A 62,070-nucleotide genomic window follows, 5' to 3' on the forward strand; every position below is an offset into this window, starting at 1 on the left:
TACTGAGTATCACGCCTGCAGAAAAAAAATAGCTCCAACAATACCTAACAGCAACCGACCCTGAATCAGAGTCGCTTCCACTGTGTGCGTGGGTTAAGCCCGCATCATCTGACAATACAGTGTCAGAGATATCCCCAGAAGCAGGCCAGGGAGGGGGGCGCTAATATACCCCCCATCCGGCCACTAGTCGCTTCAACCCGGCGAGAAAAAACGCCACCGCCATAGCAGATGTGGCAGGGGGAGGGGCAGCAAGGGTTAACAGGCTTACAGGGGAAGAGTACCTGACGAGGTACTACAATGCCCCCCGCTGTGTCACCTACCTGCAAAACAGAAGTACCCACGGTCACCTCTCGGCCGTTACAGAGCATGGGGGACCCCCAGGGAAACTCACCATCCCTCCCGATGCAGCGCAGTCTGAGAGAGCCTGTGCGTGTACTGAGAAGCCGGCTGCGCTGTGTCTGTCTCCCTCAGCAGATTTGCGGTCTTTCTGCAGCGCTAAAACGGCCACACGAGGCCAAACGAATAACAAGATGGCCGCCGAATGAGACAAAAACAGGGTAGGACCACAAGAAAATGGCCGCCGAGCAATATAAGGCACGACTCTGACAAAATGGCGGCCGTTGCACATTTAAAAAGACAGTGACACAGCAAAAACAGCACAGCACAAAATTCACATTCCAGCACACAAAAAGACCCTGTAGTGAACACACACAGCCCTGCAGTGAACACACCCCAGAAACCCCCCCCCCCACCACCCCGCCCCCCCACCCTCACAGCCGTCACCCAAAAGGGAAAGGAGGGAGAGGAAATAAGGGATAGAGGAAAGCAGGGCAAGCCCTAAGTCGACCTCCCAGGGGAAAATTTCAGCCAGACCACTTACCTGAGCAAGGGGCCACTACTTACCCGTCCTGCGACCACCGGCTGGAGGTATCCCAGACAGATCCAACGTCCGCTAAACGGCATGGCTGTCGGCCAGACACACTGTGACAAGGCCATAAAAGACCGGTCATATGTGTGCCCTAGAACAAAATGTTCCCCCGGCCGCCCCTGGAGCAACGGGGCCTGTCGTGGACGTCCCAAAGCTGAGCTAAGGGCCGGCACACGCTCGATGGCCGAACATGGGGGGGGGACTACAAGAGTCAAGACCCAGCCTGTCACCCAGTCGGCTGTTGATAGAAGAATCACAGGATTCAAAAATGCAGGAACAAAATAATAAAAGCGAAAAAAATCGCAAGAAAAAAATCTCCAGAGTACAGGACTCCAGAAGTGCCTGACCTCTCCTGTCGTTAGGCAGGAAAAAACTGAGGCTGCTAGAGCAGGGTGTGGGTTATACCCGGGGCCACACCCCCTGGGAGGAGCTGCACTGAGGAATGTGTTAACACTTAAAGTGCTTTTTATCTGCCTAAACTCTCCTAAAGGGCAGCGGATATAACCCTACTGTCAAAGGATGCTGTGTCCATCTATGAACGGAAGAGAAAAGTGACATGCTGCATCTGGTATTTTTGGAGGCAGGCAACAGTGGGAAGCTTCAGCTGGGGGGCAGGATAGTGACAAATCGCATCTGGCGGGAGGCGACGTGGCAAGTGACAATCATCATCTGGTGGCAGGTGACGTGATAAGCTGCATATAGATATAATGTGCTTCAATCATCCTGACACCATATCAACCATGGTGTCGGGATGATTGAAGCGCCAACAAATTGCCTGCACAAAACCACATTCCAAAGGACAACAAAAAAAAAAATTGTTACGCTTACTGATTTCTCCATAATGGAGAAGAGGTCCATCACATTAGGACTAACCTAAGGACTCATGGAGTGGGGTAGGGTTACAGGGGGGACACCCAGTTTCCACTCACCTGAGGGTACCAGCCTATAACCCAGGATCTCCAAGTACAGTGCCTGTGTCCTGTAGGATTAGGATAAGACAACCACCTTGGGTTGAACCATAAGATCTGGATGCACAGCACTGGATAAGGAAACAAAATAAAAAAAATTAATACTTGAAAAAGTGCTGCACAAAACTGTTAGCTCATATAGTAATATCCTGCATTATAATACAGTTTGACTATTCTAAAATAACTAAACCGCTTGTTTTAGGGTTTGTTGGGAAACAATATGTACCTGTCAGAGCCGGTTCACACTCCCGCGGCACGACTTCGGGGGCGACTCTGCAAGTCGCCCTGAGGTTGACTTCAGAGGCGACCAGCAAAACGACTTCTGTATAGAAGTCAATATGCAGGTCGCCCCGAGCCGCCCCCGAAGTCGTGCAGGAACCTTTTTCTAAGTCGGAGCGACTTACGTCACTCCTATTAGAACGGTTCCATTGCATTGAATGGGACGCGACTCGTCAGGCGGCCGAGCCGCCCCAGTGTGAACCGGCTCTAAAGAGCTTCTGTGTAATGAAATTCTGCACTTCCTAACATTCCTGGAGAAAACTTTCCATCCAACTTCAGAAATATTAACCTGTACTGACAGCAGTAAATCAGTTCTATAAACTAAAAGATGACATGGAAATCTGTGAATTACTTCCTAAAGACGCTGTCATGTTGATATGCTATTTTTAGTACTTTCTGCCACAAAAATACAGATCAAGCGTTCCCCCTTTATTTACTGCATACATTTCCAAGTCACCTACTCAAAGTACTGAAGATAGTGATTTCCGTGGTAGATAGGACACTATTCTCAGGTCAGTTGCTCTCATGCCACCCGGCAGGTCAGGAAAGGGAGGGGACAAGTGAGCACCCCCTCCTGAACCATACCAGTCCGCATGCCCTCAACATGAGGGGTGGGCGCTTTGGGTCAGAGGGCCCCCCCCCCACAGCACTTGGCCTCATGTTGATGGTGACAAGGGCCTCTTCCCGACTACCCTGGCCATTGGTTGTTGGGCCTGCTGGCGCCGGGGGGGGGGGGGGTTAACAGAATCTGGAAGCCCCCCCAGATCCTGCCCTCCCCCCATGTGAATGGATATCAGGTACCCCTACACATTCACCAAAAAAAAAGTAGTGTAGTGTGACAAAAGACAGACAGTTTTTGACAAGTCCTTTATTAAAAGGGTATTATTCTTTCCACGCTTCTTCTTTCTTTTTGGTCCGGTGTTCTTCCTCTGCTGCTGCCGCCACCACTCCTCCTCCCGCTGATTTGTCTGTGCCGATGTCAAGCATTCCTTAGAATCGGGTGACGTCATCCGGAGGCCCCACCCCCTCGTGATGTCTCAGACACATCATGCTGGGCGGTGACGTCACAAGTGTATACATAGTGCGTGTAAAAATAAAATAAAACATTTATGGTAAAAATGCGGTACTTGCGTTTTGGACACAGGTCCATTGAAGTCTATTACATGCAAAACGCTGCATTTTGTGGGGAAAAAACGGTTCTGACCCTTTTCCACAAACACAGAGGCACAAAAATGCATTGATGTGAACATGCTCCATAGAAATTTTGTATAACAAAAATTCCCTGCATTGCTGCAAAATGCATCAAAAATTGTGTGATTCGAGCCTTAGCCACTTCCGGACCGCCTGCCATCGTTTTACATCTGTACTTTGAAGAGGGCTATCGTTATGGCAGCTAGCTGCCATAACCCCAATATACTCTTCAGCGGGCGGTCCACTTGCAGATAAAAGTGGTCTCTGCGGCAGATTCGCTGCACAATCACTTTTATCGGCATCGGGAGGGGGCCCACCGTCACTTACCAGAGCAGCCGGCGGAGGCGATCACATCTGCTCCCTGGCTTGGCATGGAGCCGAGTGAGGGGAAGATGGCCCCCCCACCCATTTCCATACCATTGAAGGCCAGCAGCGACGGCAAAACTTTACTTCGGCCCATAGCTTAAAAGGAAATTTTATTTTATTGCATTTTAGTTTAAATGTGAGATCTGAGGTCTTTTTGACCGCAGATCTCATATTTAAGAGGACCTGTCATCCTTCTTTTTTTTTCTATTGCGGGAGGTTTACATTCCTTGTAATTGGAATAAACATGATTTTTTTTAAAGAACAGTGTGAAAATAAAAAAGGTAAAATAAATAATATTTTTTTAAATTTATTTTTTAATATGTTCCCCGCCCCACTCGAGTGCAGAAGCGAAAGCATACATCAGTAGCACCCGCATATGAAAACGGTGTTCAAACCAATCATCAGGTATCGCCATGCTCGTGAGAGCAATACTCTTAGACCTCATCTGTAACTCAAAACATACAACATGTAGAATTTTTTAAACATCACCTGTGGAGATTTTTAAGGGTAAAAGTTTGTCGCCATTACAAGAGCGGGAACTTTGAAGCATGACATGTTGGGTATGAATTTACTCGATGTAACATCATCTTTCACAATATAAAAAATAAATTTAAAAAATTGGACTAACTTTACTCTTGTCTTATTTATTTTTTTATTTAAAAAAAGTGAACTTTTTTCCACAAAAAAGTGCACTTGCAAGACCGCCGTGCAAATACGCTGTGACAAAAAGTATTGCAACGACCGCCATTTTATTCTCTAGGATGATAGAAAAAAAATCATATATAATATTTGGGGGTTCTAAGTAATTTTATTTAATCTCTGCATGTCATATGAGGCTGTTCACTTCACTGGGTATATGTGAGGTTTTACCATCCACTTTAAAGTAAAGCGTTCTTTAAAATAGCACCTGATGCCTGTGCTATGAGAGTCCTTGTTTGGGCGCTTCCCGTCTCAGGGTAAAAACTTCCTGCCCCATCTCCCAGTTGTACGCCTGTGTTGTCAGCCTGTTACATAGAAACTACAAAGTGCTGCTTTAATATACATCACATGGGCATGGCCCAATGTTGTCACTACCATAATTCCTGCAAAACAACCGCATGTAGACACAAAGTGGTTAAAAAGAGGCTGCAGGAGATTAGGATGGTGAAAAGTATTATATTTAAAAAAAAAAAAAAAAAAATGGCAATTGTTTATGGTACAAAAGGACTTCAACAACTAAATATTATTTAGTGGGCATTTCCATCTAGTATATCTAAATCCAATTTTTCCCATTTTGGAAGAGGAAGAAATTGTTAAAACCCCTATATATATATATATATATATATATATATATATATATATATATATATATATATATATATATATATATATATATATATATATATATATATATATATATATATATAAATAATTTTAAAAAAAAAGTGTGTGTTTGTGTTTTAGATACACTTAAAGTGATTTTAAAGGAATTTTCTTTAAAATTACAAACTTTGCACAGAGCAAGCCCAATCGTCCTCTTTTGGGGTCCCTCACAAGCTTTCCGGGCTCCACCCCCCTGAGTGCTACATGGGTGCTCATGCAGGCCCTGGCCCCAGCTCCCGTTTACTGGCTGTAGTTGAGAGCAGCAGGTGCAAATGGCTCCTGCCTCCATTGCCAGTGAGGAGAGAGCCACTGCTCTTAGGTACAGTGCTGAATCGAGATAAGGTTCAGGCAAGTACAGTGGAACCTTGGTTTACGAGTAACTCTGTTAACAAGCTTTTTGAAAGACAAACTTTTTTTAAATAATTCTGACTCGGTTTGTGAGAGTTGTCTCTCAAAACGAGCAGAATTTAAGCTAACAGTACCGCATTTGGCCTGAGGTGGGGGCGCTGGAGCAGAGCCAAACATCACCGATCTGCGCCGTTTGGAAATGCATGAAAAAGGGCCAGAGGACTGACCTCAGGAACAAAGTCTTCCCGAGGTCATCTGAAGTGTCCTCTGGCCTTTTCAGCCATTTCAGAGGCTCCACGGCGCCCCCCGCCGCATGCGGTATTGCATGCCATTAAAGTCAATGTGGAACAAATTATTTTCATTTCCATTGACTTCAATGGGGAAACTCTTTGATATGCGAGTACTTTGGATTACGAGCATTCTCCTGGAATGGATTATGCTCGTAATGCAAGGTTCCACTGTATAGGGAAGCTGCACACAAAACTTTTTTTACCCTAAAGCATAGAATGCATCAAGTCAAAAAAATACATAAATAAAAAAATACCCTTAGAACCACTTTAAGTATTATTTTTTTCAAGCAACAAAAGTTTATCATTTTACGACAAATTCACATTAGCACAAAACTCAATCATATACACAGCACAACTGAAATAAAAGACAGACTCGGGTAAAAGAGTGACACCTTTATCAAGTTTATTCGCAGTTTCTAGGAGGAGCAATCGAGTGTCAATGGGAAGGGTGAATTCCCTGCAATGCTGTCCAGCAAGTTGTCTTTACACCCCTCGATTGATGAGCAACTAAAAATTCGGATGTTTTCAAATATAAGAAAAAATATATACTGTTAGATCGACCACTGAAGCCACCTCTCCCATCTGCAGTCCATAGCAAAATTGGTAAATGCAGTCCCCTCCATATATGATGGGATGGTAAATGGTTAACACAGGGAGATGAGTTCTGCTTCAACACATTAGGTATCCCCACCCACAACACAACAGGCATTCTTGCCTGCACGCTTCACAACAGTCTGACCAGCCCATGAAAAAAGGCCAGGCATACAGAGCATTTACAGGACAGATGAAGGTTAAGTACATCACTGGACAGATGTTAGCGTCACTCAAAAAAGACAATCCCTTGACGTGTCCAATAATGCAACAAGGTAAAGCTAAAACACGGGGAAGACTGCAATTGATCAGACACTACTTCTGGTGGGAAAACAGGAGGGATTCAACAATAGCAAAGAAAAGAATTCATCAGAATGGGCCGGTGCTGTAAAAGGTGTCTAGGCGAGACTGTTGGTTGGGAACAGGAAGAGAGAGCTGTGCTTTACAGGAGAGAGGTTGGTCCCTGCATGAAATGGAATAAATCCATTAGGGGCTGCAGTAACAGAGGTCTCTGTTGTAGCTGGAGGGCCAGGCATCACCTCTATGTCACAACAACAAAATGTGAGTCTCTTTTTTAAAACTAAAAAAAAAAAAAAAAAAAAACCTAGAAAAAAAAAAAAAAAGGGCAAAAAAAAAAAGCATCTGTGAAGTACGTTGAAGACCTGCGCAAAAAAGAAAACTGGTTAGAGGCATGTCACATTAAATACTGAAAATGTTCTTTCTCCAAGTCATTAAAATTGGGGTTTCCTCATGAAAAGAAAAACATATCTACTTGGGAGCCCACCATATAACACAGCTGGAGAGCCCCCTGTCTCTTGCTCCTAATCTGGATGGCTGTACAGTAAAACCTTGGTTTGAGAGCGTTTTGCAAGACAAGCAAAATTTTTAAATACATTTTGACTTAACATACAAGCAAGGTCTTGATATACAAGCGGGTATAAAAGAGAAGAGAGGCGCCTCTAAGTGTAGCAATATGGTTACATTAAATGAAGGTACAACATTTAGCAACTCACATGGTTGATGATTAATAGAGAGGCACATCAAAGTATGCAGGCCTCTGGGGTAGAGACCATTCTCCATCCTCCTCACCGACATCGTCCCTTCCACGCTACGCTCAATGATTGGTTTAAGCCTCACTTTAAGATCGTTCTACTGCAAGGTAGTCTTCCCGGTCACGATTGTAGACCGACAGTGGTGAGAGCCGGCAGTGCAGAGGACAGTCAATGTGGACAGATTTACCCCGAATGCCTGCATACTTAGATGTGCCTCTTTTAACCACTTGAATACCGCGTCATGTAAAATGACGGCTTCACAGTGGCTCTGGAAACTCAACAGGACGTCAATTGACATCCTGGATTCCTCCGGCCACTGGGGGGCGCGCGAGCGTGCGCGCCCGGCGCGTCCCCGAGATGCCGATGCGCGTGCCTGGCGGTCACGATGTCCGCCAGGCACCCACGATCAGCAGTGACAGAGCAGGGACGTGGAGCTCTGTGTGTAAACACAGAGCTCCACGTCCTGTCAGGGGACAGAGGAGACCGATCTGTGTCTCTTGTACATAGGGACACAGATCGGTCACCTCCCCCAGTCACCCCCTTCCCCCACAGTTAGAACACACCTAGGCTACACATTTAACCCCTTCCTCACCCCCTAGTGTTAACCCCTTCAATGCCAGTCACATTTATACAGTAATTAGTGCATATTTATAGCACTGATCGCAGTATAAATGTGAATGGCGCCAAAAATGTGTCAAAAGTGTCCGATGTGTCCGCCATAACGTTGCAGTCCCAATAAAAAAAAAAAAATCGCAGATTGCCGCCATTACTAGTAAAAAAAAATAAAAAAAAATAATAATAATTCTGTCCCATATTTTGTAAGCGCTTATTGCGATTTTTTTTTATTATTTTTTTTTTTTTTTACCAAAAATATGTAGAAGAATACGTATCAACCTAAACTGAGAAAAAATTAGTTGGAAAAAAAAATGTGGCTATTTATTATAGCAACAAGTAAAAAATATTGATTTTTTTTTCAAAATTGTTGCTTTTTTTGTTTTATAGCGCAAAAAAAAAAAAAAAAAAAAACGCAGAGGTGATCAAATACCACCAAAAGAAAGCTCTATTTGTGGGGAAAAAAGGACGCCAATTTTGTTTGGGAGCCACGTCGCACGACCGCGCAATTGTCAGTTAAAGCGACGCAGTGCCGGAAGCTGAAATTTCACCTGGTCAGAAGGGGGGTATATGTGCCCGGTATGGAAGTGGTTAATCATCAACCATGCAAGTTGCTAAATGTTGTACCTTCATTAAATGTAACCATTTTTCTACACTTAGAGGCGCCTCTTTTTTTATACTCTGGAGCTTCTGCTGGATTTTGCTTCTAATCCCCTTGTGGAGGCTTCCATTTGTGGATGGATATTTTATGGTTACACAACTTATTACATTGCTATAATCTTTTTATAAACTGAAGGACTTATGAATAAATGGATGTGAAATGAATCATCTGAGTTTCCAGTATTTCTTATGGGGAAATTTGCTTTGATAGACAAGTGCTTTGGATTACAAGCATGTTTTTGGAAAAAATTATGCTCGCAATCCAAGGTTTTACTGTATAGCAAAACAAGTTTTTTCCAGTAAGTAAATGTGTAACTGCAAAGTCTGAGGTGAGGGTGTACTTTAAGGCCTTTCACCAATACTTAAAGGCTAAGTTCACATAAAAAAAAAAAAAAAAAAAAATGAATAAATGCATTGTATGGGTTTTCCCCAATTAAATCTGAAGGAACCGTCAAGGAACTTTGAGGCAGAGCCCCAAACAGCCGCAACAATTTTAATATGTGACAGCAGGTTCAGGGTTGATGTGGTGCTTAGCAACATGCTACCCTCCAATTAAAGATTTAATGTGTTAGTAAAAGGTGAACTTATCCTTAAATTTTTTTTAAAAAAAAGCAACACTTTACCTTGTGAAGTTTCTTTTATTTACCCCATCCTCTTGAGTGCAGACATCACACAGCTTTTATAGATAAAACCTCCAGCTGGCTCCTTTGCATATGTGCTGCAGCCCCCTCAGTCATATGAAATAGTCCTACACAAGGCAGCCTTCTACAGGTCCTGCAGCATATGACTGTCCCAGAAATATAAATGGAACTGCAGTTAGTGCTCAGGGAAAAGTGGAGCCAATTGGAGGTTTTCTTTGTGAAGGCTATGTGGTGCCTGGCAGGGTCACCGTGAACTACGCTGGATTGGGGTTGAAGGGAAGAATGTTGTTGGGTGGCATGCACTGGGGGGAGAGGGTGCAATTAATTTAAAGAAGACTACTGTTATAAATGCATATTACTTTAGTAATATTAACCTTAGTTTTATAAAAAAATAGTGTGCACATGGGGGCAGCCATATTTGCTTATTACATAGACTCTGCCTCACAATACTATAAAAAATGGTTGCGCTTTTCTATTTCTCACAATGAATCCATCAGTTGGTTGATTTCTTGTAAACAGGCTCCCTCTATGGCTGGTATCTTATCCGTTATCAAAGTCCCAAAGAAGACTCCTACTTATTACTGTAATGCAGTCAGGTTACATAAAGAGATATTATACATGCGAGTGTCTTTTTTAATTCTTGAATTTTTTGTTTTGCTACATTTAGGTTTAAAATGCCCTGAGATCCAAATTGGCCTGCAAATGCTACATTCTCTGTTGAGCAGCTGACCAGATCTCCATAATGCTGCCAGCACAGGTGTCTTCAGCCTGCTACCAGCCGTAGCACCATAGTATATTTAAAAAAAAAATTAAGTTTGCCATAATAATTTCTATAACAAAATGGAGCCCATCCGCACACTGCCACGGCACATAGCGAGATCCTCCTCTTAGAAAGAAATGGCTTCAGCTTGGTCTCCCACCCATCTGACCATATCCATTACTGTATATGGAACCCAACTGCATCAGAGCTACATCTAAGGGCCAAGAAAGTTACCATATATTTTACACACAGATATGCATACATATACAGTTCTGGTGTACTTTTATTCTTCTGACTCAAAAGATCTCCTGTGGTACTCAAGGAATTAAAACAAAACAGCATCAGGCACATTTCATTATACTGTTTTGCTATATGCCTCCTGCCTCTACATTTTGTTTGTCACTAAAAAATTCACCTCTACTAGCGGTGTCTGTCCTTATCACGATGACGGTCGTGATAATATTCGTCTGATCTGTCTTCGTGTGGATCTCTGTGGCGCCGGCTGCTGCCTTCCCGCGACCGACTGGGTGATCTGTCTCTAGAGCGGTGACGCTTTCTGTTGAGAGAAGACAAAATGTAAACTCTCCCATCTTGGTGTAAATAGAAAGATTTTTGTACTTACCATAAAATCTGTTCCTTCTAGTCCATTAAAGTGTATATAAACCCTCACACATACCCAGTGAAGTGAATAGCCTCAGATGATACACAGAGATTAAACATATCACCCTACAAGTTTTACATGTGTATCTGCTGTCTTGAGCTTTATATATCCTTTAGAAACTGCACATCATGTTACAGATTTTCTCTTACTGCTCAACACTGAGTGTGAAGTTTAGGCATACAGCCAAGACAGCTGATTGGAGGAAGGGCACACACCCCCACTCCACAAAGGCAAATGATGGAAGGAATGTGCAGAGCTCTATTTAAAGCAACCTCCCACAACACAAATTTCAGGCTGCTTTTATCTCCTGTGTCGGAGAACTTATCAGCATGATAACTTCTGACAACAGAAGAAAGCAGGAGAAAGCTGCAGGACTTAGTGATTTGAAGAGAGATAATAAAACACTTCAGATATATGTGCGCAGCTCAAATTTCATGAATCAGGTTTACATCCACTTAAAGGGATAACCTTTCTGCAGATCTTCTGCATACACTCTGGCCACTCCTGTTGTTACTAATAAAAGTGTCAAGAGTGGGTTCAAAGAGACATAGTTTGAAGGAACCTGGAACCAGATGTTCCTTAGACAGCTCCTTTGCATTCTTTACCCGATGCCAGTGACATTTTGTACTGGAATCAGTTCATGCAAGATACAAGATTTGAAGGCTTTTAGGAGGCCATCACAATTAAAGCACTTTAGACATTTGTTTCAGCCACACAAGAAACCAAGGGCCTTCTGCGGTAGAAGGAAACTCTTAGGCTGCATTCACACCTCGGCGTACAAAATCGCAGCGTTTTGTCCTGCAAATTGCAGCGACAAATAGTGGCGTTTTGTACCCCGATTTGCGGCGACAAAACGCCGCGATTGTGAATGCAGCCTTCCCCCCCTCTATGGAGATGGTTCACATCTCCTATGCCGAACGCCGAAAGCCGCCTGAAAAAAAGGTCTGGGACTTTTTTTCAGGCGGCAGGCGTACGGCGTGGAGATGTGAACTATCTCCATAGAGGTGCATGTTAAATCATCCCTCTGGCGTCTCGGGGCTGCAGCGGCGTCGCACTACAGGCATATATACGCCTAGGTGTGAACGGGGGCTTATGGATCAATTTTGACAAAGTTTTACAGATCAGAGTTACCGCAAAACACAGGACAGGTGGTCACACTAGTTTGTTCAACCACTTGAAGTACCAAATTTACCAAATTAATATACATGGCCTGTGGACGGAAAGTGCTTAAAACAGGCTCATGGCTGCAAGCTTGGTACTGTTATTTCAGCTGGCGACTGGCTTTTCAGTAAAAGTGATCAGGGCAGCTGTAGAGCTGCCCAGTCACTTTAAATGTACTGTAAAGCACAGCATGTATGAATAATTAAAAAACTGCTTTGGTCATGAAGTGGGTAAACCAAGATCAATTACCCGTCAGTAATGTCTCAAAATGGTAAGTACGCCATTAACCCTTTTGTTAATGTGGATAACTAGTGCATCCAACATTGTTATAGACCACATGTCTACCAAATTTTCCTCAAAACAGGAATGATGGACGTTTCAAGGCCACACAAACGCAAATGTCTCAAACAGTGGGTAAAGCAGAAAGGTCTTATCCCCCATATGCAAGGTGAAACATTCTGCATCAGTTAAAAAGGAAACCCGGGGGGGGGCGTGGCCGCGGCATGGACGTGCGAGGACGTGTCTGTGAGGAGCTCCGTCCGCCCGCCGCATATACAGCACCCGTAGCAGCCGTTCGCTGGATCTCTTTGGCCCGTCACTATGCCAGCTAAATCGCGGAAGACCTCACCGCAACCGCAGCGGTCCACCCGGCACCGATCCGGTTCGCTGGATGTATATTTCTTGGAGCGGGGACACGCGCCTGGGACTTCCAAGATGGCGCCGGCTACCAGGTACAAGGCCCCGCACGCAGCCTCCCCTATTCCCTCACCGCAGCCGCCCTCTCCTACTCCTTCGCTCCAGCCTCCCACCTCCCCTGCCAGCACGGTCTGCTCCCTGCAGTCAGCAGTGCCCCTGAATGAGATGATGGGGGATGCAGACCTCAGAGCACACATTCTGGCCCTCCCCACGAAAGCAGACTTGGAACTGTTTGCTGGCAGGGTCGAGAAGGCCCTCAGGCAGGACATTGAGGCCTTGCAGGCGGACACTGCGCATATTGGGGGTAGATTAGAGGACCTGGAGGCACAGTGGGATGTGGTTACCCCGGCTCTACAGTCTCTCCATGAACACTGCAAGAGGCAGGACCGCAGGATCGAGGCCCTTATTGACCAAATGGATGACTTCGAAAACAGAAGCCGCAGGGTTAATATACGTATCAGGGGCTTGCCTGAAGCCACCGGCCCCAGGGACATTGTTCCTTCATTACAGGGCCTCTTTAAGCAGGTACTTGGCCGAGATGCTCCTGATCGCATTGAGATTGATCGGGCACATAGGGCGTTGCGCCCACCGTCGGATGACCCTGATAAACCACGGGACATAATATGCAAGCTGCATAAATATTCCTTGAAGGAGAGCATAATGACCCATGTCCGAGGTGTACGCCAGGTGGACTTTGATGGAGCGCAGGTGTCCTTTTTCCCGGACATCTCAAGACGCACCCTGATGCAACGCCGGGCTTTGAAGCCGTTACTGGCAGCCCTACAGGATGCTCAGTTGCCTTACAGATGGGGCTTCCCTTTCCAGCTCTCCGTGACTAAAGATGGACGCCAAGTTGTGCTACGCACCGTGGATGATCTGCCACAATTCTTACAGAAACTGGGCCTCCCTGCCATCGAGGTTCCGGATTGGAAGACTGCTCCAGAGATCCCCATGCCCATGCAATCACAACCTTGGCGCATGGCCCGCCGTAAGGGTCGCAACAGACGTCGCCCCCGGGTGGATCCCCCCCAGGAGGACCCGGCTCTTCAGCCCTCAACTCCCCCCCAGAGGGGAACCTGAAGAGCCCATTGATTCTTGGTTGGCTGTGGACTGTCTACCAGGGCTTTCCTTCCCCTCTCTTTTTTTTTTTTTTTTATTCTTTTATGTACGCTCAAGTTGAAGGCACTGTTATTATTACCTCACTGTATTTGGCTGGTTTTAGTACTTCTAAAGCTGCTTCGGTAATCGTTTAAATTAGGCAGATGCGCCCTTGTGGCTGCTATGCTACTCTAGTGATATGTGGCGGGCTCGCTCCCTATGGACGGGCTCGCACCTCATGTTGCGCTTCTTCCCCCACGTAGGCCGACTCTACGGAGTCATGTCCCATGTTTGGGATTCTGGGTTGCTCGCTGACCTTCTCCTTTCGCAGGTTTACTTGCTGGGTGGAGGTCCCCGACCAACCAGACTTGGATGCCTCGGGAGGTCTTTAAACCGTCTCCCTTATGGAGGCTATTATTTGTTCTGTTTTGTTTTGCCGTTGTTTCTTTTGTTTTTCATGACTTTTTTTTTTCTTTTGTCTTTAATGTTTTTCTCGGTACCCATTGCATCCCGGTCCAAATGGCTGCAGGTCTCTCACCCCTCCTGGCTAAGGGGGGCTCCCCAAAAATTTACCCTATGGCTTCCTTGAAGGTGGTTTCCTACAACGTCCGTGGGCTCGGTTCCCCCAACAAACGCAGTAAGTTGTGGCTCGAGACTAAACGCCTGGGGGCACACATTCTTTTTTTGCAGGAGACGCACTTTCGCACTGACTCGGTCCCCCGCCTTCCCACACACCTCTACTCCCAATGGTTTCTTAGCAACTCGACGCGCTCCAAATCTAGTGGGGTTGCTATAGCTATACACAGGTCCTGCCCTTTTGTTTTGTCCGATCAATTGACGGACCCACATGGTAGATTTGCTTTTATTAAGGGGAACATCCTGGGTCGTAAGTTTACTTTTGCAACCGTGTATGCACCGAATTCGGGTCAGCTCACCTTCCTGGACTCCCTTCTGGACTCCCTTTCCCGTTTCCGGGAAGGTCAGCTGATTTTAGGGGGGGATTTTAATGTCAGCCCTGATCCAGAAATGGATACGTCCTCGGGGCACTCTGCCCACTCATTTGCTTTCCTAAAACGTTTTAGGAAGACCCTACAAGCCTACCATCTTGTGGATTGCTGGAGAACACTCCACCCGAGGGTAAAAGATTTTAGTTATTATTCGGCAACCCACGCTGTGTATACCCGGATAGACCTACTGCTGATGGACCAGTACACCCTGGACTCGCTGTCCGGCGCGTCGATTGGTTCCATCACCATGTCGGATCACGCCCCGATTTCCTTATCTGTACACCCACTGGTTTCAGGTGCTAGGTCCTGGACCTGGCGCCTAAATGAAAATATTTTGGACGACGCCGTTGCCCTCAAAAGCACCTCCGACGTTATCACCTGTTACTTCTCAGAAAATGCCTCGGCTGAGGTAGGGGCGGCATCGGTTTGGGAGGGGCACAAGGCGGTTGTACGGGGGGAGCTTATATCCCAGGGAGCGCGTCTGAAAAAGGTGCGGGAGGGAGACCTTCAATCCCTGCTGCGGAAAATACAAATCGCGGAAGTCGCGCATAAGAGACGCTTAACGCCGGAGCTATTGGCCAACCTTGAAGCCCTCCGCGTGGAGCTAGCTACTTTACTTGACACCCGTATACGTGATCGTCTGCGTCGTGTGTCATAAATTTTACGAATATGGTAACAAGTGTGGGCGTCTCCTTGCCAGAGCTCTGAGGAGGCAACGCGATTCGGGCCATGTACATAAGCTCCAAATAGGGACGGGTCCCCCAGTGGTTCACCCCTCTAAAATTGCGGCCGTTTTTAAGGACTATTATGCCCGACTGTATCAGCTGCCTGCCACACTCCCGGGTCTAACTGAAACGCAGAAGCAGGACCGTATCCGCGAGTATCTGGCGGAGGCCCATGTCCCCCGACTCCCCCTCGAAACATGTAAGGTTCTAGAGTCTCCGATCACCTCGGAGGAGCTGGAAATCGTTGTAAAAAACCTACCGTCGGGGAAAAGCCCTGGCCCTGATGGCTACACAAATGCCTACTACCGTGTTTTTCTCCCCCTGATCTCGGGCCACATGTGCACTTACTTTAACGCGCTGGCCGCAGGCACCCCTATGCCTAAGGAGGGCCTGCTAGCCCATATTTCAGTGCTGCCCAAGGAGGGGAAGGATTGCATGGTTCCGGGTAATTACAGACCGATCTCGCTCTTAAATACCGATATTAAAATTCTAGCGAAAATTTTAGCGAACCGCTTGCAACCCCTTCTTCCCTCTCTTGTTCACGCCGATCAAACGGGGTTTATTGCTGGTCGAGAAGCGCGGGATAATTCGAATAGGGCCATTCAGCTGATCCAGTGGGTACAAATGCAGACGGACCATCCACCCTGTCTCCTCCTGTCCACGGATGCCGAGAAGGCTTTTGACAGGGTGGATTGGACATATCTGCGGGCGGTGCTGTCTAAATTGGGACTCGGGCCGAAAATGCTTTCTTGGGTCTCCTCCTTGTATAGTAAGCCAGAGGCTCGGGTTAGGGTAAACGGTACTCTTTCTGACCCTTTCCCTATTGGGAATGGGACGAGACAGGGCTGCCCACTGTCGCCCCTTATTTTTGCCCTCACCCTGGAGCCTCTGCTTAGTAAGATACGTTCTAACCCTGATATTAGGGGTTTTTGCGTTGGATCTCAGGAACATAAGCTCTCTGCCTACGCGGATGATGTCCTCTTTTATGTAGCGAACCCCCTGCTTTCCCTGCCCAATATTATGATGGAACTTCGGACTTTTGGCTCCATTTCTAACTTCAAAATTAACTTTGCGAAGTCCGAAATTCTATCGTTAAAGGTCCCGTCGGATCTGCGTACACGGTTGCAATCCTCCTTCCCCTTTACATGGTGTCCCACCCACATGAAATACTTGGGGGTATACCTCACCCCCCTTTACTCTCAATTATATTCTAGTAATTACGTCCATTTGCTTTCCACCATTAAGGCGGACTTACACCGTTGGGACAGGGAGGTTTTCTCGTGGATGGGCCGAGTCAGTGTGTTAAAGATGAATGTGCTTCCTCGCATTTTGTTTTTCCTCCAAATGGTGCCTATCTCTTTGCCTAGGTCTTTTTTCTTGAGCCTTAACAGTGCGTTTCTCCGATACATCTGGCAGGGTAGAAGTCCCCGTCTAGCTCTCCGTATTTTGCAGAGGCCCAAACGACTAGGAGGTATGGGTGTCCCTGACATTCGCAAGTATTACGAAGCTATTGCCCTTCAGAGAATTTTAGACTGGCACCATGGAGTGTCCTCTAAGAAATGGGTCCCTTTGGAAAAATTTATGGCAGGCCGTAACCTATCCCATGCCCCTTGGCTTCCCCACTCACAAAGGGGTCTGTCGTCCCATGTTTCCCTAATGTCCACTCACGCCCTGAAATTATGGGATGCTATGAATAAGACGGGAGACCTTGCCCCCCCTTTTTCCCCTCTGGCACCTCTAGGGGGCTTCCCCTGGTTCCTACCGGGGGAACATCCGTCCTTTTTGCGCTCCTGGACAGCGGACGGCGAACTGCGTTGTGGCAGGTTTTTCCAAGATCGGGGCCTACTCTCCCTGGGGGAACTTAGGGCCCAATATGGGGGGTTTCCAATGGATAGCTGGAGGCATGGGCAGCTTCATCATTTTGCACAGGGCCTGCCCCATACCATACGCTCCCCCACATCTGCTACCCCTTTTGAGAAGCTCTGTATGTCCTCTTCCCCTGTCCCCCATGCTATATCTATACTTTATGGTCTCTTGCAGGACCGGAGTTCTCGTGGGAGACCTGCTTACATCCGGGAGTGGGAGAGAGATTTGCAGCATACGTTTACTGATAACCAGCTCAGCCAGTTGTACCGTCTCACACATTCTAGCTCAGTGGACACGAAAATGCAGGAAAACGGGTATAAGGTTTTGACCAGATGGTACAGGGTACCCACTAGACTTAAGCAGATCTACCCAATGACCTCAGATACCTGTTGGCGGGACTGCGGTCATAGGGGCACTTTTCTACACATCTGGTGGGAATGCCCTAAGTTGCGCTCATTTTGGCTGGATATTAGGTCTCAAGTCAATTCCATCCTTGATGTGGACCTGCCAGACTCCCCGATGAATTTCCTCCTGCATGTTCCCGCCGTCCCCCTTGGCCTGTACCGAAAATCAGTGCTACCGCACCTTTTGAATGCGGCTAGGAGATTGATTCCTATTTTCTGGAAGACCAGCCGGGTCCTGTCCCGTTTGGACTGGATTCGGATGGTGAACAATGTCAGGTCGGCGGAGGAGTGGATGGCGAGGCATAGGGACGAATACGACAAATGGTACGGGATCTGGGCTACCTGGCTGCACTATGTGGGGGAGGGGGAGGGAGACACAGCTATACCGCTCACGCCTTAACTCCAGGTAGATGAGGGACGGTGACTGGGTCTGTTTCCCTTTTCCCTCTCTTCCCTCCCTGTACTCTTCCCCAAGAAACCACTGTGTATGTGACCATATCTGTTGCTGGACTGTTTGGATGCTTATGGGTACGTCCTCTTTTTAATTTTTTGTTCTTGTTTTCTGATTCTTATTATGTTCCTGTTGCTACTTGCCGACCTGACCAAGATGATCTGCCTTTTCTTTTATGGGCCCTTGCACATGGCGGACTATTTAGGGACAACTTCAAGTTGTTTTGGTTTATATGTTATTTAACCTTGCAAGTGTAACCTTCGTCCTTATTATTTGGTCTGCGAGGTGTTCAACCGGGCCCTCGGTTCATTTGTATTTTCTGATTGTATGGTTGGACGGCATTGTATACACCCTCTTCGTCCTTTTATATTTTTCTATTTTTTGCTTTGCTGTTGTATAATGAAAAAAAAAAATCTCATTATGGATAAATAAAGATTATATAAAAAAAAAAAAAAAAAAAAAAAAAAAAGGAAACCCGGAGTCAATTGCAGGAGGCTGTGAACCAAACACAGCCGATTCAGAAATGGCAACAGGTGGCTACAGGCCCAGGTGAATTTACAGGCTCTGGGACGCCTGTTTGTCATTGTAGTCTTCTGCAGCTCTGTCAATCTTATAATCCCCAGCTTACAGGCATCAGTTCCTTTTGGAGATGTTGAGTGAAAGCCCTCTGAACCACCATGAAGTATGGGCCAAAGTCACCCATGGCAGCAGCACTGTACTGTTTCTTTGGAAAAACATATTGCACAGACCTCAGATACCCATGGACAGAGACAGCTGATGCTGAAGAGCAGTGCAGGTGGCTGGAGATGACCAAGTCACTATAAATGGGCAGTGGAACAAAACCAGAGAGTGAAGATCCACATAGTGCTTCAGCAGCAGGATATCGATTCCTCTAGAATGAATGGTGGCAAAGAAGGTGGACATCATCAGGCAATCCCTTAAGCCTTAATCCCTACCATGATAAAACTGCCCATTGCGAGAAATGTAAAAAGGTACCCAGTAATACAAAATAGAGTACTACTGAACAGCCTGAGGACAGCCTGAGGAGGAGGCGCAGCTTTTGAATAATGGATGGCCGCCGTCTGACATACTCTGCAAACAGGAGAAGGTAGGGAGATTGTCGAGGCAGGGAATGGAATGGCACAGCGAGGCATGTATAGATGGCACAGTGAGGCATGTATAGATGGCACAGTGAGGGGTCGTCTTATACAGTGAGTGTATCCCAAAACCAACATTTTAGCTGGAAGATTAGGGGGTCGTCTTATACGCCGGCAAATACGGTAATTAGTATTTTGCTTCCCGTGACCGCATCATACAGGTCAAAAATTTCCATCAATACCACCTCACTCCGGCTAGGTTACACAAGATGGGTCTACTGCCCTCGGCTGCCTGTTTCCGCGGCTGTGGCCAAGTCATGCCCGGTAGTCCGGGACTTCTGGGAAGAAGTGGGTGCTTTCATCTCATCGACACTAGGCCTCCCAAACATAATCCACCCCAAGAACTGCCTATTAGGTATTTTTGGCGAATTACACTTATGCCAAGAGACTGCTTCATATCCTCTTCTTCCATGTTAAAAAAGCTATTTTACTGTCCTGGAAGAGCGCACAGACCTCTCTGAAATTCCTCTGGCTAAAATGTATTAATGGCGCTATGCCACTGTATAAACTAACTTTTGAACTCTGGAAACAGAACAAAACCTTCCACAAAATTTGGGGTAGATGGTTGGCTAACCCTCTCCCAGCACTGATTGTACTACTCTTGCTTGACCATTGATGGGCCGTGCCTCAGGGATCTCTAATGTCTGGACCTCCGCTTTTGCTATATCCCGGTATTATACCTGAGCCTTTTACCACTGTGCCTACTTTATATTTTGCACTGGTGTCAGTTTATTTTTCTATGTTTGAGTGTATTGCCTAACGTTTATGACCAGGTTGTCTGGTGGCATTGTTTTTTTTTTTGTATGTTTCTTTCTGTTTGTTGGTTTGTCTTAAACCTAATAAAAATATGTTAAAAAAAAAAAAAAGTATTAATTAGTACCTGGAAGAGCTGGCCTTGTCTTGTATCCCATGCAGACAGTCCCGAAGCGATGTCAGTAGAACACGACATCTATCATCATTGGCTACACGAGATTCCTTGATGACAGCTATTGCTGTTTCTAATGTTTTCATGGCACTTGTAAAATCCCCTTTGGAAAAAAAACAAAACAAAAAACACACACCAATGAAAATAGAATAACCACAGTTATTGATAAAGCAAACTACTCCATTAGGTAGAACGTGGGAAGTGATTAATACCCGATGATGCCGTGCATACAGCATTGGAAAGTGCACTCCTCGAAATCGCCCTATTTCTGTTCATTAACTCATCAAACTCTGCCTCACTGACTGGGGGCTGCTGGTGTTTCATGTCCCTGTAAAAGCACAATATAAAAAGTGTAAGGACATTACATACAGCTAAACAAAACAGTTGCTGCTCAGAACCATTTTTTTTTTCTTCTTTCAAACATGCTTTGAGTTTTCTGACAACACACTATAATTTACGTCATTGTATAATCTGCATAAGTGTCATCTTTTCACACATTTTCCCCTCCGATAAAATTAGATGGCAGCCCACATACATTTCACAACGCATACTCCAACTATGAAACAAAAGGGAGGCGCTGCATTTTGCTAGATTTAATAATATGAGCGCCAAAGTTAGATAATCTGCAGCTTACACAAGACATTCCTTGCATAATTCCAAGTGACCTGAGCATAAAACACACACTAAATAACATATGGAGGGTTGCTAGCACAAAGCAGCCAAATTACTACACCAAGTGGATAACGTTTTGGTCCTATGAAGTTCTGCATTATCTTCTACAGTACCGTACAAGCTCTAAATATCCACCGTTAGCCTAGGTCCACACTGACGTGTGGAAAGCACTGCATTCCTGTGCACATCACTTGCGATGTCTATGTGGTGCGATTTCAGCCATATCTTTTCTATGTCCGAAATTGCATCGCATCCACACCAAAATGGAACAAAAATATTGTGATGTGCTCATTGGCTCAGATACAGCAAGGGGGGCCTTTGGCCTATGATGGAGCAGGGTGGGGAGGAGCCATGAACACTAATTAACAACAACAACTAACAATAATTAATTAATTTGTAAAATAACTTTTCAATGCTTTGTACCATTGCCGACAGCTTTAAGGGGTTCTTTTATCTCAGTGCAGTCCTCCTTCGCTTACCTCATCCTTCGATTTTTGCTTTGAAATGTCCTTATTTCTTCTGACAAATCCTCACTTCCTGTTCTTCTGTCTGTAACTCCACACAGTAATGCAAGGCTTTCTCCCTGGTGTGGAGTGTCGTGCTAGCCCCCTCCCTTGAGGGGGAGGGGGCGAGCAGGAGGGACAGGAAGCCCACTAACACACAGCTCCTTTCTTTATCTGCAACGTAGAGAGCGTCCTGACTCTCCTGTAGTCCAAGGGAGGGGCGAGCACGACACTCCACACCAGGAAGAAAGCCTTGCATTACTGTGTGGAGTTACAGACAGAAGAACAGGAAGTGAGAATTTCTCAGAAGAAATAAGGACATTTAAAAGCCAAATCGAAAAATGAGGTAAGTGAAGTAGGACTGCACTAAAGTAAAGGAAGCTATTTAGGGGAAACATGTTTTACCTTTACAACCCCTTTAAGTGTAACGAAAAAAGTTGCGTTAGGTATCAGTAATTGTATCGGCGAGTACTAAAAAATATTTTTCATTACATTTCTTTAAATTTGATTAAAGCAAAGAAAATTCCTGTCTTATTCTATTGCCATCTTGTTTGATAACCTAACATTCAGGGGTTGTAAATCTTTAAAATAAAAAATTCTTCAGAATAGTGATCTTTATTCTAAGCAAAACAGTTGCGATTTTCTTTTTATCCAGAACATGCAGCTCTAATATACACCATGCAATAAAAGCTCTAAAAGGTCATAAACATATCAGTACTTTTTTGCATACATTTTTGTTCATTATGTATCTTAGAGCACAGCATCGGATGGCTTGCAGCCAAACCAATCATCATAGACTGTCGACACAGCTCCACCTCTATACCAATGGCTGCTCCATTACCCTTTGTGTTGTGTTGGTCCAGATCGGGGCAAGATTACATCACAGTGGGCATTGTCTGTGATTGGAGCCCAGTGTGGAGCAACAGGCCCCAGCTTGACATCGTAAAGGCCATACCTATGCAAACTCAACCATCTGCATAGCAGAGGCTACTACAGTGATTCTCCTACTCCACGGAGATCGGCAAGGTATGAACTATACTTACATTGGTCCAGACTGGACCAATGCACTAGGGAAAAAGAAAACATACCTGGAATTCAGCTTTAAAATTATGGTATCTTACACAGACACCGTTCTCTTGTAATTTTCATCAGTTAAAAGGTGAACATGCCATTTTTGTCCAGTAGTTTTTCCTTACAGCCTACCTCCACCACCCTCCTTGCAAATTTAGGGCGATGTCAGCAGTTGTGGCCTCCAACTTACAGCTCTAACCTAACAAACATTTCTTAATAAAGACGCTCTGATAGATAATCCATGCAGTGACACTTACCTTCCCTGTCCATAGAGGTTAGGAATCATTTTGTAGGGATCGGGTGGGGGTCCTAGCACAGAATTAGGAGGTGGGAAGAAAGCAGGGTTTAGGTGAAGAGCAGGAGGCACGCCAGTTGGGGGAGGCATGCTTAGGTGAGGTGGCAACCTTGGAGGGGGGGGCATGAGGTGCGGATAGTGCATAGGGGGCATTGGGGGAGCACGGTATGTAGGAGGCATTGCGGGTGAAGGAGGTGGTGGAACAGGCATAGGGGGCCTTGGAAGGGTCATGACAGGGATGCGGGAAGGGTTTTCCATGAAAGGTGGCCGTGCAAAGTAGGGCACTATGTTTTTAGGAGTCTCTGGAAGTGGTAATGAAGGAGCAGAGTCGTTGAAGTTTGAAGTAAAATCTGGCGAGTCCACAGTTCCCTTTGAACTAACTCTGGGAGGAATTTCTGTGGGGGGAAAAAAAAAAGGAGGAAAACAGGAAACAAAAATTAGACTTTATGTTTAGAAAGGAAATGGCAGATGCACTGCTCAAACTTATCACATATAACCGAAAAAAGGAAAGAAATATAAATTCAAAGTTCCACCAATAAGAACCTAAAACTGAAACCATGGTGACACAATTCAAGAAAAAGTCTGAATACACTCACTTCCTTCTCTGTGGGGATACTGCATCCCTACAAATCAATCAGTCTACAAATTATTCTTCCAAAAATTATATAAAAGGAGCTAAAAACAAAATAATAAATAAAATGCTTTATTGCAATAGTAAAAGCACCTAAAACACCAACCCACATATTATTGCATAGACATGTCTATGGATATGGGTGTATGCTTAACCAGTTAAGCCCCGGACCAATATGCAGCCTAAAGACCCAAGGTGTTTTTACAGTTCGGGACTGCGTCACTTTAACAGACAATTGCGCGGTCGTGCGACGTGGCTCCCAAACAAAATTGGCGTCCTTTTTCCCCCCACAAATAGAGCTTTCTTTTGGTGGTATTTGATCACATCTGCGGTTTTTAGTTTTTGCGCTATAAACAAAAATAGAGCGACAATTTTGAAAAAAATGCAATATTTTTTACTTTTTGCTATAATAAATATCCCCCAAAAACATATATAAAAACATTTTTTTTCCTCAGTTTAGGCCGATACGTATTCTTCTACCTATTTTTAGTAAAAAAAAAAAATCGCAATAAGCGTTTATCGATTGGTTTGCGCAAAATTTATAGCGTTTACAAAATAGGGGATAGTTTTATTGCATTTTTATTAATTTTTTTTTTTTACTACTAATGGCGGCGATCAGCAATTTTTTTCGTGACTGCGACATTATGGCGGACACTTCGGACAATTTTGACACATTTTTGGGACCATTGTCATTTTCACAGCAAAAAATGCATTTAAATTGCATTCTTTATTGTGAAAATTACAGTTGCAGTTTGGGAGTTAACCACAGGTGGCGCTGTAGGAGTTAGGGTGCACCTAGTATGTGTTTACAACTGTTTGGGGGTGTGGCTGTAGGAATGACGTCATCGATCGTGTCTTCCCTATAAAGGGAATGACGCGATCGATGCGCCGCCACAGTGAAGCACGGGGAAGCCGTGTTTACATACGGCTCTCCCCGTTCTTCAGCTCCGGGGAGCGATCGCGACGGAGCGGCTATAAACAAATAGCCGCGCCGTGGTCCCTGATCGCTCCCCGAGCGGACCCGACCTCCGCATGTAGCGGGGGGGGGTCCCGATCGGACCCCCCACCCCCTAATAGGCAAGGACGTACATGTACGCCCATGTGCCTGTACGTGCCATATTGTGGACGTATATGTACATGCGGGGGTCGGGAACTGGTTAACTGGTTGCCGACCAGCCGCCGTCGTTTTACGGCGGCAGGTCAGCTCCCCTGCGGGAGAGCCCGTAGCTATATGTCGGCTCTCGGGCAGGCCACTAGGGGCGCGAGCGCGCCCCCGACTCCCATGCCCGGCGGGCGCGTCCGGTCCTGTCAGGGAGAGAAATGCTGATCTTCTGTTCATACAATGTATGAACAGAAGATCAGTCATTTCCCCATGTCAGTCCACCCCCCCCCCTACAGTTAGAACACACCCAGGGAACATACTTAACCCCTTCCCCGCCCCCTAATGTTAACCCCTTCACTGCCAGTGGCATTTTTATAGTAATCAGTGCATTTTTATAGCACTGATCGCTATAAAAATGCCAATGGTCCCAAAAGTGTTCGAAGTGTCCGCCATAATGTCGCAGTACCGAAAGAAAAAAAAAAACGCTGATTGCCGCCATTACTAGTAAAAAAAAAATATTATTAATAAAAATGTCATAAAAATACTCACTATTTTGTAAACGCTATAACTTTTGCGCAAACCAATCAATAAACGCTTATTGCGATTTTTTTTTTACGAAAAATATGTAGAAGAATACGTATCGGCCTAAACTGAGGAAAAAAATGATGTTTTTTATATATTTTTGGGGGATATTTATTATAGCAAAAAGTAAAAAAATATTAATTTTTTTTTCAAAATTGTCGCTCTATTTTTGTTTGTAGCGCAAAAACTAAAAACCGCAGAGGTGATCAAATACCACCAAAAGAAAGCTCTATTTGTGGGGAGAAAAGGGCGCCAATTTTGTTTGGGAGCCACGTCGCACGACCGCGCAATTGTCAGTTAAAGCAACGCAGTGCCGAATCGCAAAAAGTGCTCTGGTCTTTGACCAGCAATATGGTCCAGGGGTTAAGTGGTTAAAGTGGTTGTAAACCCTCCTTATTGACTTCTACCTATAGGTAAGCCTAGGAGACATTTCCCTTGTACTGCGCCGATGATGTAAATCGGCTCATGCGCTGTGAAGAAACGGACCTCCGTTCGGTTTCTTCCCCAGCGTGTGCCGTGACTGACGGCTCGTGCGCGTATGCGCAGGAGTGACGTCATGCGGCTCCGGGAGTCCACAGCCCCAGAAGGAAGAGGACCGAAGATGGATGAGGCCTGCACAAGAGACAGCGTGGGATTCATTTGTAGGTGTCAAATAATTGGCTAGTATGCGATGCATACTAGCCCATTATGCTTTAAATTTTCATGATTTGCAGGAAGCAAGAGTGGAAGTAAAACCCATCAGGGTTTACTTCCTCTTTAATGGCCTGTAGTATTTTCTCTTCACAACTGCGACTCAAAGATCGCAATTAAAAAATCCTAAGTCACAGGGTTTGGGGTCAACCCCCAGCACATTTAAAGTGGATGTAAACCCGAAAATGTATTTTTATTTTTGCTGTAACAATGTGACACAATCTGTGCCCAGTCTTGCCACAAAGAGTTAATCCAGCTCTGAGCAATCCTCTTTTATTGTTCAGTGAAATAAAAACAGTCTTGCAGAGAAAAACCTTAGTCCGTTCCGCCCCCTTGCTGTGAGTGACAGGTTATTTACATATGTCATGCACTAGCCTGGAGGCGGGCATTCTTTTTTAATTCCCACCCCCACTCCTTTTCTGGAGTCATGTGGTTACTTTTCTGGATTTTGACTGGATGTTCGTAATCATAGCAGAATTTAGTGTAAGGGGAGTGTAGAGGTAGGCGGGGAGTCTATTGACATCACGACTCCACCCACCGAGCTCCAGACAACAGATCCACCCACAGAATCTGCAGATTTTCAGTTCTTATAACAGACAGAGGGGAGACATTTGACAGGTAAGGATACATGCAGGAGGCATCTATATCCTTATAGATCAGCACTATGGCACTAGTTTAGAAAGGACGAGAGTGGCTTTACATCCACTTTAAGATTATAACTCACTGGTGAGCACTAAAAACAAATAAAAGCAGGCATTACTTCCATTGCGTGCCTTTAGTCCCCTGTGTATCCGACACAATTATATTCCTTGTACAAGGTAAATAGATTAGAAATTTCCATCTTCTGCCAGATTTAAACCTGAAGTACACGTATCACTACTGTAAAAACGAACCACAGATGCAGCCTGCAGATCCCTGAAAAACAGGCCAAAAACGAACACCAACTCCCACGCGAGAGGCTAAAAAGGTGGTATCAACAAAAGCAGTGTTCCGCTAGGGTCTTACTCTTTCGTGACAAATCTTCGAAGAAGGAAAGGCTCTGGCGGTTTGCTGGTCGAACATCAGGCTTCTCCCCATTTATCTTCTTGAGAGGCAACTGTTCCAAAATCTGGTTTGCAGATGTCTCCGAGGAAACCACCACTTCTGCATACCTGGGGGGGGGACGAAACATTTACATAGAATCCACACTTTTTACTTTAAGACAAAAATCTCTTTTTTTTTTTGCATGCAAAGCATTTGGTAACATTCACAAACGTACATGTTCATGTTTCATACCTCAAAATGAACTTAAGAAATTAGAATTTCTGTGTGGCCTCCAGACCGATGGAAAGGCAGGAGAAAGGCTTTCCCTTTGCTCTCCTCTTTGGCTATGGGTACGCTATTCATACATTCCTGCTCGAGAATGGAGGATAAAGGAACATTGCTCCCCATTCGTTCAACTGCCTTAAAGCACAACTAAACACAAAAATGAAAACACTTCAATTAAACCCCTATGTCAAAGCTAGAATCTTAAATAAAAAAATTAATCCAGTTGCACCTAGTTAGTTTGTTTTAACAAGAAATCTTTGCAAATTAGCACCGATTTATGTTGCTTTTAGAAAAATCGTTATCTGTGGTTGAAAGCAAAAGGGGACTTAAAAGTAGAAGTTCAGCCTAAAACTAAAATCTACTTGCAGCCATATTCTAAGGCTAAGCAATCTAACCCTGTAAAGGAAAAAATCGCTATACATACCTTTTCTGAAGTTGCTCCAGTCCCAGCTGAGCTGTCAGCGGCGGCTTCTCTGTGTAGAGGAAGACAACGGAAGCCCCCATAGTAACTGTGTGGGCGATGTCACTTCCCCGCCATTGTCGGCTGTCTCCTGCACACAGCTTCCACCGCTGGAGACCAGACTGACTTCAGAAAAGGTATGCTTAGCGATTTTTGCTTTACAGCAGGGGTTTCCAAACTTTGTAAGCAAAGGGCCAATTTACCACCCTTTAGGCTTTAGGGGGGGGGGACTGTGGCCAGTGGGAGTAGAAAATGCCCCATCATTTGTTTTAATGGGAGAATTAGTACCCCATTGTTGGTGTAGGTAGGGGGAATGGTGCCCCATGATTGGTGTTAGTTGGTGAAATAGTGCCCCAAGGGCCAGATGAATGCAAGCAAAGGGCCACATCTGGCCCCCGGGCCACAGTTTGGAGACCACTGCTTTACAGGGTTAGATAGGTTAGTCTTAGAATGTGGCTGCAAGTAGATTTAGAGATTTTAGTTTTAGGCTGAACTTCCACTTTAAGGCTGGGTTCACACTAGAACACGCAGTGGCTCACAGCAGGAGTCCGGTGCGTCTCCATTCACCATTCCAGCCTGAATTTTGGGCAGAATTCGGAACAGAAATGGACTAAAAAGACACACAGGGTCCTGTGCACAGAGAGAGCCGGTCACAATCTCCTGCTATGCGAATTGGATGTGGGAAAAACCTGCATCCAATTTGCATAAGTTTAAGCCCAGCCTAAAAGTAGAACTAAAAGGCAAATATTTTTTCTTCCGTTTTGGAAAGAGCATCATAATAACCCATCATAATTTTTTCGTCATCAGTCTCCCATTGCAGAGATTTCGATTCACTTCTTGTTCCATAGCCAAACAAGAAGTAAGAGGCAATCCATGCAAATTAAGGGAATTCCTTGGGGACTCCCAGGTCACCAGAACTAGTGTCCCCATTGGAAAATTTCCCCTCTATTTTGTTTCTGGGGACAACTCAAAATTTGGGGGTTTACTTTCACTGATAATAGTAAACCGGACGAATGAATCTCCTTAAGACCCCTTTCACACTGAGGGAGTTTTGCAGGTGCTATAGCGTTAAAAATAGCGCCTGCAATCCGCCCTAAAAGTGCTGCTCTATTGTCTCCAGTGTGAAAGCCTGAGGGCTTTCACACTGGAGTGGTGCGCTGGCAGGGCATCAGGAAGAGTTCTGCCAGCAGCTTCTTTGCAGCACATTAGGAGCGTTGAACTCATTGCTCCTAATGGGCTCCTGCCAATTGAAATCAATGGGCAGCGCCGCCATACGCTGCTGTAGCGGTGCATTGCGGGAGGTTTAACATTTTCTCGGCCGCTAGCAGGGTTAAAAGCGCCCTGCAAGCTCCCAAAATGTGCCGCAAATCCTACGGTTTATCGATATGTGTGAAAGAGCTCCAACGGGGGCACAGACCGCAATAAAAAAACTGAAAACTGTTTCAATCTATCTCCACTCTATCCAAAACAAAAAAAAGTTTTCCTTTTAGTTCTACTTTAAGATTGCAATACATGTAAAGAAATCCATAAATTCCACCATGGCCGAATCTCCTCTCTCGGCTATTATATTCTGAAAGTCAGCACTGCCCTGCTCATCTACCATGGCCAATCAGAGAACACTTTACCTTAACTGAGAAAATGTGAAGCATTCTCTGAATGGTATTATATAGTGACAATCAGCGCCAAAATCTAAAGTGCAATGTGCTTGAAACCATGTTAATGATGAACGAGTGGACGTATATACTTATGCTGTTTTTATCCTTGGATCTTGTAAGTGTGCCTATTTTTGGGGATGTTTTTAATAAAGTAACAAGCAGAGAGCACTATGGAGTTTATGTTTGTATGTGAATGATTTGAGAGAGAAGTCGAGCTGAGCTGAGCTGTAAGCAGTGATTACATGTTAATGATCCATTTGACAGAGAAGCAAAGCTGAGCTGCAAGCGGTGAGGAATTGGAAAACTGCCTAAATGTAATCTCTGTGAAGCTGTCAGCGTGAGCACACTGCTTGGAGAGCGTATGTTTCTAATGCAGCAGGGCAGCCATTCGACACAGGACCCCAAAGCTAATTGAGATCACTGGAGTAGAGGTGTATACTACAGCGATTTATACCTTCTAGAGGGATGCCACACGTATAGTACATGCATGGTTAAATTGGTGCAAGCTGGACCAATGAAACCATGTAAAAAATACCAATTCTTCTCAAATTTCCCTTTAATCAGGGACCACATATCTTCTATGAAGGTGTTAATTGTGTGACTAAACTATATACAACCCACCAATATAGAAGAATCCTATATAAAGGTATGTATTTTTTATTTATTGCATACTGGTGTGCTGTATATAGTCTAGTCATATATAACATTTCCAAATATGATTTCATAGACCACCAAGCTGCCATTGAAGAATGATTTCAGGCAACAAGTGAAAAGCAATCAGTGAACTACTAATGTTATCCAGAAAATGTGCTGAAATTCAAACCGTTTACCTTAATCTCAGTTTTACGTTTTCCACTGCAGCCAGAATCCAAACCGCTCCTCATAGGGTAAGCAGGGAGCACAATACCTGAAGCCTGCGCTTTGTAGCTTATTCTCCCACGGTTTCCTTTATCACTAAACACATTCAAGCCAAGACCAAGACCAGCCTGAATCTGATTGGTAGCTGTAAGAATCTGTAGTGGGGGCATTTGTTAAGTTCTCCTCTACATGCAATTCTCAGATGAGAGACAAAAGGAGATGGGGTGCACTTTACCAATGCCAGAATTAACATTTAACATACCGAGGATAACTGTGCTGCCTTATAATCATCTCAAAGTTTAAAAGGCCAAGTTCACATTTTTGCAAAACATAAATGAACATATTTTTTGTAGGAAAAAAAATGTGCATTTATTTATTTCAGGGGGAGCCTGCAGGGCATTGCACCTGTGATCTAGCAATGTCAGGCTCCTGTAAACACTGCCTCGAGCTTCCCTGTTCATACATCTGTAAGGGTACACAGGTACAAAGTTGGTGAAAGTGGGAAGGGTCAATGACCTATGGAGGGCAATCAACGCCCTTGCAGTTCACTGAAAACTACAGGCTGTCTGCCTTCTCATTCACCGATTGCCTTGAATGAATGAAGCGGCTGTGCCTCACTCACTCAAAATGTGACAGCAGGTGTGGGAAGAGGCGATCGATGGCGGTGTGGAGGATGACACCGAATACGAGCACCGATACTTTTTTGCAGGTACTTGCCGATACCGATTGTCTAGGAAGAGGGGTGGTTTGGGAGGTAGTGGGGGGTTGTTCGGGTGGGAAGGGAGGGGTAAGTGGGGGCGAGGTAGTTGAGGGTGGGGTGAAATAGGATGAGGTGGGAGCGTTGAGATGGAAAATGCTGTTAATCGCTGGGGTGGGGGGGATAGGAGTGTTATTGGGAGACATGGGGGGGGGGGGGGGAGAGGTGACAGCCAGAGACTGCAGGCAAGGTACGGGGAGAGAGCCAGAGACTGCAGGCAAGGTACGGGGAGAGAGCCAGAGACTGCAGGCAAGGTACGGGGAGAGAGCCAGAGACTGCAGGCAAGGTACGGGGAGAGAGCCAGAGACTGCAGGCAAGGTACGGGGAGAGAGCCAGAGACTGCAGGCAAGGTACGGGGAGAGAGCCAGAGACTGCAGGCAAGGTACGGGGAGAGAGCCAGAGACTGCAGGCAAGGTACAGGGAGAGAGCCAGAGACTGCAGGCAAGGTACAGGGAGAGAGCCAGAGACTGCAGGCAAGGTACAGGGAGAGAGCCAGAGACTGCAGGCAAGGTACAGGGAGAGAGCCAGAGACTGCAGGCAAGGTACAGGGAGAGAGCCAGAGACTGCAGGCAAGGTACAGGGAGAGAGCCAGAGACTGCAGGCAAGGTAAAGGGAGAGAGCCCTGCTGCTCAGTACAGCAGGATACCGCCCGTAGAGTGTCTTCATACAGAGCCTCCCTGTTCTCTGCCTCAGCATCTAGCCAGGGTGAGCCTGGCTATAGTGCTCTGTGTGGACGGAAGACTGAGCTGGAGGAGGGAGGTGTGCAGCGAGGAGACTTGATGGCTGATGGGCGGGCCTGCACCTTGCGATGCCACTGGGGGGGGGAGGCGGGGATGGCACTGTCCGGAGGAGGCAGTCCTCTTGCAAGCGACGTTGCTTCCGGTATCGGAGCATTCCCGCGAGTACCAATACTCGCAAAAAATGGCTAGTATTGGCGCCGATAACTATACCAGTATCAGCTTTACCCTGGGTACTAGCATACTTAGATGTGCCTGTTTTAATCATCAACCATGTGAGTTTCTAAATGTTGTACCTTCATTAAATGTAACCATATTGCTACACTCAGAGGCGCCTCTCTTCTCTTTTATACTCAGTTGTGACATGACGCTACTTGTATATCAAGACATCGCTTGTATATCAAGTCAAAATTTATGGAAAAAAAATGTTGCTCGTCTTGCAAAACGCTCTCAAACCAAGGTTTTACTGCAATTGCTTCCTCCAATGGCTTTTTCATTTTCAAATTATATACTTGTCATTATTTAAATGACCTATATATAGAAACACTTCTTTCCTATTTATTTAAGTTCTCATAAATGAGCAACAGCCATCTGATCTTTGTTTTTGCATAGCGTGTACATTCCCATTCATTCACAAACCACCATTTCATGTGAAAGGATACACTGGGTTAAGCCCAGAAACACAAAGTATGCAGCTTCTTTATCATTTAATCCTTGCCTGTGTTCCAATATTGCTGGTGCCATGACCACTGCCCCAGGTTTCCCGTTTCAGGGTGCCTCCTAGATCTTGTAGCATCCTATGTTGCCATCCTTGCAGGCAGAAACTAGAAATGTGTCATCCTACACTGTGTGCAATAATTCAAACACAAAACCCTATACCTTAGGATGCGAAAGCACTCCTCTGCTCCTCTCTCATTCCAGCTAACAGATTGACTGGGGACTGCACTGTCCACTGTTTATTCTATTGTGCTTAATGTGTTCAGATAAAAAATGCTGAGGGTTTAATACTGAGAGAGGCTAGAGCTAGCCAAACATGAACCAAAAGTATAAAGGAGAGCAGATAGCAATATCTGCTATTATACATGAGGCCCTAGATTAAAACCCAAAATGTAATATATTGCAGCTTATTAATACCAATAGGTGGTGGCTGCATTAATTTTCTTTATTAGGTTTTCCACTGGTGATCTGGCCAGTAACCCACCTCCTTATTAGAATGCCTCCACTCTGGATGTAGGAGCACAGGGGCACCTCTAAACAGCGGCATTGTCAGTCTGGGGGAATGTTAGCGCACTAAAAAAATTAAAGGGACACTAAAAAGGTACACGTTTTTTCACCTTGATGCATCCTATGCTTTAAGGTGAAAAAACATCCGACAATACCGGCCTCCCCATTTTACTTACCTGAGCCCGTTCACCTCCTCAACGTCCTCTTCGCGCTCAGCCTGGTCGTTGATTGGCTAGAGTGGATGGATTGAAAGCAGTGCAGCCATTGGCTCGCGCTGTTGTCAATCACATCCAATGACGGCGTTCCGGGGGGTGGGCTCGAGTGATACAGTGAGCGGCTATAGCCGCCGGCTGTATCACGGGAGCGCGCCCGCAAAAACTTACCACCATGCTCGCTCGCATAAAGGTGGAAAGCTCTTGCGGGCAGGACCAGTGACAGCCGCCGAGGGACCCCAGAAGACGTGGATCAGGGGCCACTGTGTGCAAAACTAGCTGCACGGTGGAGGCAAGTATGAAATGTTTTTTTTTTTTTAAATAACAAAAAAAATTATCTTTACAACCCCTTTAAATATACTAATAAATTGAAGATAAACTCCAGCACTAACACTTTATAATCAGTTACAACAGTTTAACTTTTGGGATAACATTTTAACATAAATAAAAGTAAGCACTCCCAATAGAATAGTGGTAAATGGTTTGTCTCAGACCTCTAACTGCTACATCATCTACAGGACATATTGGTCTGTTAAAGCGGATCTCTGCCGGAAAAAAATAATATTAAAAGCCAGCAGCAACAAATACTGCAGCAGCTGACTTTTAATATTAGGGCACTTACCTGTCCTAGAGTCCAGCGACGTCGGCAGCAGAAGACGAGCGATCGCTCATCACTCTGCTGCCCCCAACGCCATCCTCGGTGAGGTAATCAGGAAGTGAAGCGCTCCGGCTTCACTGCCCGATTCCCTACAGCGCATGCGCGAGTTGCGCAGCGCTGTCCTCACTGGTTCACGTTGTGTTCTGGGAAACACTCGGCTCCCAGAACACAACGGGCGGGGGCGGAAGTGACGTACTACCCGCAAAGTCCCCGCAGAGAGGACTCCAGGAAGTGGGTGCAAATACCTGTCTTTGACAGGTATCTGCACCCCCCCTCCCCCTGAAAGGTGTCAAATGTGACACCGGAGGAGGGGAGGGTTACGATGAGCGCAAGTTCCAACATAGGGTGGAGCTCCGCTTTAAGAAACAGATATACTGGCTCGATCACCAGATGTATATAAAAGGAAAAAATCTAATGCCCTGTACACACGATCACTTTTTGTGATGAAAAAAAATGTCATTTTTCCAACTTCATCATTAAAAATGATGTTGCCCACACATCATCGTTTTTGAAAAATGATGAACAAAGTGACGGCACTCTAAAGGGGAAGTTCTATTCGCCTTGAGGCTGCTTTTAGCTGGTTACTTGTTAGTAAAAGACGATTCGTGCTTTTTTGTCTGTTACAGCGTGATGAATGTACTTACTCCAATATGAATGGTAGTTTTACCTCCCGTCTCCTAACTTGCTTCTGGGCATGTGCGGGTTTAAAACGTCATTTTTGCCCACACACGATCATTTTTTTTTTACACAAAAAATGACATTTTAAAAAAATGACATAAAAAATTCAAGCATGTTCAAAATTTTTTTTTGTCATTTTTCAGAAGACATAAAATGACATTTAGCCCACACACGATCATTTTAAATGGCATTTTTAAGAATTTCATTTTTTTTCATCACAAAAGGTGATCGTGTGTACAGGGCAAAAGAATTGATAATCTGAAATATAAAAAATGGTTTGCTTTTGGGTTTAATACGGCTTCAAACAACATACAGAAGGTCTTTTGGTTACTAATGGTAACAGAATTCGTATTGTGCTGGCTGCTTCCAAGCAGCATTTTTATTTTTGAAGGCTAATTCCACCTTAACGAAAAACCAATCGCCACCACAATGATTAAATAAAATGTTTTATTTTTTTCTGAGCCCCCAAAGCACTGCAAACACCATTATTGGTTTGCACATAAGATGTTCAGGCTCCTGCAGACTTTCCTCCAGCAACAAGTCCATACTGAGATGTGGCCCTTCAGTTATGAGGCAAATTAAGTATTAATGGACTTCAACTGTAACAACATTACTGCACTTGTACTCCATTAAAATCCAGCAGTTCCTGTGGCATATGGGGCTTGTAGTATTTTCAATCAAGACACCCACAGCACCACCACAAAAAAAAAAAAGTCACCAAAGAGAAGGAACCTGCGATCATGTTTTCCGTTACAAGGCAAGTATGGGTGTAAACTGAAACATGCTCAATAAAAATGACCATTGACACCACAAAGCATATAACTTATTTGTGAATGTTACAAAATGCCCCCCCTTTTTTTTTTTAAACACTCACAAAAATATTTTCATCTAAACAATATTCGCTTCTCACCCTTTGGACTGGCCATTTGCACGGTTCTCTGCAAATTTCACTTCAATAGGGTCACGGACACCAAGGGCGCGGATGGCAGAGATAAGCTGCTGATCTGTTGTCCACTAAAAAAATCAAAACAGAGGACAATAGGAATGGATTAAAGCATAAAAAAGGCAAAGCCTAAATATAAAAAAAGAGACGACTTAAATACTGAAGGTTCTTACATATGAACTGTCTGTGGTTTTCTATTGTAACCAGATTTAAAGCGGAGGTCCCATAAAAAAAATATTATATATATATATATATATATATATATATATATATATATATATTAAAAGCCAGCAGCTACAAATACTGCAGCGGCTGACTTTTAATAAATTGACACTTACCTGTGCAGCACGCCCGCAATGTCAGCAGCAGAAGACGAGCAATCGCTAGTCTCTCTGCTACCCCCGCCGCCATCGTCGTGGGGGAATCGGGAAGTGAAACCTTGCGGCTTCACTGCCCTGTTCCTACTGCGCATGCGCTTTCCCAGTCCTACCCGCTGTCTCTTGGAACCAGTGTGTTTCCCAGAAGGCAGTGGGGGGGGGGGCAAAATGGGAAGTGGAGTGACTCGTGTGAGAGTCTATCCCTGGAAGTGGTGCAAATACTTGTATTATACAGGTATCTGCACCCCCCTCCCCCTTGAAAGGTGCCAAATGTGACATCGGAGAAGGGGGAGGGTTCCGAAAAGCGGAAGTTGCATTTTTGGGAGGAACTCCGCTTTAAATCATCACTAGAAAATGGAACTGGAGAAAGGCAGGAGGACTGATGCCCAGAACTGGACAGCATACTCCAGATGCGGCCGGACCAGAGTCTTGAAGAGCGGGAGAAATAGGATTTTTGTACTCACCGTAAAATCCATTTCTCTGAGTTCATGGACGGACACAGCAGCAATTGACCTTAGGGTATTATCCTCCCTTTTAGGAGATTGACTAGGCAGAAAAACAGCATGTTAAGTGTTAAAACACTCCACACAGTACAGTACCTCCCAGGGGGGGCGGATCCCCCGGGTACATCCCTGCTGCAGGCTGCATGATGCAGAGAGAATGATGTACCCGAGGGATCCGCCCCCTGGGAGGTACTGTACTGTGTGGAGTGTTTAACACTTAACATGCTGTTTTCCTGCCTATTCAATCTCCTAAAAGGGAGGATAATACCCTAAGGTCAATTTACTGCTGTGTCCGTCCATGAACGGAAGAGAAATTATTGTTTTATCTCTGGAGTAAATCCCCTTTTTAATGCATGCCAATATTCTGTTTGTTAGCAGCAGCTTGGCATTGCTAAACCTATCATCTACTAGGACCCCAAGGTCCTTTTCCATCCTAGACTCCCCCAGAGGTTCTCCCCCCCAGTGTATAGATTGCATTCGTATTTTTGCCACCGAAATGCATTTTACATTTTTCTACATTGAACCTCATTTGCCATGTAGTTGCCCACCCCAATAATTTGTTCAGATCACTGCAGAGAAGATATTGCCCTGCTTAACTTAGTACATAGGTCAATGAAAAAATACAGAAGAGAAAAAACATATTTACTACATCTCTAGAATGCACATTTCCACATACTTTATCCCTTTAAACATGCTGCGAGCACAGGGGGAAAAAAACTGTTAATGTGCCAGAACTATAATGTGCTGCTACCCTCTCTTCGACATGCCAGCATAGTTCTGAATTTCTAAACACAAGGGGTTGAGGTACTAAAACTGGAGAGTGCAAAACCTGGTGCAGCTCTGCATAGAAATCAATCAGTTTTTATTTTGTCAAAACTTAATTGAACAAGATGAAGTTGGAATCCGATTGGATACAATGCAGAGCTGCACCAGATTTTTCACTCTGAAGTTTTAGTTAATCAACCCCATGGTGTCAGCCCTGCATACTTAACTTATGTTGGATTACAAAATAACACAGACCTCTCCTCATTTCCTTGTGTGTATTTTAAAATACGTTAAAAGCCCATACCACATGACATCCCAGAATTCTACTACCTATACCAAAGAAAATCTCTGCACACATGCTGGTATAACCCTCTGGTATCCTTATAATATTCTATGTGCAGTTCTTTTCTACCACTATATTTCTATACCTATCATTCTCACTCACACAAGCATGCAGCATACATCTGAGATGTATCTTTATAAACACAACCAGTTGTCAATAAAGCTGCCAGTTAAAAAAAAAATAAGGTTAGAGATTTTCTCCCACTCACCCATGAAAAGTTTCCAATATATATCGATGCCTTCTTGCGCACATTGTTGTACGTGTACAAAATGGCGGGTGACTTGTTGTTGGATTTAGCAGAGGTAGCCTGCATAGGGGAGGTGGGTTCTGGAATATTGTTCCTCCCATCTGGGTGAGATCCAAGAGAGGCCACTGCCAAGACATCGTCATATAGGTCAATCTGCTCTGCAGCAAATTCAGCTTCCTATGGAGAGATAATACAGTTAGGTCAGTAATTTTCCCCTTAACTTTATTAAAGTATTAACCACTTAAGACCCGGACCAAAATGCAGCTAAAGGACCTTGCCCCTTTTTGCGATTCGGCACTGCGTCGCTTTAACTGACAATTGCGCGGTCGTGCGACGTGGCTCCCAAACAAAATTGGCGTCCTTTTTTTCCCACAAATAGAGCTTTCTTTTGGTGGTATTTGATCACCTATGCGGTTTTTATTTTTTGCGCTATAAACAAAAATAGAGCGACAATTTTGAAAAAAAAAATGCAATATTTTTTACTTTTTGCTATAATAAAATTTCCCCCAAAAATATATAAAAAAAATATTTTTGTTACTCAGTTTAGGCCAATACGTATTCTTCTACCTATTTTTGGTTAAAAAAAAAAAACGCAATAAGCGTTTATCAGTTGGTTTGCGCAAAATTTATAGCGTTTACAAAATAGGGCATAGTTTTATTGCATTTTTATAAAAAAAAATGTTTTTACTACTAATGGCGGCGATCAGCGATTTTTTTCGTGGCTGCGACATTATGGTGGACACTTCGGACAATTTTGACACATTTTTGGGACCATTGTCATTTTCACAGCAAAAAAATGCATTTAAAATTCATTGTTTACTGTGAAAATGACAGTTGCAGTTTGAGAGTTAACCACAAGGGGGCGCTGATGGGGTTGTGTGTTCCCTGAAGTGTGTTTACAACTGTAGGGGGGTGTGGCTGTAGGTGTGACGTCATCGATCGTGTCATCCCTTTTATATGGGGACACAATCGATGCAGCCGCCACAGTGAAGCACGGGGAAGCCGTGTTTACACTCGGCTCTCCCTGTTCTTCAGCTCCGAGGACTGATCGCGGGTCTCCAGCAGCGATCGGGTCCGCTGGTCCCGGAGCTTCCAACCGGGTCGCGGGCGCGCGTCCGGGTACTAGTACAGGACGTACCTGTACGTACATGTGCCCAGCCGTGCCATTCTGCTGACATATATATGCAGGAGGCGGTCCTTAAGTGGTTAATAACTACAGAAGGAGGGGGGGGGGGTAAGCATCTAACACGTTCTATAATTCTATCAACAGTTTGGTATATTCTGAGGAAAGCAGAACGCACTGGTGAGCTCAGCAACATAAAAAGGCCTGGACATCCACAGTGGTGAATGATCGCAGGATCATCTCTATGGTAAAGAAAAACACATTCACAACATCCAGTGAAGGACGCTCTCCAGGAGGTGGACGTATCATTGTCTAAGTTTACAATCAAGAGAAGACTTCACAAGAGCAAAAACAGTGGGTTCACCACAAGGTGAAAACCATTCATAAAAATTAAAAAAAAACACATCTAAAAACAAAACCAAGACCAGTTCTGGAAAAGCATTCTTTGGACGGATAAAACCGAGAATAATCTGTACCAGAATGACGGGAAGAAAAAAGTGTGGAGAAGGCTTGGAACAGCTCATGATCCAAAGCACACTATGGGCTGGATTCAGATACATTGGCGTATCTGTCCGCCCGGCGTAACGTATCTCCGATACGTTACGCCGCTCTAACTTTGCGTGCGAGTTCTTTATTCAGAAAGAACTTGCGCCCTTAGTTACGGCGGCGTAACGTATGTGCTGTGGCATAAGGCCACGTAATTCAAATGTGGAAGGGGGGGCGTGTTTTATGTTAATGTATGATGACCTGACGTGATTGACGTTTTTTACGGTGCATGCGCCGTCCGTGTACATATCCCAGTGTGCATTGCTCTAAATGACGTGGCAAGGACGTCATTGATTTAGACGTGAACGTAAATTACGTCCAGCCGAATTCGCGAACGACTTACACAAACGACGTAAAATTTCAAAACCCGGCGCGGGAACGACGGCCATACTTAACATTAGCTACCCCTCATATAGCAGGGGTAACTATACGCCGGAAAAAGCCGAACGACGTAAAAAAAAAGCACCGGTCGTTCGTTTCTGAATCGGCGTAAATCCTCATTTGCATATTCCTCGTGTAAAAATACGGAAGCACCACCTAGCGGCCAGCCTGGGATTGCAGCCTAAGATCTGACGGTGTAAAACACTTACACCTGGCGGATCTTAGGGATATCTATGCGTAACTGATTCTCTGAATCAGTCGCATAGATACGACCGTCGGAACTCAGAGATACGACGACGTATCAGGAGATACGTCGTCGTATCTCTTTCTGAATCCGGCCCAATGTCATCTGTAAAACATGGTGGAGCTTGCAGCGTGATGGCATGGGCATGTGGCACTGGGTCATTGGTGTTTATTGATGATGTGACAGAAGACAGAAGCAGCCAGATGAATTCTGCAGTGTTTAGAGATACTGTCAGCCCAGATTGAGCCAAATTCAACAAAGTTGATTGGACAGTGCTTCACAGTACAGATGTAGAATAATCCAAAACACACTGCAAAAGCAACCCAGGAGCTTTTGAAGGAAAAGAAGTGGAATATTCTGCAATGGCCGAGATATTCACCTGATCTCAACCCAATTGAGCATGCATTTCACTTGCTGAAGGCAAAATTAAAGGCAGAAAGACCCACAAATAAAGAACAACTGAAGACAGCTGCAGTTAGAGCCTGGCGAAGCATCAGAAAGGAGGAAACCCAGTCTATGGTAATGCCCATCCAGACTTCAGGCAGTCATTTCCAGTAAAGGATTTTCAAAAAAAATTAAAAATGTTATGATTATATACATTTGTCCAATTACATTTGAGGCCCAGGATTTTTTATTTCTTTATCTAAATTCACTACCGCTACCAAAAAGGTGCACGTGAGCGCATCACAGGGCTGGAATTGCGCGATTGTTCTCAGCTGCTGTACTTTCCAGCAGAGGATGTGACAACGGCTGTACTAATAACACATGGTGCAGGCATGTTACATTGTTACAAGTATTAGGAAGATGATCTAGAACAGGGGTAATGAATTTAAAGTTGCAGCGGTCCAATCATCATCCAGCAGGGGTCCCAGTGTCCTCTTTGTTCAGATCATATGACAGTGATGGCAAACCTTGGCAACCCAGATGTTTTGGAACTACATTTCCCATGATTCTCATCTACACTGCAGAGAGCATGAGCATCATGGGAAATGTACTTCCAAAACATCTGGGATGCCATGGTTGACCATCGCTGTCATATGAGATTGTTCATATAACAGTCCCACCTCCTTACATTACAGTTGTTTCCCATTTACATTTCAGTGCCCGCTTTACATCACAGCCCCCTTTTGCATCCACGCCCCCCTCCCCCATTCTCCATTACCGTGCCTCCTTTACTTCAATGTCCTCTGCTCCCTTCACATTACAGCCCCCTTACATCAGTGTCCCATTACCCCTAAACATCACAGCCCCCTCACTACTCAAATCCCAGTCTTCTTCACACCCCCTCTTCCTTGCACCCAAGTCCTCTTTACAGCCCACCATTCCTTGTATACTGGTCCTCTTCACAGCCCACAGAGGGCAGGAGCTGCCCGTGTTCTTTTCATGTTAACAGGCAGGGAATTGGTTGCTAGGACTGCCCGCAACAAATCACAGCTTCTAAAAATGAAAAGTTGAGCAGCTCTCTTGCTGTGGCGGCAGAGAAGGATATCACCTGGGAGAGGACACCCTGGCTGCTGAGTGGCAGAGCCCAGATAGGACTGTCATTCGGTCTGTGTCCAGACCATGGTCCGCCATATAGTGATGCCTGATTTAGAACAATGGTGGGCAGTAAGGATGAGCTGTGGCTTGTTCGCATAGAACACGTGCACAGCCCGCCAGGAAGTGTGCACGGCGCTGCGCTAATAACAGCCAGGGAGACATTTCACGATCCCTGCAGCCGAGCATCGGGGCAATGTCTCCCTCGCTGTGATTAGCGCAGCGCCGTGCACACTTCCTGGCGGGCTCTGCACGTGTTCTGTGCGAACACGCCAGAGCTCATCCTTAGTGGGCAGACATGCCCAGCTGCTTCACCTGTACTTGCTCCAGCAAAATATGCCCACCATTGTTCTATGTCATCTGCCCACCATTGTACTACATTATCTTCCTAATATTGGCAACAAAGGAACACGCCTGCACCATGGGTGTCAGCAAAGCTGCCGGTAACACCTGAGAGCGATTGCACGCCGACATGCTTGCGATGCGTTCTCGGGCGTCATTCCACGTATTGTAATGCATGCACTTCCATTGATTTTAAAAGGAGAGCACATCAAGTTGAAAATAAACAATACAAGTCCAGCTAAAAGGCAATTCCAAAAGAAATCCTTTCCACTCGCATTGCCCATCATCTTGATTGCACTATGTGTATGTGTATGTGGGCTCCAGCACAGAGCACAATACACGTACAGCATGCACACTGGGCCGCATTCCTACATCAGACATTCCCTGCACAGCAGCGTCCCCCCCCCCCTGCAGCCCCGTATATGTGAACACCCCGCAGGGTGCAGCCCTGGCTCCCCACCTGGATGAACTCCTCCTCAGCATAAATATCAATGAGGTCCGCCCCGTCCGCCATGGCAGGACCCCGAATTCTCCGTCTGGGCCGCTCAGTCCACCCTCTTAGCTTTCTATGGACGTTCTCGGAGACTTCACACGCTTCCCCCCGGTACACTGTGCCCCAGTGCAGCTCAGCTCGTAGGATCCCGCGCCAACCGGAACTTCCGCCCCGCTGAAGCCTGTACCCCCAAACTTCCGGTCACGAGAGCGGCGACGGGAAGTGACGTCAGGACGTGCGCCGCTCGAGATGTTGTCCCTGGTCAGATGCAGGGTGAGCCTGGTGATAGGGGAGGGATGGGCAAGGTGTAATGTAAGGGGGACTGCAATCACTACTTCATCTACAGGGGGGGGTCATGTGTGGGAAATCTGAACTTTTAGAGTGGATAAAACCCCTGTGACCTTCTATGACTGCTGGTGACCTATTGGGGGGGGTTTCTCTTCACTTCCTGTTCTAGTGACAAGGGGTCAGTGGGACAGGAAGTAGTGGGAAATCTCTAGAACAGCATTATAGAGGACAATAAAGTGTATGCCACGGTTATATTGTACAGGTAAGGTGGTCGGGCAGTCGTCTGTTGGTTTACATTTCTACACAGGCAGAGGTAATAAAGCAAAACTGAATCAAGGGGAAGTAAAGTCTAATATTTCTAATTGTATCTACAGGTACACCTATAATAAGTCTTACCTGTAAGTACTGTGAAATGTGTAAATGTGCACCGTTTAGGAGATATTTACTATATATGCAGCCGATGACGTAATTCGAGACTGCACTCTGAAGGGGCGGCTTACCGTGCCAGACCTAGAGAGCCGGAAACGGTGGCTCCTGTGTGCATGTGTGAGAGTGACGTCATCACGTCTCTTGCCACTCACATCACCGAAACCCGGAAGAAAACAGGGAAGATGTCAGCTGTGTGCGGGCGCCACTGGAGGGCTTTGATCTAAGGTAAGTATTTCATAATGAGGTCGTATGCAGTGCATTATGCCTTTTGTATTTCATTTTCTTTCTTTTTTTTTTCTATGGGATTACAACCACTTTAAAGCCCAACTCTGGGAAGGTGGAAAACAATCTGAAGGATAGTGAACTAGCCCTTTACTTGGAAAGTTTGGAGAACCCTGTCCTAGACCAGAGTACTCCCAACAAAAGGCCAGTGTACTGTCTGCCATACTAGGGGGGCCAGACTGTGCCCAGTTTACTGTCCTCCAGACTAGGGCGACCGGACTGTGCCCAGTTTACTGTCCTCCAGACTAGGGCGACCGGACTGTGCCCAGTTTACTGTCCTCCAGACTAGGGCGACCGGACTGTGCCCAGTTTACTGTCCTCCAGACTAGGGCGACCGGACTGTGCCCAGTTTACTGTCCTCCAGACTAGGGCGACCGGACTGTGCCCAGTTTACTGTCCTCCAGACTAGGGTGACCGGACTGTGCCCAGTGAACTGTCCTCCAGACTAGGGTGACCGGACTGTGCCCAGTGAACTGTCCTCCAGACTAGGGCGACAGGACTGTGCCCAGTTTACTGTCCTCCAGACTAGGGCGACCGGACTGTGCCCAGTTTACTGTCCTCCAGACTAGGGGGACCGGACTGTGGCCAGTGTACTGTCCTCCGGACTATGCCCAGTGTACTGTCCTCCAGACTAGGGAAACCGGACTGTGCCCAGTGTACTGTCAGCCATACTAGGGGGCCAGATTGTGCCCAGTGTAGGAGGAATAGTGCCCCATCATTGGTGCCAGTGGGAGGAACAGTGCCCCCCAAGGGCTGGATAACGGCAAGCAAAGGGCCACATCTGGCTGGCAAGTTTGGAGACCACTGCACTCTACCTAATATCTCTATTGGTTGCCCTACAAGGGATCATTTTAATGTTTCTCAGAGTTGGGCTTTAACTAGATAGTCCTCAATTGGGAGTAGGAGAGTTGCATACAAAACTTAACCTTATCACCCACTCAGTGTCCATTACTCCTCTCTGCCAGTCTGCGAGTAAAATTCTAAATAATAACAACGTGCAAACACATCCACAACTCTGCCTCAAGCTCTATTACCAATCTTGTCTCATTATATCACCCAAACCGTCCTCTCTGCTCCTCCAAAGACCTCCTGCCCTCTACTTGCTTTGTCTCCTCCTCCCACCCTTATTTCCTAGTCTTCTCCAGAGCCTCTCCCATGCTTTGGAACTCTCCACCCCAATCTGTCTGACTATCAGGGAAGACTATTCCGCCTCCACCTATCAACTGAACTGAATAAGAGTAATTCACACAGTGTTTAAGAAGTGTGTGAGTGATGCTCCATTTGTAGGATTCACTGTAACATCAGGAGTGAGAAGGTGTCCTGACCCTTTCCAGGTTCTGCAAGGACTGGCCTTGTATGTCCAGGATTTTCCTTGTCCAGAGTTGTAGAACAATACAGGAATGACTGCAAATATCCCATCTCTGTGGAGAGTGTAGATCCAAAGCTTAGTTTATATAGTTTAACCATTTGGTGACCACCCGCAATGTACTGCACAGCGCTGTATGCAAAGTGACATACCCATACGTCACTGTCTACTTCTGGGTTTAGTGCGTGCGCATCCCCTGCCTAGCACCCGCTGTGGTTGTACACATCAGGAGCCTGTCCGCAAGTTCCAGCCAATGATTTACTCCCAGCACCTCCTGATCGGCTGTGTACAATCACTGCCCAGAGCTCTGTGTTGGTAAACAACACAGGGCTCTGTACAGAGGGAGCGATCTGTCCGTTTCTCGTCCCTGCAAAGCTAAAATGAGAACCTAAGAGATCTAGTAGTAAAAGCAGCACATTTTAAACCAGGGGTCTTCAATCTATGGCCCTCTAGTTGTTCAGGAACTACAATTCCCATCATGCCTAGTCCTGTCTGTGAATGTCAGAGTTTTGCAATATATCATGGGATGTGTAGTTCCGCAACAGCTGGAGGGCCGTAGTTTGAGGATCCTTGCTTTACACACATTACACATAGTAAAGCCCACATTTAACCCCTTGATCAAACCAGATGTTAACCCCTTCCCAGCCAGTGTCAGTACAGTGACAGTGTATAGTTTTATCACTGATCATTGTCTTAATGGCATTGATGATGTGAATAGCAATTAGTCAGTTCCTCCCAGTGTCAAATTGCACTATTGGAGTCCCATTATAAGTCATTGCTCGTCGTCATTAGTATAAAAAAAAATCCAGTATATATACGACAGTTTGTATGTGCTATAACCAATCAATATACACTTATTGGGATCTTTTAAATCAAAAACCTTTAGCAGAATACATTTTGCCCGAAATTAAATTTTTTATTAATTGAATATGTTTTATAGTAGAAAATAAAAAATATTCCGATTTTTTTTTTTTTTTTTTTTTTTTTTTTCAAAATTTTTGAGCTTTTTTCGTTTGTATGGCGAAAATAAAAAACTTTGTGGTAATCAAATACCACCAAAAGAAAGTTCTATTTGTGTGAAAAAAAAATGATATAAATTTTGTTTGGGTACAGCGTTGCATGACAAATTAAAAGTGCGCAATTAACAGTTAATATAGCACAGTGGTGAATAGGAAAACATGTCTTGATCATGAAGGGGGAGAAACCTTCTGGAGCTGAGGTGGTTATCACTCGTGTCCAAGGCAGTGGAATTGCAAATTGTTGGGACCTGCATGGCGACTTTCCCTATATGGCACATTTTTTCTCAAATTACACCAGAAGATTGATTAGTTTTGGGCACCTTTATTGTCGGGGGTGCTCTGGATCCATTGATTTTGTGACCGTGGCACGATCTTCGATCCTGTCTGCTCCCCTCCCAGGGGAGATTTGGTGAGTTGGAGACCTCCAGTGCTTGGCGCACATGCTCAGTCCACCTAAAATAATTCCTTGAATTAAAGTGGAGTTCCACCCATAAATATAACATTACATCAGTAGTTTTAAAAAAATGTCATTAGTCCTTTAAGAAAAAAACTTTTTTTTTTAGATGCCTTCAAAGTGTTGTTGCTAGGCAGAATAGTTAATCTTCCCTCTTCCTGCACCTAGGTGCTTAATGCTTCCTAACCTACACCGCACAGACTCCTGGGAATGTAGTGGGTGTAACTTTCCAGGAGTCTGTGCACTCCCCAGTCTCGAAGAATCATGTGACTTGGACAGTACAGGTGCTGAAACCTGATTTGAAACCTATTACACTGCTTGTGCAGCACTGAGCATGTGCGAGATCTACAAGGCTGAAATCCAGGAAGTCATACAGTCTGGCTTCATGATGCCCACACTTAAGATGGCCCCAGTAAATTTCTATTTTATAAAGTGTCTAAATGCAGTAAAAACCTAACAAAACGGACCTTAGTTTACAGACTAACTTTACTAGAATACATTAAGCTTGTGTATTACAGGGGTATTTATATTTAAAAAGTGAAATTGTGGCCGGAACTCCGCTTTAAATGAAACATGATAAATTTGCCCAGACCCTTCTCATGAATCGCATGCAAGATACCAGTGATCAAATTTCTTCTAGGGATATGTAGAATACACAGAAGGGTGTGGGGTACGGATATATATATATATATATATATATATATATATATATTTATGTATTGTTTATACAATTCATACTTTTTGTAAATATATGATGGTCCATATAGTGGTGTATAGTGACCTTATTCAACTCCAGAGAACTTTATTATTTTTTTAATGTTGGCTTTAACTGATGAAAAACAAGTACAATATTTTATAATGTAAAGAATAACATTTTGTATTCAACATTCCACCTATCTGGTAGGAAACACTTAGCCGGAGCAAACATGTATTGATTTGACACAATAGTTTATATATTTTTTTGGGACTGGCGACACATATTTTGTACATTCTTGGCTAAAGAATAATTTGCATACTTCCTATATTGGATTCAGCAACTTTAAAGCAGAACAAATGTCTCCATACTTACTGGTACAGGGACGGCACATCGCTGGATTCAAGGTGAGTATAGTTCTGCTTTACCGTTACTACTACCACCTAGGGGACCGATTATTCTTCTATGTGATGGCATATGTATAGGTACTCTTTAATGAGACATCAGGGGTCTATTAGATCCTTGACGTCTCTCCTGCACTCCTGTGCAGCACAGATCATATGGTGCATTCAGGGGGTCTGTGGAAGCAATCTGCCTTCTGAAAGCCAACAGTTGGCTTTTGAGATTTCCATGCATTCTTCAGCTGCTAGAGTGTCTGGGACTGTGTAGTACCCTTTGCTGCTGCTAATATATGTTGTATGTTGGTGGCAGTAAAAGGGTTAAAAGACAAAATTGCAGCAAGCACTCACAGCAGGAAAGTGACTCTGTAAAGTGACTCAATGAGGAATAGTACCTCATGATTGGTGTCCAGTGAGAGGAATAGTGCCCTATCATTGGTGTCCAGTGGGAGGAATAGTGCCACATGAGCCAGACAAATCCAAGCAAAGGGCCCTATCCTGCCCGCGGGCCACTGGTCTAAAATGACAGCACATTAGTATCTTTCCGCTTCATTTTACCTTTTGATCCTGCCAGTGAAGCCCACCTCATGCAGCTTCCTTTTATCGGATAACAACGCTGCACTGCTCCTAAATTCAGTGTCACATCTAATCCTGTCCACTGCTTACTGGATTGTACTGCTTGTTCTCCTAAAACCCTCCTTCTGTGAGCTACAGTGTTTTGGATTCATAGAATCAGTTACGCATAGATAGCCCTTAGATCCGACAGGTGTAATTGTCTTACACCGTCGGATCTTAGGATGCAGTATCTCAGCCGCCGCTGGGTGGAGTTCGTGTCGTATTCCAGCGTCGGGTATGCAAATGAGGTTTTACGGCGATCCACGACGGTTTTTCGCGGTCGTTGCTAGTCTAGTTTCCCGTTGCAAAGTTAGTCGTCGTTTTACCTGCCCTAACTTTACACAGCCCATGTTAAAGTATGGCCGTCGTTCCCGCGTCGAATTTCAAAAAAAAAATTTCTTGCGTATGACGTCCGGGAATACGAAAGTACGCTACGCACGTCGCCGTTCGAAAAAATTACGTCACTTCGCGCAAAGCACGGCGGGAATTTCAAAACGGAGCATGCGCAGTAGGTCCGGCGCGGGAGCGCGCCTAATTGAAATGGCACACGCCCCTTTGAATTACGCGGGCTTACGCCGGAGGCCGCCGGCGTAAGTTTTCACGCAAGTGCTTGGTGAATCAGGCACTTGCGATGAAAAATTGCGGCGGTGTAACGCGATTGTAACGCGATTCTACGTGAATATGGCCCTATATGTGCACATAGAAGAAGAAAACACAGTGACATTTTGTTCAGCTAAATGAATCTTCTTGCTTGGACATATAGCCCTTCTTATAGTGAAGCATGAGTCATTATTTGCATATACATCACAGTTGTAGCTTTGTGTTGTCATTCATGGATTGGTGATCTCTTATCTACAATCTTCTGGTCAGATCTATCCAGTCTTTTGGACATCTCAGCAATCCTTGTTTTCCTTGATGTGACGGGTGTCTAGTCAGCATTTTGAGTAAGGAGATTTTAGCATGTATATGGTACATAAAAGAAATAGCCATTTAATTTGAGTGTTAAACAATCCATAACAACAGTACCTATACATGAGAATTTAACTCAGTCACAACATTTTTTATTTTTCTTTACTTTTTTGAGGTTTATCACATTTAGTGGATTTGGAGCACATTCAGACTTTTACACAGGAGCTTTTAGATATACTTTAATTCTGATATATATTTTAACTTTTTTTATGAACATTCTCTATGCTTTTTTTTGTAGAGTTCTCTTCTGTCTGCCTTCATCAGACGTCAAGGACCAAGGTTCCTGACAACAGGTGACACGGGAGGACGCGATTCAGAGATCCAACTGCCGGTTTGGAAGGAACGCACTGGAGAAACAACCGAGATTAAAAGAGCAAGACTTTTATATGAGAGTCGTAAGAGAGGCATGCTGGAGAACTGTATTCTGCTCAGGTATTTGTAGATAGTTTATGTGTTATGTTGATAATGCAGAAGCGTTATTCATAATTCACATTTGTCTACATCTGCAAAAAGCAAGCAAACTTCCATAGATTTTTGGCCTGTAAACTAATATACACTCAGGGAACTGGTTGCAGTATGCAGGTAGGTTCAGAAAATTACACACTGCAGACAAAAAGATGAGTGCACAGCAAAAAGTAATAGCAGTAGCAATATTTAGCATGCACATTGCTATATTTAGTAAAATTTGTTATCAGATTTGCTTTAAAGTAAACTTGTACTGGATCAACAATTCAGAGCTAAGCTAAATGGGAGATAATGGGCAGCATTATATTGTAATACTTGTCTGTTGTACAGTATTACTGTATACTTGATGGCACCTCCAGAACCACCCCCGGGTGCAATGTCAGGCTACTGCAAACTCTTCCTCCAGCTCTCTACAGAGCACCACACAGTTACGGCAATTTTAAATATGTCAGGGGGGGAGAACCCCGCACAATGTCATGGAGGGATTGGGGAGGTTGGGGCTCAGGTGGTGAGATGGGGGGTGCTTAGCAACATGTTACACCATAAATATGGATGTAAAATGTTGCTAAAAATTACCACTAAAAAAAATATAGCAAACAGAAAAAAAACCAGCATATAAGATGTGTCTAAAAAGTTTGGTAAACGGTACAGAAGATACAAACAAATTACCTTTATTAGTCTTCAAAATAATCTCCATCCTTCACAACACACTTTTGGCAACGTTCATAAAGCTTCTGGAAACTGTCAGCAAAGGTTTCTTTAGGAATCGATTTCAGAACCACCATTGCACATTCTTGGGTTGCCATCATGTCTGCAAAATGTGCATTTTTCATGACGCGCTTCAGGTGGGGAAACGGAAAGAAGTCTGCAGGCGCCAAATCAGGGGAGTATAGTGAATGCCACTTGGATTCCGGATGGAACTGGTAGCACCAGGTCTCATCCAGTGTGACAATGGTTCGCAGAAGGGATGGATCCTGGTGACACATGGTAATAAAATCTCCAGAGGTTTCCATCCGTTTTGCTTTCTGTTTGTCTGTCAGCTTGTGCAGCACAAACCAGGAACAGATCTTCCGCTTATCCAAATTTTCATGGATGGTGATGCGCACAGTGTCCTTGCTAATACCTTCGCCATTAATTGTCAGTCAGTCGCCAATCTCATGCCAGAATTTGTCGCACTCACTCCTGTCTGGGGTTCTGCTTGTCGATTGCACCCGAACGTGGCTCATCCTCAGTCGTTTCCTTCCTGTCGCAAAAGCATTTGAACCAGTTGTAAACACATTTTCTGCTCACGACTTCTGTCCCATACACTTACATCAACATTTCATGTGTCTAAATTTTTTCCCAATTTGAAGCAGAACTTGATGTTCACTCGTTGCTCCATTACACTGTGACCCTACCTCTCACATTGACTATGTTCACATTCGCACAGCGGGTTTACCCTGATGATCGCATGTGCTCAATGCTAGGTGGTGCTTCTCGACGTGTTTCTTGATAGCCATGTGCATGCGCCCCCCCCTGGCCTATGTTGGCGTTGAGATATAGGACCATTCACTGAACTTTTTAGACACACCTCGTTATTGAGATACTCATACACCTAATAAACTTGTACTGTAAGGCTGACGTGCTAATTTCAGTCATTTATAGCAGCTAATCTGATTACATTTTACTAAAGCAGATCTCTTAAAGATTAATTATAATTGGTTGCTATGAGTTACTGCCTGTTGTATTTTTTATGTTTGTCTTATTTGAGTAGGCATGTTTGTCCTGTAGAATTCTGGAGTCTGTTTTATTTACAAATGTCTCTCAATATTATAACAGACAGTTAATGTTTGGATTTTTTTTGTCTCTGCAGTCTTTTTGCCAAAAAGTATCTGGGCACCATGACAGACACTCAGCTGTCACAATACGATCGGATAATTAATGAGCCTAGCAATGACTGGGATATATACTACTGGGTCACAGGTATGAGTACAGCATTGAAGGGAAACTATCTTTTTTTTTATTTTTTTTTATGGCCAATATGTGTTTCAAATTTTGTTGAAGGATTTCCGAACGGATTGTGTATAAATAATAATATAATTTAATTTCAATTCATGTCATGTATTCACCCTTTAAGTAAACACAAAGGCCCCTCTGTATGGCTGTCTAAACAAGCACCAAATTCAGCTGCAATGTAATGCACAGCCTTATAAAATAAAAAAAACACAGTTCAGTGATAGTGCATATTTTTTAGCACTGATCACTTTATCAGTGTCACTGATCCCCAAAAAGTGTCAGAATGTCTGCTGCAATATCGCAGCCCCGCTATAAGTCGCTGATCACCGCCATTACTAGTAAAATCAATTACTGTATATACTCGAGTATAAGCCAACTTAATCAGCACATTTTTAATGCTGAAAAAGCCCCCCCCTCGGCTTATACTTTGAATATAACTGTTCGGCGGCCGTCCACTGTAACAAAGCCCGCCTCCTCCTCTTCCATGATAGACGCAACTCTGTGCTGGGAAACTGAATCAGTGTAACGTCTATCAAGGAGGAGGCGGGGCTTTGTTACAGTGGACCACCGCCGACTGCAGTTGCATGACACAGCGGGAGATCAAAGGTACGTGAGGCTGCAGATGGGGATTGTTAACCTTTTTTTCCCACTTACAGTAGCTTCTGCATTTGGCTCCCTAGGCTTAAACTCGAGTCAAAAAGTTTTTCCATTTTTTGGTGGTAAAATTAGGTGCCTCGGCTTATATTTGGGTCGGTTTATACTCCCATAGTTTGTAGACACTATAATGTTTGCGCACACCAATCAGTATACACTTATTGGGATTTTTTTACCAAAAACATGTAGCAGAATACATATTCCCTTCTTCAATTTATGTAAAAATTAGATTTTTTTTTCTATTTTTTGTATTGGATATATTTTATAGCAGAAAGTAAAAAATATTGGTGTTTTTTTTTTTTTTTTTTTAATTGTCGGCCTTGTTTTGTTTATGATCAAATATCACCAAAAGATAGCTCTATTTGTAGGAACAAATATGCCTGCTGTACCATGTACTTGTATGAAAAAGTATCCTGTTTTCTTTGTATTGCTTCTTTTTTGTGAAATCCCTGGTAATTCCTGACAGTCCCTCTGCTTTTCTATCAAACACTGACCACAAAAGGCATGAGAGCACAGCATGGTTAGCTCTCTAGCTGTGCTGGGAACGCATTCTGCTCTCCTTCAATGTCCTGACATGTCCCCCCTGCACAGCCATTCACTGGTAAGATCAGTGTGCTGCTGTTTCTCCTCCTTCATCCTCCTGAGCTCCTTATGCAGCTGTCAACAGAGGGAATATGATCACCTATAAAAAAGGGGAAAAAGGGTTGGGCTAGAACTAACTTTGCTTAAAACGGCACCCGCCCACCTTCTAACTTCTATACTAACTACCCTTCAAAAGGCCATGTGATCTCCTCAGTGGCGGGCTTCAGGGGAGAGAGCAGACAACGGATGGCATGCCTGGGCTGTGATGTCACCAATAGGCTTAATATGGGGCTCCCCATGATCAGCCCAGTGTCTGGCTTCAGAGGAGAGAATAGGGAGAGCTGACAATGGATGGAATGCCTGGGTGGTGATATCACTCACTATCGCTTACTATGGGGCATCCATTATCGGCTGTCCCTCCTCTCCCCTGAAGCCAGTCATTAGGAGTCATGATCACGTGACTGGACCAGAGCACCCCGAGAATAGGTAAGTATAAGCAGCTTTCTTTTACAGGGTAGTTAGTATAGGTATTAGAAGGTATATGGGAGAAGTTTTAAGCTTAGTTAGTTCCAGACAAGATTTCGCCTTTAAGTGCTGCAGTGCATATTTTTTTACCAGGGGGGACGAAGTTCAACTTTAACAACAACAGGAACAAACTAAAAGCAAGCATAGCCTAGAGTTCATACAGCGGTGGCCTCCATGTCTTTGAATGTCTTTATATTTTAAATATGACCACTCTAAGAGCCCTTTCACACTGGGGCAATGGGGGCGGTAGCGGTATAGCCCCGCTAGTTTCGGCGGTGCTTTGGCGCCGCTATTCAGGTGGGAGCGGAGCACCGCTGATGAATTGCTTTGCAGGCGCTTCGGCAGCGCTTCCCATGCGTTCCAATGGGTAGGGGGGTTTGCGAGCAAAACCGCCCCAAAGATGCTGCTTGGAGGACTTTCTAACGTCCTGCAAGCACACCGCCGCAGTGTGAAAAAGCACTCAGGCTTTCACACTGGGATTGCAGATGAGGCATTTATCAGGTACTATTTGTGAAAGGGGTCTTAGAGAGAAAGCTGATTGGCCTGTTTGAATCTTGATGGCAAGTTGCTATTTTTTCTGACAAAATGATGCTGTTGGTGGTGTTTGTTGAATGCATAGACATGCACACATAGATTCTGTGTTGCTCCTTCCACATGGGGCGTGCTCCATTGGCGTCCACCTGCTCAGTGGGGAATCTGCCCCTTGATCCCTGCTGAGCAGCTGGATGGCTGGTCCGTGTCTGCTCCACTTATGCAGAACGGACACAGCACGCTCTCCTCTATGGGCGATCAGATGTAAACGGACAGCCTATCTATTTACACTCGATTGCCATTAGATCTGATCCACCAGGCGGATGGGGAATGGATCTCCATTCGTCTGTTTTTGGTGGGCCGGATCGGATGTTGGCGGGTGTCACATTTCCATCAACTCCATAGAGGAGACTGGAGGGTCCGTCTGAAAAAATGACAGGCAGACCCAATCAGTCCAACTATGTGAAAGGGTCCTATTAGTTTGGGGGTCCTCCATATATTAGAAAAAAAGCTTGTGCATGTGCCATTTGATTTACAATTATTTCTATTTCCACCCTCAGAACTGTGATATATTTTTTTTTTATTATTACAGGAGCTCAAGAAACCCCCGAGGAGTTCAACAATGAGATCATGCATCTGCTTCAGGAATATGCCAAGAATCGGGAAATGGAGCAACGTCTCAGGCAGCCAGACCTGGATTATCTCTTCAAAGAGTCTCAGTGACTTACACTAAATTCTGTATCAGTTCTCACTGAACTGGCTGTCCCTATAAAGGACTGTCATCTGATACAAGCTCCTGTTGGTCATACATGAACAGACCTTTCAGCAGTTACAGCGCACAGTCTGAGTGTTCCATGCAGCTGCACAGTTCTGTTACCCAACAGAGAATATTCCCCATCTAACTATAAGCTCAAACAATGGACATTTTCCAGTATTTATAACATTACACCCAACATTAAAGAGGTAGTAAACCACAGCATTAAAAAAAAAAATCTATCTGCAAGGCAATTACATAATGTGCTAGTATGCATCACATACTAGCACATTATGACATACCTACTTTAGAAGGAAGCCCTCCAGCGGTGCGCTGTCACTGCTGACAGGGCTTCCATCTTCACCCGGTCTTCCTTCAGAGTTTGCAGGCTTTGGCACTTTGAACGGCTGAGCCGCGATAACGTCACTCCCACACATGTGCGCAGGAGTCACGGCCACGGCACAGCACTCTGAAGGAATGGCACGGGTGCCGATGACATCACAGGCTGCCAAAAGCATGAATATCTTCTAAACGGGACACGCTTCGGAGATATTTTTTTTATCTTCAGGTAAGCTTTATTATAAACGTGCCTGTAGGAAATATTCACAAAGCGTGCTTTACTACCGCTTAAGGCTGGGTTCACACTGGTGTGATCAAAGACATCGCATTTGATTCGCACTGCATGGCTGTGCACATCACATGTGATGTCTGTGCGATGCAAATTCAGCCATACAAACTGTATGGCTGAAATCGCATTTACACACAAAATGGTGCAGGACCCTTTTTTTGGTTGTTCACACCCATGTGATTTGATTCCTGTCTTATTTCACAGTTTGCACTGCGGTCTGTGAACCGATTTGGGGGTGTCATTAACTACTTAACCCCCGGACCATATTGCTGCCCAAAGACCAGAGTACTTTTTGCGATTCGGGACTGCGTCGCTTTAACAGACAATTGCGTGGTCGTGCGACGTGGCTCCCAAACAAAATTGGCGTCCTTTTTTTTCCCACAAATAGAGCTTTCTTTTGGTGGTATTTGATCACCTCTGCGGTTTTTAGTTTTTGTGCTATAAACAAAAATAGAGAGACAATTTTGAAAAAAAAAGAATATTTTTTACATTTTGCTGTAATAAATATCCCCCAAAAATATATAAAAAAAACATTTTTTTTCCTCAGTTTAGGCCGATACGTTTTCTTCTACATATTTTTCGTTAAAAAAAATCGCAATAAGCGTTTATTGATTGGTTTGCGCAAAAGTTATAGCGTTTACAAAATAGGGGTTATTTTTATGTCATTTTTATTATATTTTTTTTACTAGTAATGGCAGCAATCAGCGATTTTTTTTTCGGTATTGCGACATTATGGCGGACACTTCGGACACTTTTGACACATTTTTGGGACCATTGGCATTTTTATAGCGATCAGTGCTATAAAAATGCATTGGATTACTATAAAAATGCCACTGGCAGTAAAGGGGTTAACACTAGGGGGCGGGGAAGGGGTTAAGTATGCCTGGGTGTGTTCTTACTGTGGGGGGGGGGGGCCTCACTAGGGGAAACACTGATCCTCGGTTCATACATTGTATGAACCGAAGATCAGCATTTCCCCCCCTGACAGGACCGAGAGCTGTGTGTTTACACACGCAGCTCCCGGTCCCCGCTCTGTAACGAGCGATCGCGTGTGCCCGGCGGCGATCGCGCCCGCCGGGCACACGCACGGGAGCGGGGGGCGGCGCGCGCCCCTAGTGGCGGCTGGGAGAGAGGACGTTATACTACGTGCTCTCGCCCAGCCGAGCCAACTTGCCGACGTAAAACGGCGGTGGGCGGTCGGTTAGTGGTTAAGTTTACTTTGACACCCGCAGCGGTTTGCAGATGTCAGTGTGATTCGCCTGCGATTCAGGTGCGATGTGGGAACCTACACAAGAATCTCAGGGTTTCCTGCATCCCACAAGTGTGAAGCCAGCATTGAGGATGTCTGACAATTCATATGACACACAAGCTATTATATTTATCACAAATCCAGATTTACATTTTTAGAAATCAGATTGTGTGACTAGCGTGAGAATCTGGACTTATTACATTTCCAGAAATCTGTATTTACTGCAGTTGCTAATCGTGTGGACTAAGCTATGTATATAAGAGATTATAGGGGAGGTTGTGGTGCATTCATTTCTGAAATGAAGTGGAAAAGCAACAAATATGATTATTGCATGTGTACTATTTTATTAAGAATACGTTTCCTAATACTGTATTGATAAAAATGATCTTCAGGAACTACAGGTGGAAGTTTTTTTTCTTACCATAGAGGCGGCATAAATAAATACTCCCTGCTGTTTTTAATGTCAACATTTGTGTTCTAAAAGTCATTCACAAATTGCAAACTTTCACTCTGCTGGTATGTCTTGTTTGACACACAGAACCCAGATGTTTCCTATGTTTGAAAGATGGCTTGAGGTTAAAAATAAAGATGTATAGAAGCTGGGTTCTTCATGACAACTACCAGAGAATGCAACAAAAAAAAGTATAGTTTTATATTTTCAAATTTGCTTCATCATCCTAGCTATGTAAGGCATAGTTTGCAGTTGGAGGTAGGGGAGCGAGGTAAAAACAGGTGGTTGAGACGCATTTTTACCCCGCCTCTTCCCAAAGCCACAAAGGCAGCAGTAAGGGGTGTAAACATGCAGTGTCTTTGTTTTTGTTTGTGTACACATGCCATGTCTTTGTTTTTGTTTGTGTACACATGCCGTGTCTTTGTTTTTTCTTGTGTACACATGCCGTGTCTTTGTTTTTGTTTGTGTACACATGCCGTGTCTTTGTTTTTGTTTGTGTACACATGCCGTGTCTTTGTTTTTTCTTGTGTACACATGCCGTGTCTTTGTTTTTGTTTGTGTACACATGCCGTGTCTTTGTTTTTGTTTGTGTACACATGCCGTGTCTTTGTTTTTTCTTGTGTACACATACCGTGGCCATGAAACAAAAAATGATTCCCGCTGTCACTGTCAGTGTGCAGTACCATCTGCCAAACACAGCTAATTCAAGTGAATAGGGCGGGGCCACAACCGTATGCAATTGCAGTGGTGTGGGCTTTTAGGGGTGAAAAACGGCAGCCAGGAGGCATTATAACACTTCCTCACCACCTGTCACCATCTGTCAAACACTCTCTGAAAAGTGATTCACAGAGGGCTGATGCAAGTTTAAAAGAGCCGTAAAAGCAAAAAAATAAGTTTTGGGTTCTATCTAGACCTGTGTGTTGTGGTTTAGAAAGATACAACTCACATTACTGCCTTTCACAGTAAAACACTTAAAGCGGTATTAACCACTTAAGCCCCGGACCGTTAGGCAGCTAAATGCCCAGGCCAGGTTTTACAATTCGGCACTGCGTCGCTTTAACAGACAATTGCGCGGTCGTGCGACGTGGCTCCCAAACAAAATTGGCGTCCTTTTTTCCCCACAAATAGAGCTTTCTTTTGGTGGTACTTGATCACCTCTGCGGTTTTTATTTTTTTGCGCTATAAAACAAAAATAGAGCGACAATTTTGAAAAAAATTCTATATTTTTTACTTTTTGCTATAATAAATATCCCCCAAAAACATATATAATTTTTTTTTTCCTCAGTTTAGGGCGATACGTATTCTTCTACCTATTTTTTGGTAAAAAAAATCGCAATAAGCGTTTATCTATTGGTTTGTGCAAAATGTATAGCGTTTACAAAATAGGGGATAGTTTTATTGTATTTTTATTAATTTTTTTTTTTTTACTATTAATGGCGGCGATCAGCGATTTTTTTCGTGACTGCGACATTATGGCGGACACTTCGGACAATTTTGACACATTTTTGGGACCATTGTCATTTTCACAGCAAAAAATGCATTTAAATTACATTGTTTAGGGGGCGCTGTAGGAGTTAGTGTTCACCTAGTGTGTGTTTACAACTGTAGGGGGGTGTGGCTGTAGGACTGACGTCATCGATCGAGTCTCCCTATATAAGGGATCACTCGATCGATGCAGCCGCCACAGTGAAGCACGGGGAAGCCGTGTTTACATACGGCTCTCCCCGTTCTTCAGCTCCGGGGAGCGATCGCGACGGAGCGGCTATAAACGAATAGCCGCGCCGTCGTCCCGGATCACTCCCCGCGGGAATCCGACCGCCGCATGTAGCAGGGGGGGGTCCCGATCCGACCCGCTAGAAGGCAAGGACGTACCTGTACGCCCATTTGCCTGTACGTGCCATTCTGTGGACGTACATATACATGCGGCGGTCGGGAAGTGGTTAAACCCCACTTTGGAACTTTTCCATATAGTTAGTCTGGTTGAAAAAAGACACAAGTCCATCCAGTTCAACCAATAGCATATACTGTATATTAAAGCATATAAAATATTTGACTTATAAGTGCCTGTGAAACCTTTGATATCTGCACCATTTTGAGGATTTGATTGTCAGCTCTGGCCCATGGCATCACTTGTGCATGCGCAGTTCTCTATGCATTCACAGCACACTGCCTGTGCCATAATTACAGAGATCAGCGTGCCATGATGGAGACTTCTGTGTGCATGACATCATAACGGCCTGGCCGTTCAAGCGGCCAGAGGGCAGGAAGCCGTAAAGAAAGACTGGGCGAAAATGGAAGTGCCAGAAGCAGTGACAGTTTAGCGCTGGAGGGCTTTGTGTGATGGGTAGGTCTGTCTAATATGTGATGCATACTAGCACAATATAGCATCAGCCACCTGGGGCCCAATAAAAAAACTAAAACACAGTTTAATACCACTAAAGAGTGTGTAAAGTGTGTAAACCTTAAAGTGATTGTAAAGGCAGAAGATTTGCATTGAGATAAAAGACCTTCTGTGTGCATCTCGATTCAGCGATGTGCACAAATGCCTCGGCCGTCCGGGGCTCTCCCTCCTGATTGGCTGAGACACAGCTGCGGCGCCATTGGCTCTAGCTACTGTCCATCAAAGTCAGTTAGCCAATGAGGAGAGAGAGGGGGCAGGGGCTGAAGCGCAGCTCCGTGTCTGAATGGACACAAGGAGCTGTGGCTTGGCTCAGGTGCCCCCATAGCAAGCTGCGGGAGGGCGGGGCCAGGAGTACCGACGAGGGACCAGAGAAGAGGAGGCTCAGGGCTGCTTTGTGCAAATCCACTGCAACAGAGCAGGTAAGTATAACATGTTTGTTATTTAAAAAAAAAAACAAGACTTTAATATAACAATTAACTAATAACTGTATTCTTTTGGCCTTTTAAATATATCACTGAAAGTGTTTTCTTCAATCTGTCAATAAATGCAAATAAAAACTTGTTAGAAGTACAGCCATGTCATATGCACCACTGAAACCTCAAGCAGTGTTATCAGCACTGACCAGTTAACTACAAAACAATTCCCCCTATGTTATGAAAATGAGGAGAGGCGTTCTGTAGTCCTAACACACTTCCTGTCCTAGGGTGACAACACTGTTCCAACACTTACAGCCACCACATCTAACTGGTAAGCTGCAGTATATTACATGTTTGTTGTTGGGTTTAGATACACATTAAGGGGCAGATCCACAAAGAAATTACGCCGGCGTATCTACTGATACGCCGGCGTAATTTCAAAATTCCCGCGTCGTATCTTTGTTTTGAATCTTCAAAACAAAATACGACGGCATCTCGGCTAGATCCGACAGGCGTACGTCTTCGTACTCCGTCTCATCTAAGATGCAATTTTCCGGCGTCCGCTAGGTGGCGTTCCCGTCGTAATCCGCGTCGAGTATGCAAATTAGCTTTTTCCGACGATCCACGAACGTACGTCCGGCCGTCGCATTTTTTTACGTCGTTTCTGTTCGGCTTTTTCCGGCGTATAGTTAAAGCTGCTATATGGTGGCGTACTCAATGTTAAGTATTTAAATGAAACACGCCCCCTACCCGCCGAATTTTAATTCTGCGCCCTTACGCCGCGAGAGATACACTGCGCCGCGATATTCTTTCAGGATTCAAACTAAAGCAAAGTAAGTTACAGCGGCGTAGCGTATCTTACATACGCTGCGCCCGGCGCAGATGTATGTGGATCGGCCCCCCGGTGCTCAATAGAGCAAAAAAAAAAAACACCAATAAAAAAAAATAACACAATCAATGCCCACAAATGGGCACTGACTGGCAACATGGGCACTGGCTCAAATGATGCCCAGCAATGCCATCAGTGCCACCCCTCAGTGTCCATCAGTGCCACCTCTTAGTGCCCATCTGTGCCACCCATGAGTGCCCATCAGTGCTGCCAAAGAGTGCCCAGTGCTGCCTATGAGTGCCCATCAGTGCCGCCTATGAATGCCCATCAGTGCAGCAGCATACCAGTGCCGCCTATCGGTGCCCATAATTGAAGAAGAAAACTTACTTATTTACAAAAAAAATTAAACCGTAATTTTTTTCCAAAATTTTCAGGCTTTTTTTAATTGTTCTGCAAAAAATAAAAAACGCAGAGCTGATCAAATACCACCAAAAGAAAGCTCTATTTGTGGGAACAAAATTATAAAAATGTAATTTGGGTACAGTGTAGCATGACCGCGCAATTGTCATTCAAATTGCGACAGTGCTGAATGCTGAAAAATGGCTTGGGCAGGAAGGTGTGTAAGTGCCCTGTATGGAAGTGGTTAAAGGAGTTGTAAAGGAATATTTTTTTTTTTTTGCTGAAATGACTGTTTACAGGGTATAGAGACATAATAGTTAACTGATTCCTTTTAAAAATATATAAAAATCAATCATATAATGTACCTGCAGTTTCTAGTTTCGTTTTTGCATGTTGTTTCCTGCTTCTGTGATGTACAGAGCCAATACAGGGCAGTGATGGTTTGGAAAACGAAATTGGTGCTGTGGGGTTTTAGATTAGTGACCACAGAGAGAAAGCTCCTAGTACTGTGGTCATCAGGAAACAGACAACCAGGAAGTGTGGGGATCAGAGAAGAATTACAGCAACTTGAGAGCAAAAACAAACAATGAGGACATGAAAACAGCACTGCATTAAGGTAAAGGAAGCTATTAAGATAAAAACAAAATTTCCTTTACAAACCCTTTAAGTTGCTTCCTGGTTTCTCTCCTAACTGATATCATATAACCCAGGAGTCTCATGGGGTTTCTCAGCTAAACACACCCACTGCCTGCATTCCTGCGCTTAGGGCAGATGGATTCCAGGAGTCCTGACAAAATAGACAACTCAGCAGAAAATCGAACCACGTAACTTCCGCTTTCTTTAAACCATCAGTAATTGCTGATTTGGACGAATTGGTGTTTGGACACAACACCGGCTACCGAATACAGTCGGTACAGGAAGATTTTGCCGTTTTCACAGCACATCGGCTGATGAGAAAAAAAAAATGTTGTCGTTGCCTCAAAGGCAGCATTTTCTTGGTTAGTTTTCAGAGTGCACTGGACTCTTATTGGTTGCCGGTGTTCCAATGATTTGGAGCCGTGCACAAAGCAAGGTCTGTGAAGACATGGATGAGCGAGTTTGGGGTGGAGTAACTTGAGTGGCCTACACAGAGTCCTGACCTCAACCCGATAGAACACCTTTGGGTGAATTAGAGCAGAGACTGCGAGCCAGGCCTTCTCGTCCACATCAGTGCCTGACCTCACAATGTGCTTCTGGAGGAATGGTCAAACATTCCCATAGACACACTCCTAAACCTTGTTGGACAGCCTTCCCAGAGATTTATAGCTACGAAGTGTGGGCCAACTCAATATTGAACCTACAGACTAAGACTGGGATGCCAAGTTCATGTATGTGTAAAACCAGGTGTCCCAATACTTTTGGACAATATAGTGTATCTATAGGTCTGGCCTGAAGATCCATTTTTAGACGCTTGCCCACCATATACTGTCCATATATAGTGGCTCTCCTGTGCAAAATCATGTACCTGTACGTGATTTTGTACTTCCGGGTCTGGGCGCACAC

At 44.7% G+C, this 62,070-nt stretch overlaps 2 protein-coding genes across 3 annotated transcripts; one reads left to right on the plus strand and one right to left on the minus strand.

The window, feature by feature from the left end:
• Positions 1-6,110: 6,110 nt before the first annotated feature.
• On the minus strand, positions 6,111-42,294 carry CPSF7 (cleavage and polyadenylation specific factor 7). Of its 2 annotated transcripts, none has more exons than XM_040328404.1 (9): positions 42,103-42,293; positions 37,432-37,647; positions 35,203-35,306; positions 26,751-26,896; positions 22,703-23,135; positions 20,412-20,527; positions 20,155-20,302; positions 10,464-10,604; positions 6,111-6,985 (listed from the first exon to the last, which is right to left on the minus strand). In XM_040328404.1, exons 1-8 carry the CDS (start codon positions 42,154-42,156, stop codon positions 10,469-10,471), a joined length of 1,353 nt encoding a protein of 450 aa, XP_040184338.1. In that variant the 5' UTR covers positions 42,157-42,293; the 3' UTR covers positions 6,111-6,985; positions 10,464-10,468. The 2 variants fall into 2 exon arrangements, with proteins under 2 accessions (XP_040184338.1, XP_040184339.1); XM_040328405.1 differs by lacking the exon at positions 6,111-6,985 and adding an exon at positions 8,862-9,590 and having other exon boundaries at positions 42,103-42,294.
• A 10-nt stretch (positions 42,295-42,304) lies between these two features.
• SDHAF2 (succinate dehydrogenase complex assembly factor 2) lies at positions 42,305-54,669 on the plus strand. Its single transcript, XM_040328406.1, has 4 exons — positions 42,305-42,408; positions 48,888-49,081; positions 50,967-51,076; positions 53,994-54,669. The coding sequence occupies exons 1-4, from the start codon at positions 42,385-42,387 to the stop codon at positions 54,122-54,124; spliced, it is 459 nt and encodes a 152-aa protein (XP_040184340.1). The 5' UTR covers positions 42,305-42,384; the 3' UTR covers positions 54,125-54,669.
• Positions 54,670-62,070: the final 7,401 nt, after the last annotated feature.

Source organism: Rana temporaria, chromosome 11, assembly GCF_905171775.1.
Source record: "Rana temporaria chromosome 11, aRanTem1.1, whole genome shotgun sequence".
NCBI lineage: Eukaryota > Metazoa > Chordata > Amphibia > Anura > Ranidae > Rana > Rana temporaria.

What these genes read in the sequence shown, in the direction of transcription:
- CPSF7 (XM_040328404.1), bottom strand. Translation starts at nt 42,156, where the DNA reads ATGGCGGACGGGGCGGACCTCATTGATATTTATGCTGAGGAGGAGTTC. An exon ending in CGAAGATTTGTCACGAAAGA is followed by an intron (nt 23,136 to 26,750) that starts GTAAGACCCTAG and finishes TTCCCCCCACAG; the next exon opens with AAATTCCTCCCAGAGTTAGT. An exon ending in GACAAGGCCAGCTCTTCCAG is followed by an intron (nt 10,605 to 20,154) that starts GTACTAATTAAT and finishes TTCTCTCAACAG; the next exon opens with AAAGCGTCACCGCTCTAGAG.
- SDHAF2 (XM_040328406.1), top strand. Translation starts at nt 42,385, where the DNA reads ATGTTGTCCCTGGTCAGATGCAGG. An exon ending in TGTCCCTGGTCAGATGCAGG is followed by an intron (nt 42,409 to 48,887) that starts GTGAGCCTGGTG and finishes TTTTTTTTGTAG; the next exon opens with AGTTCTCTTCTGTCTGCCTT. An exon ending in GAGAACTGTATTCTGCTCAG is followed by an intron (nt 49,082 to 50,966) that starts GTATTTGTAGAT and finishes TTGTCTCTGCAG; the next exon opens with TCTTTTTGCCAAAAAGTATC.